Here is a 71,002-nt window from a genome sequence, read left to right on the forward strand (position 1 = left end):
ATTGGACTTAATGGAGCTCACTTCTAAGCAGCCATCTATAACATTGCTGTAATCCCTGTGTATACTTACCTGGGCAAAAGCCCCACTGAATACACTGAGACTTACTTCAGAGTAAACATACATAGGATTGCGCTATAAATTTTCTTTCATTGGATAATAGCCCTAGCTGTTCGGCATCACACACCCCAAACTCCAATACCACTGAAGTAGTGATGTTTTTAGTAGGTGGGCGAGCAGCTGTCATGCAAAGCATCGCATCGCAACAGAAGAAGAAACACCCTGTATTCTTCAGCCAATTTTTCACAAATCAGTAAGGAGCCCTGGAACAATCACAAAGTGATCTTAAGCTGTTCTGGCACTAGGCTCCTCTTTGTTTTCTGTGCTTATCTCATGTAAATATTTTCTAACCAACAGAAGTTGGAGAAGCAGAGTTCCCTGACAAGATCTCCCTAGCTTGTTTCTATTCTGGAGCTCAAAGTGCAACAAAGAGCAGAGAGTTGCCCATGCCTGCATTTTGACCATCCACACAGCCCTTCAAAACACTATCCTTCTGTAGGAGCCCTTTACAATGTGCACATCATTCAGCTCTCTTGGGAAATCTTGAGAAAAGCTGGAACAACCAAATGTCATTCACTTCACTGGGAGCATCATAATTGTTCTAGAAATCGAATATAGACCAATAGCAGAAAGAACAGAGGCTGCTGTTTCACTGTGAAGCATGACCTCAGCTGGATTTCTGTTTCAAAGGTTACAGGCGGTTGGCAAACATTAAAGCCATGCTCAGCAAGTTAATATGTGTGAAATCCTATGCACAAATAGATGGGCTATAAAACTTTGCAGTAATGGTGAGGACCAATAAATAGAACCAGGGATTAAAAAGAAAGTGTGTTCAACTTTTCTTTTTCACTGAGCTTCTCCCAACTGGTAATGTTTTTGATGACTAAAGCAGGGGTCCCCAACCGTTTTGGGCTAGTGGGCACATTTGGAATTTTGAGTGTTGAGGGTGATCTCACAAAATGGCTGCCATGGGGTGGGGAGCTTGGAATTTACTGTAAAGAGGTTAATATCACTATGCAACAGTCCTGACATATAAAGAGAGAGGTGTTTAGTGCTCCTTTCCCCTAAGTTTTATGTAAATAGTATATGCAGATTTTTTTCCCTTGTGGTCTGTTAATGTTTATTATTCCACTTCTCTCTCTCTCTATGATAACAATGGAGGGAGCAATCCTATGGCCACTAGTCAGTGGCTAGACAGCCATAGGATATCTGGTTTTCCGGGAAGTGACCTTGGAGCCCGCGCTCCGAGGTCGGTTCCCAGAGAACCAACTTTCCCCCCCTTCTGCGCTGCCTTGCAGGCAGCGTGGAACAGCCCTGTGCTCTGCGCTTGCAAGAGGAGCACAGAGCGGCCAAAATGGGGCATGGCTGGGGGCATTCTGGGGTGGGGAGGGCGGAAGTGCTAGTACGACACGTCCTATGTGTCATCCGGCAGCCTCCTCCCCTGCTCTGACCTCCCGTGGCTAGACAGCTGAAATCGGCTGTCTAGCCACTAATGCAGGGCAGGAGAAACACGGAGGGAACGATCCCCTCCCTGCTTCTCCTGCCCTGTATTGGATAGGTGGTCGCCTCTGAGTTTGGAGGCTGCCGCCTATCTGCATAGGATTGAGCCCTTAGTAATGTATTGTTCAGCAAGTCAGCACAACCTGCCATGTCCCCCCTTCTTCCCTCCAAAGTATAGTTGGAACAGTTAAAAATCAGTCAAACATGTTCATTTGGTGTACTTCTGGGATTGCTACGTTGCATGTTTTGTGTAAGGGGTCTGGGGTCTGTTCAGGTTCAGTTCCCCACTCAGCTATGAAATACACTAGATTACCTTCCTTGGGTGCTTCCAGACAAGGCTTTTATTAATTGTGTCATTACCCTGCCTCATTCACGGAATTCTACAGGGGGTTCAGACAACATCGTCTTCCACTTGTAACCCTCCCATATTTTCCCACTGCTTCTTCTATCTTTTTTCTTACCACAAAAAAATTGTTCAGGAGAAAAAGATGGAATAGCTGCACAGTGCTGTCTGATGGGTAGGGCTAGGTGCTCTTTGTCTGGAAGCACCCCATAGACCAGTAACTTATCTTTCAATTGATCCTACTTCACAGGTTTGTTGTGAGGATAAAATGGGGTGGGGTGGGGGTAGAACCATGGGGTTCCTTGGAGGAAAAGTGGAATAAAAATGTAGCAAATAACAAACAAACAAATAAATAAATAAATGTTAAAACACACACACACACACACTTCCACAGAGTAACAACTGTAATAAACATATCATGCAAATTCTATTTTGTCTGTGAGTACCTGCTCTAGAGTAACTGAATAATAGGAAGATGATTATAACCTTTCAAACAGGAAATGGTGTGCTGAAGATGAGAAAGGGATACTGGTGGTAGTTGACTTTTCAGATGCAAGCAGCAGGGGCGAGGAGGGTACTTGACCCTTTGCAGAGGCTCTCAGATATCAGGACAAGACTCAGGCAAAACAGACATTGCTTTACATCCATATTTAGCAGCTTTGTCTTTTTTTCACTTTTTACTATAGAGTAGGTGCAAGGCCCCCAATTTGGATTGTGACTCTAACATAGGGAGCAAGGGGCCTTTTAAGATCCAGATTGGGGGGGTCTGCTTCAGCCCCTACTCTAGAGTAAAGAAAAAAAGAGAAAAAAGATGTAGCTGCTAGATACTGATTCAAAGTTAAAACAGTAAAGAGTCTTGTGGCACCTTAAAGATGAACACATTTATTCTGACATAAGCTTTCAACTATTAACAGTAATTATCACTGTCTGTATTTTCTGCATTTCAATTCCCTCTGACTACACAGTTTACATCCCAGTCCACACGACCCAGCATGTGTATATAAATCTGCCAGTTTGAGGTTAACACTTCATGCATCTGACAGTTTTAAAGAAGGAGAAAAAACTTAGAGGTCAATTCACTTTCACTTAAGGAAGGGCTGTGGCTCAAGGGTACAGCACAAACTCCAGGTAGGGCAGAAAAGACTTCTGCCTGAACCCCTGGAGAGCCGCTACCAGTCAGTGTCAATAATACTGGGTGAGGGACTTGTCCTTCAACATTTTGTTGAAAAATATGTATTAGCAGCTGGGAGCGTCCTTTATGCAGCCTTCCTTGATTTCAAGTTGGCCTTTGACTTGATCTCGAGAGATACACTTTGGGGGAAAAAATCAAGGCTACCAATATTGATAGGCAACTGCTAACACTCATCTGCAGCCTTTATGAAAACCCTTGTCTGCCAGTAAGATGTAGTCTTGTCCAGACCTATACCACCTTCCAGTGGAATTAAACAGGGGTGTATTCTAGCTCCTATTCTGTTTAATGTTTATATTAATTCTTTGATTAAATGTGTAGCAGATATCCCCCGCTCCCAAACTGGCAAATAGACTAGCAAATAGACCTCTGTCAATTCTTCTTTATGCAGATGATGCGGCGCTCTTGTCAATGACGAGCACTGGTCTGAGAAAATGTAAATTTTTAAATGTAAATTTAGAAAAGCATTTACATTTGCTACGTTTAATGTTCTGCTATCTGCACTTTTGGAAGGAAGATTCAGAAGCGTTCCTTATCAAAAGCGTTTATGCCCTTGTGAGGTAGGGGAAGTGGTGACAGTTGGACATGTTTTATTCTATTGCTCCTATTATCGTGATCTTCGATTCACTTTTATCACCCCAACGTTACAGAAAATTCCTGGTAGATCTGATACATTTCATTTATCGTATCCTTTGTCCAATCAGAATCCCAGGTCACAGCTAAAGTGGCTCATTTCTGTACAGCTGCTATTGTTTGTCAGACAATGATGATAAAATATTATTTTAACATTTTATCAAGGTTTTTATATTGGGATTTGCATGTTCTTATTATTCCGTTTGTGGTTACTTCGTCTCAATTCCTTGTATACTGTATTTTTAGTATGTTATATTTTACTTGTGCTGGTCTACGACGAAATTAATCTGCATCTGACTAACAGAGCAACCTCTCTGATGTTTTAAAGTAATGTCTGTTTTGGCTTCAAGACAACTTTCAGCCCAATCTTAAAAGCAGCCAATCACATCTTGCGTATCTGCCCTTGCAGCCAGAGTTGCTGTGGAGGCAGTATTTGAGCTTAGACCATGATTGGAGGGGGTCAGAATGGAAAAGAATGAAATGGTGTACGCGTGGGCAGCTGGTGATACCTGCACACCATCACTTTGCGGCAGTGTTTAGGCAAACTGGTACCCTCTAGCTGTATGGCCTACAATTCCCATAATCCCTGATAATTTGCCATGCCATCTGAGGTTTATGGGATCACTGCCTTGTTGTGGCGAAGGGGCAGAAAGTTCTGTGTTCACTTTCTCAGTGAAGCCATAAGCTATGCCATGCAGGGCCACCCAAGACGGACAGATCATGGCAGAGAGGTCTGACAAAATGTGGTCCACTGGAGAAGGAAATGGCAACCCACGCCAGTATTCTTGCCAAGAAAAGCCCATGGAACGTATCACAAGGCTAAAAGATATGACACTGGAAGATGAGCCCCTCAGGACGGAAGGTGTCCAATATACTACTAGGGAAGAGCAGAGGGAATTTTCAAGTAGTGCCAGAAAGAGTGAAGCGGCTGGGCCAAAGCCGAAAGGACACTCAGCTGTGGATGTGAAAAGAAAGTGGTGAAAGGAAGTCCAATGCTGTAAAGAACAATATTGTTTAGGAACCTGGGATGTAAGATCAATGAATCAAGATAAGCTGGTCAAACATGAGATGGCAAGATAGAACATTGACATCCTGGGAATCAGTGAACTAAAATGGACAAGCACGGGCAAATTTAATTCAGGTGACCATTATATCTACTACTGCGGGCAAGAATCCCTTAGAAGAAATGGAGTAGCACTCATAGTCAACAAAAGGGTGGGAAAAGCACTTTGTTGTTATTGTTGTTGTTGTTCAGTTGTTCAGTCGTGTCCGACTCTTTGTGACCCCAACTCAAGCCATCCCAAAGAAAAAGAAATGCAAGAAAGCAAAGTGACTGTCTGATAAGGCTTTACAAATAGCTGAGGAAAGAAGGGAAGCGAAAAGCAAGGGAGAAAGGGGAAGATATACCCAACTGAATGCAGATTTCCAGAGAATAGCAAGGAGAGACAAGAAGGCCTTCTTAAATGAACAATGCAAAGAAATCGAGGAAAACAATAGAATGGGAAGACTAGAGATCTTTTCAAGAAAATTGGAGATCTCAAGGGAACGTTTTGTGCAAAGACGGGCATGATAAAGGACAAAGAAGGCAGGGACCTGACAGAAGCAGATAAGACTAAGAAGAGGTGGAAAGAATACACAGAAGAACTATACAGGAAAGATCTTAATGTCCCTGATAGCCATGATAATATGGTCACTGAACTTGAGCCGGACATCGTAGAGAGTGAAGTCAAGTGGGCCTTAGGAAGCATTACTAACAACAAAGCTAGCGGAGATGACAGTATTCCAGCTGAGCTATTTAAGATCCTAAAAGATGATGCTGTTAAAGTGCTGCACTCAATATGCCAACAAATTTGGAACACTCAGCAGTGGCCACAAGACTGGAAAAGGTCAGTTTACATTCCAATTCCAAAGAAGGGCAATGCCAAAGAGTGCTCAAACTACCGTACAATTGCGCTCATTTCACATGCCAGCAAGGTGATGCTCAAAATCCTACAAGCTAGGCTTCAGCAGCATGCGAACCGAGAACTACCGGAAGTACAAGCTGGGTTCCGAAGAGGCAGAGGAACTAGAGATCCTACATTCGCTGGATCATGGAGAAGGCAAGAGAATTCCAGAAAAACCTCTATTTCTGCTTCATTGACTACACTAAGGCCTTTGATTGTGTGGATCACAACAAACTGTGGCAAATTCTGAAAGAGATGGGAGTACTAGACCACCTTACCTGTCTCCTGAGAAACCTGTACAAGGGTCAAGAAGCAACAGTAAGAACCAGACATGGAACAACTGATTGGTTCAAAATGGGGAAAGGAGTATGACAAGGCTGTATTGATTGATTGATTGCATTTATACCCCGCCTTTTTTCCTCTTGCAAGGAACCCAAGGCGGCTTACATTATCCTCCTCCTCTCCATTTTATCCTCACAACAACAACCCTGTGAGGTGGGTTGGGCTGAGAGCCTGTGACTGGCCCAAAGTCACCCAGTGAGCTTCCATGGCTCATGGCTGTATACTGTCGCCCTGCTTATTTAACTTATATGCAGAGTACATCATGAGAAACGCCGGGTTGGATGAATCACAGGTCGGAATTAAGATTGCCGGGAGAATTATCAACAACCTCAGATACGCAGATCTGAGAATGGCAGAAAGTGAAGAGGATCTAAAGAGCCTCTTGTTGAGGGTGAAAGAGGAGAGTGCAAAAGCTGGTTTGAAACTCAACATTAAAAAAAGATCATGGCATCTGGCTCCATCACTTCCTGGCATATAGAAGGGGAAGAAATGGAAGCAGTGACAGATTTTATTTTCTTGGGCTCCAAGATCACCGCAGACGGTGACTGCACCCATGAAATTAAAAGATGCTTGCTCCTTGGGAGGAAACCTATGGCAAACCTAGACAGCAGAGTAAGAAGCAGAGACATCACCTTGCTGACAAAGGTTCGTATCATCAAAGCTATGGTTTTCCCAGTAGCAACGTATGGCTGTGAGAGCTGGACTATAAGGATGGCTGAGCTCCGAAGAACTGATGCTTTTGAACTGTGGTGCTGGAGATGACTCTTACGAGTCCCCTGGACTGCAAGGAGGTCAAATCAGTCCATCCTAAAGGAAATCAACCCTGACTGCTCATCGGAAGGACAGATACTGAAGCTGAAGCTCAAATATTTTGGCCGCCTAATGCGAAGAGAAAACTCCCTGGAAAAGACCCTGATGCTGGGAAAGATTGAAGGCAAAAGGAGAAGGGGACGGCAGAGGATGAGATGGCTAGATAGCATTACCGATGCAATGAATATGAATTTGAGCACACTCCGGGAGAGAGCGGAGGACAGGAAGGCCTGGCGTGCTGTGGTCCATGGGTTCCCGAAGAGTCAGACACGACTTAACAACAGAACAACAACAGTAAAAATCATTGGGGGGCACCAGGTTGCCTATCCCTTAAACCATTACTCCAGCAGCACATCTGAACTAGCCAGTGTACTCATGCACATATTGTAGGCTTGTAGGCAGGAGAGAAGTCTCTGACCGGCGTGAGGTAGGACAGAGGAAGAAAAAGCTTGTTTCAGCAACAAGAAGAGAAAGAGTGCATGAGTGGCCACACTGGAGGATCAGCACTGTTCAATTAAGAGCAGTCTGACCACCATTGCTTTTCCAGCCCCCTTCGTTTCTCTTACTACATTTTATTACCTTCCTTCTTATAAAGAAATAAAATTATTAATTGGCACCCACCCAGCCCCCACATCAGTCTATCGACTTCATCCTGCTCCAGAGTACTGTAAGGGTGCAATCCTATGCATGTTTAGACAGGAAAAAGTCCTACACCTCCCAGCATTCCCCAGTCAACCATTGTAGGACTTTTTTTTCTGTCTAAACATGGATAGGATTGCACTCTAAAGTTAGGATTGGGGCATATATCGGTTAAAAACCCCATTCCAGACTTAGTCACACACTTAGGACACAATCCTATCCATGCATAGACAAAAGACAGTCCTACAATTCCTAGCAGGCTGACTGGGGAATACTGGGAGTAGCAGGAGTGTGTGCGCGCGCGTTTTGTCACACACTCGTAACAGACCCATTCAAACGGAGTTAGTTTCAATGGGTCTTCTCTAGCAACAGATGACTAAGTCTGACTCCAACCCCGTGTTCTCTCCGTCAGCTCAGAGGCATTTCCCCCCAGTTTGGCAACACCGCCGAAGAGCGAGCTGGCAGCCCAAACATTGGCGGTTGCATGGCGACCAGGCAGTAGGAAGTAGTTTGCTGACGTTTCCCAGCAGTTTCCTTTTCAAGAAATCCCTGCGCAGTAAGTATGGCCTGGCGGCTTCGGCTAGTTAAGCTAAAATTTCGGAGGCCGGGGGGAGCGAGTGCGGGCGTGCCAAGCCTAATCGATTGCAGAACAAGAAGCCTGTCGTCACTATCCCCTCTCTATTTGGTCTAGGAGGAACAAGGATTGTTAAAAACAAACAAAAAGCAAGCTGCTGGTGGGAAGGTTACCCCTCTTTTCAAGCGACTGCTGCGTCGCAGCCTAGAAAGCTTTTTAGAACACAATCCTACGCATGTTTAGTCAGAAAAAAAGTCCTACACCTCCCAGAATGCTGGGAATTGTAGGGCTTTTTCCCGTCTAAACATGCGTAGGATTGCGTCTTTACTCCCCCCGCATTTCAAAGCCGCGGCGTCCCCTCGGCGTTCTCCGCTGTGCCGTCGTTTCGGGGGGGTTCCCGAGAAGTGTAAGTGCTGCGGGGCTTTATCCCGATCTCTCGAGGTAAACGAAAGAGGGTGCGGTTAGCAACAGGAGGAGATGAGACACAAATTCCAGTGCCGACGCATGAGGCTTGCAAAGCTGCATTAGGATGGAGGATGAGTCATTAGGAAATAGCCTGTCTGCTCCTGCTTGCGTTTCGGCGCTTTAGGATACAGTCTTGTAAAGGCAGCTCCTCTCCCCGAATAATGCCCGTAACGACACACACACGGTGCAAAATCTTTACCCACTGTATGTATTTCTTAAAGGTTTGTTTGTATGCTGCTGTTCAGCAAAGTTTCTAGGGCGGTTTATAAAAACAATCCTGAGAAAAGCTTCCAATTTGAAGCTTTCAAATTTCAGTGTCATTGAAATTTATTCCAATGACACTGTTTTCTGTAAGCTTCAGAAGAGCCCTCACTCCTGGATCAGACCAAAGGCGAATATAGTTGTTGTTGTTCAGTCGTTAAGTCGTGTCCAACTCTTGGTGACCCCATGGACCATAGCACGCCAGGCCTTCCTGTCCTCCGCTCTCTCCCGGAGTGTGCTGAAGTTCATATTCATTGCATTGGTGATGCTATCTGGCCATCTCATCCCCTGCTGTCCCCTTCTCCTTTTGCCTTCAGTCTTTCCCAGCATCAGGGTCTTTTCCAGGGAGTTTTCGCATTAGGTGGCCAAAATATTTGAGTTTCAGCATCTGCCCTTCCAATGAGCAGTCAGGGTTGATTTCCTTTAGGATGGACTGATTTGACCTCCTTGCAGTCCAGGGGACTCGTAAGAGTCTTCTCCAGCACCACAGTTCGAAAGCATCAATTCTTCGGCACTCAATCCTTTTCCTCATAGTGCCCAATCCCACAAGCAGAACATGAGTGCAACAGCACACTTCTATTCCAGTTCCCCAGCGAGGCATACCACCTCCAGTTCTGGAGGTAGCATACAGCCATCATGACTAATAGTGTGAAATAAGCATTTCAGTTTACCCAGGACCACTCAGTTGATCAGGCTGAGAGGTCTGGGATCGTATGAGGTGGAGAAGAACACGCACACAACCAGTGTAGATGAAAGAAAAGATTTATTTTTAAAAAGGAAATAAGCAAAAGTAGAACCTGCCCAGAGAGTTGCACGCTGTCTTAGGCTGAAGAGGTTACACACCTCTCAGGCACAAACTTGATTACAAACAAATCTCAGAGAGTTTCAGGCTCTCTGAAGCTCAAGACTGAAGAGGTTACATGCCTCTTAGGTACAAACTTAATTACAAAGAAATCTCAAAGAGTTTCAAGCCCTCCGAATCTCAAGAAGTTGCACGCCTCTTAGGTAAGAGCCCCAAACCAACAATCCTCAAGATGTTGCACCCTTCTCTGAGGCATAAGAGGTTGCACGCCTTTCAAGGTAGAAACTTGGTTACCCAAATGTGGTGCATTAAATGACTAAATATACAGTTAGCCTCTGTTTGTTGCTCAGCTCCAGATCAGTCCTACTGCCACAAATGGCCCACTGAGGCAACGATGATACAGTGTCAGCCAGGTCCAAGCCTAAGCCTGCTGTCTTATATCCTAAACCAAACGGTTAAGTATGACAGAATAAAGATAGCTGCGCCCATATCTAAGCCCTGGACAGTAAAATCCTTTCCCTGAATTTTACCCAACACATACTCACCACAATACTACCAAGTACTTGGCCAGAGCACTTAATACGTGTCCTGTGGATCGAGGGTACTGTTGGTATGTGCATATACAAATGATCCAGATGCAACCACACCCCTCCTGAACAATGGCAGATTCAGGGGTTTTATACTCTTTTTCCCTTGTTGGGGATCATGAGATCAAAGAGGGGTTCAGTATGATCTTTGCTGATAATACATCATGTTCCCAATTCCCAAGCTTGACATCTGTTGTAGACAGCCGGGCACCTCCTTCCGACTCCCCAACATCTCCATAATCATAAAGTGCTGTCCTTGTTATCAGAACATCTGCAGATATCCCTCTTTTATTGGCCCATATCCATCTTCTGTCACTGATACTTTGGCAATCTCCTGCACATACCAGAGCACCCTCATCTGGCCCTCCTGCAATAAAACTATTCACTCTCCATTCACACCTCCTCTTCCTGATCTGGGCTATTCACATGACATGGACTGGTTTAGAATGTTGACCTTTTAACATTTCATAGTGTTCTGAATTAACATTCAGATACAGATTACATCTCAGGATGTTTATAATTCAGGCTTGTATTCAGGGTCAAACTCTGAATTCTATTTCTTTTCATACCACATTTGTTACATTGCAGAAGAAAATAAGACTACATCAGGTGCCAGAAGTCCACAAGCTTATCTACTATGAGCAGGGAGAGAAGTTATAGATAGAAGCAATCTTTATTGACAAAAATTAAGTAAAGGTGGATTTAAGAAATAAGAGAAATTAATAAGAGCAATAATATAAGGGAAATATAAGTGGATATGAGGTGACAGTAGAAAGACAACGTGAAGAAAAATAGGAAAAATAAAATCACACTGTGTCAGTAGCCCTGAGTAGCTGTAAATTTGTCTAATCCCCTTATCAAGCAGGATAACTTTACTTTTCTACATCCTTAAAAATCAACCCCTGAACTTCGATCTCAGAGGGGGAAGAAAAAAGACGTTAGGCTGCAATCCTATGCCCACTTGCTTAAATGTATGCAACACTGAATTCAGTGAGACTTACTTCTTAGTAGACATGTATAGGATTGCACTGTTAATTTCACAGTGTAAGTACATACTTAGGCAATCCTATACTCACTTAACTGGGGGTATGCTCCATTGAACTCAGTGGGACTTCCTTCTCAGTAGACATGTATAAGACTGTGCTGCTATACCCCTATCCTGAACACATTTATTTGGGAGTATGTCCTCTTGATTTTAGTGGTGTATATTTTAAAGTGAATGGTTTAGGATTTTAATCACACAGCCCTATTCTGTGAATACTCTGAAGTAAGCCCTGCTGAATTCAGTGGGACTTGTTCGCATACAATAAGAGCCATAGGCGTCACCAGGCTAAAACTGACATACTGTTGATGCTGAACATTTTTCTTCAGCGTGTTTAGCCAGTCCCAATCATCCAGGTTAGATGGTTTGAACGATAGAAAAGAGGTAAAACAGGTTTGTGATAGCTTGAGAGTTAGCACAGCCTTGTGATACGGGGCTTGCCTGTGATGTAATGTCTCTTAGGGAAAAAAAGCTGGCCAAAGTTCATAGGTCCAAGGGCTGCATACACAAATAGGTTTGTGGCCTGGAGCTGAGATACACAGCCTGCTGCCCAACAGGTATCCCACAGACCTTTTCTCTGCATCTGCCTCCTGAGAGACTGTCTTTGTATCTGCAGGCAAATTTAGAATCAATGACTATTTCGCAGGAAGAAAATAATCTCAAATAAAATAAATTATTTAATTCACTTGCTCCCTGATCCAGATCATCCCAAACCAACAGAAAAAGGGGCTCCCCACCCCCAACCATTATTGTCATGCAGGGGAAGTTTCTTGGGCAGCGGGGGTGTTACAGCATGTGGGAAGGAGGGAGTGAACCCTTCCCTCCTCAGCCACAATGTCCCCTGAAATATGCTCCCTTCATGGCAATTAAGCTGAGAAAAATCTTTTCAGTTGGTACCACTGAATACTCAGGGCTTGGTGGCATAGATCTGGGGCCTTGAGAAATAGATTATGGTTGTATCCAATTTTGTTCTAACTTAGCCATATTCATTTCAGTGCGTCTACCCTACATAGGACTAACTTTGGATCCAACCCTCAATGTGTGAACTTCTTTAATTAAAAAGACATCATGTGGTTGAAATGTCTTGAGGTGATCTCAAAGTTCTACCTGTGCTGTTTGTTCTGTCACCGCTTGCTGTGTTGCAAGCATTAAATGTTGAACATGTGTGAACCAGCCCTTACTTCCATTAGTTTAAGATTGGGATTCAAACACTTCAAAGAGTTTGTACACTGTTTTTGTACAAGAGATTCTTGGAGGCTTGTGGGAAAGTGACATATCCCCTCACCTCCCATACGTGGATCAGCTAATAACTGGGAGACAAAGAGAACCAGGACAGTAGAATGTTCCAGATCACCTTTAGAAATGCATAGGAGGTTATAGCAGATTTTGCATGCAGAAACTTAGGCAGTGGAGCTGTCAAAGGGAAAATATTTGGGTCTTGGCTGCAGCAACTTTCCCCTGTAGGGCTGCAAAATTACTCAATGGGAGTAGGCCCCACTGAATTCGGTGAGATGTACTTCCCAAGTACATGCGTTTCTACACCTGTTGAGTTGCATGTCTGCATTCTAATCCTTGCAAAAGGTAGAGAAAGATCCATAGCTAATTGCCATCTTAGCCATCACCCCTAACTACTGCTTCATGAGATGGGCTGGGCCCTTGCCTCCTCCCTTCCAAGAGGCCATCAGAACTAACTGCTCTGTGAGGAAGAGCAAAGGAACATCTATCTGCTGTGGGGGTGTTATCTGGACCCCGCCCCAACCTTTCCTACCGCAGCTGGATTGACAAGATGCTGTTAGATTCCAACAAGGCCCCAGACGTCCGAGTCTTCATCCCACAAGGCCAAGAACTTCTGCCTGCATTACAGCCACTTCCAGGAAAGTCGGAATGGCAGAGAGCTTCAGCTATGGGGTGGAATAGACATATAATAAATGAAATGTTTCTTGGAGGCCTGCTGAGACCTGATTTTGAACTGCCAACTGCCCACAGCAGCAGGTTCATGTGCTCTGGGAGTAGTGGGATAATTTGGACCTCATCCCCCCACAGCCTTACTTTCCAGTGTTTCCATGTAGGGACTGACAAAACACTGTCAGATTTCTGCTAGGCCTGAGAAGGCCGAGACCTCATCCTGTGTAAGAAGGTGTTTGGCTTGTTGGAACTACCCATGCATATATGGTTCAACTATTACCTGAGTTTACTTATTCCCCCCCCCCTTTCCTAATCCCTTTTCTTTTTGTCTTGTGTGTGTTTTGAGATTGTAAACCCAAGGGCAGGGGCAGTCTTATTGCTGATCTTTGTAAGCAGCCTTTTTTTGGTGGAAGAGGGGTGTGTGTGTGTGTGTGTGTGAAAATGCTTTAGATAAATCAATAGTAGCTAGGAGATTAGAGGTGAGCCCTGAAGTTTTCTCCCTTAGCACTGCCTCTTTCCATTACAATATCTGAATTCCACCACAAGGCTAAAGAATAGCCCTCTGCTCTTCCCTAGAACAGGCTGTTGGGACAGGAACTAGATAGTGTGAAATTAATGCACAGCATCATCTTTGCTGGGAGCAGTTGCGAGAAGAGGAAGCTCTCAGGTTTCCTTCATGGATATTTTCAAAGAGTGGGTCAGGATTCACTGAGTACTGGTGAAAGTCACCAGCAGTGCCAGCACCAGGTTTTGGGAGGCCCTTGTGCAAGATGCTCTCAGTTGGCCTCCACCCTGAGTGGGTTCACCACTTTCTCACTTCTGTTCCCACTACCTCACTTACTCTCTCCCTCTGGGGCCATCTGGTACCACCACCCAGAGGGAGTGTGTAAGGCAAGTGAGGGAAGCAGCTCTATTTCCTCATCCTTGTCACTGCTTGCATGATCAGAGGGTAGGTGAACAGACAGTGACAGCATGGAGAAGCTGCAGCAGAGCCAGGAGGGTCTTGGCATTGGGAGTGGGCCCCTTATGGGTGGGGGAGCCTCAGTAGGTGCCTAATGATACCTACCCCTGGTGCTAGCCCTAGTCACCAGGCTATTTGGAATGGCTGTCGGAAGGAGGCTTTAAGAAGATACAAGAGAACAGGATGTGGGATTGATGGGTAGCAACAAACAAACTCACTTGAGGATCCCTCTTGGGTTTTTCTTTCTTTCTTAAAAAGGAGCTTCAGAAGCAGGACCTAATGTGGTGTAATTAATTAACTGCAGATTTTGAAAGTGGCTTGTACTAAAAGCTGGCTCTGGCAGCCTTTTGTTAAGTCTGAAATTGAAAATGTAGGTGAAGGGAAGAAAGACTAGAGAAGGAAGACAATACTGGTGTTCTATGGCCTGCATATCAGTTCTATTTTCTCATAGTGTTCTGGACAAATAAAGTGCTGGTTTTAGAATCACAGAATAGTAGGGTTGGAAGGGGCTTACAAGACCATCGAGTCCAACCCCCTGCTCAGTGCAGGAATCCAAGTCAGAGCAGCCCTGACAGATGGCTGTCCAGCCTTGTCTTGAATGCCTCCCTAGGTAGTTGGTTCCATTGTCCTTTTGCTGTAGCAGTCAGGACGTTTTTCCTGATGTTCATCCGGAATCTGGCTTCCTGTAACTTGAGCCCATTACAGGCTGTCCTCTAGTCTCATCCTCAAGTACCTGGAAATGGTTCCATAGTTCCACTGCTTCCACTGCTGCAGAGTGGCTTCTAGTTCTTTTGCTCCTGTCACCCTTTTCCAAGGAGTATCCTCTACTTCATTTTTCCTCGCCTCAGCATTTTCCTCTTCTGCCTCAGCTTGCTGTTGCTCTTCTGGCTTCTGTACGTTGCTTTGGTGTTGTAGTTCCACCGTTCTGTCCAAGAACTCTTTGTGTTCTCTTATTCCCTGGAGGGTTGACAGTCGCTGCTCCAGTCCTCTTACTTGTAACCTACCTGAAGTCAAGGGGACTTATTCTGTCCTGGGTAAATGTACATAGAACTGCTGAATTGTCATTTTAAATGGCTCTAACTCTTATATATTTAAGGCTGCAATCCACCCAATTACCTGGGACTGTCTGATTGAACTCAATGGGACTTACTGCAGAGTAGACATGGATAGGATTATGTTGCACAGCTGCAATCTATGTGGCACTGAATTTAAAGGTGAAACCATTTCCTAAAGTAAGTTGTGGAGAAAAAAATGTGAAAATGTCTGCCTTCCAGCACCAGGTTGTTAAGGTAAAACAAGACTTTGTCTGGACTTTTTCTTTTAATTTTTTTGCCCACTGTAGATGGCAATCTTGAGAGTTGAATTTTGGTAGTTTGGCAACCTACTATACCGTTTCCAGCTTTTGCCCTGGGAGGGCTCCTGTACTTTTAGCAGCTGTCAGTGCTAGGTAGACTTTCAACAGGCACAGCAGCAGCTTCTCCCAGTGTGGAGATGCAGTAATGAGAAAAGTTACGCCTGTTGAATGGCTGCCTGTCGCGCTTTTGGTTAAAAGCACGTGGCAATCCTACACCCCGGACGTAGGGCGAGAGAAAGGAACCCGAGCAAAGCGACGGCGAATGTCGTCAAAGTGCCTTCCTCCTGTGTCTTTAAAAGTGGGCCAGCCCGCAACGACGAATCCTTCCTCCGAAGGGAGCTCGTCGATGCGTCACCCGCTGTAGGTCTAAAATGGAGCAAGCGGCGCCGTTTCTGGGAAAATCTCACGCGGCCATTTGGGATGCGAGCAAGCCCGAACACAGCCTGCCCCACCTCGGCTGTGGGAGAAGGAATACAGGGCAGAATTGCTACAGCGGGCCACCCTTCGCGTCGCCGCCCACAAGAAGGGGCGCGGCTATGCCGATTGTGCAGGCGCCCCTCCGATGAGGCGGGGGCGGGTCAGCGGGGGAGAAAGTATTTATTGCGCGCAGGCCGGCGCGGCTGCGTTCGGCAAAGCGCGCTCGGTTTCGTCTCCTGGCCCGAGGACCCGGTAAGATCAGACCTTCATTTTCAGCCGCTCGTATTGCGTAGCATGCTGTGGTTCGCTTTTTATTTTATTTGAAAGGTGGTCTCGTGCATACTCGAGATCCAAGCAAATTCGGGGCCCAAACACCCATTACTTTAAATGCGTGGCTAGCAGGTATGTCTTTTGTTTTAATTATGTACTCTAGAGCAGGTATAGGGGGACGGTCTGAATGGTGAGAGCCCCCTGTTCCCCACCCTAGCGGCCCGATCCGGATCGGGGTTTGCGCCTAATCTACTGTAAAAATGAAAGAAAAAAAGGTGTGGCTGCTAGACACGCGTTTAAAGTAACGTCTGGTTCGGCCTTAGACCGGTGTTTTGGCAGGGGTTGGCAAGAACGCCAGTTTGGCCTTTGCAAACCAACTCCGGGGCTAGTCATCCTAACGCTGGAAAGGCGGAAACAGAATGGCGAAAAGTTCTCCATTTTCTTCCTTCGGAGTGTGGCGCTGCCCCAAAGTTACTCAGGGCTGATAGTTGCTCCTGCCTTGGGTGCTAACTTCTAATGAATGAATCTTTGCTCTCGGGTGTCGGGGAAAGAAACGCCATTCATTGCTATTTATAGTGATTGCTACGGTAAGAGCTCTTCACCCGCGACTTAAAATAGGATGACTTGACCGCATCCTACCCCAACCTGTTACTCTCCGGATATGTTGAAGTACAACTCCCAGCATCCCCCAGGCAGCCGGGAAAGGCTAATGAAACAATACCCTGAGCCAAGAGTATGCAGTGATGGTGACTCCGTTTTTCATATATATTTTTTATGTTCTGGAAGACTTCACAGGAGGCGTGAGTGGGGATGTTAGCTCATTAGGACAGGGGTGGCTTGTAACAGCAGCCTAGCCGGAAATCAATACGTTTCAGCACCACTGCACTTTTTCCTCCTGCTGTGGCAGGACAAACGCCACCAGTTGATCTCTCTGTGCTGCCAGTCATGCATTTGGTGATGCTGCTCTAGTTTCCAGAAGAGTGATGTTAAGTTCTGCCTAACTATAAACACCCTTGTTTTATGTTTTGTTTGCATTGTTCGACTGCTGGCAGCAGGCTTATTTTATGCTGTTTTGCGGGTGAAGGTGGTGTTCTAACTTTTTGTGGATTCTGCAATCCTTTTCAATTTGGAATGCTTGTGGAAGGTGATTCTCGCTGCCTATTGTCAGATGTTGCTCGTGTTCTAACATGGGAATTGAACTAAATGAGTTCTCTTTTAATTGTTTGTGGCATTCAAATGAAGTATTAAATAAAGATCCTGCTCCTAAAATCTTGACACATCCAAATCGTAGAGAAGAATGGACTGGGAGTTTAATTCAGTTTAGCCTGTTTTAGGGAATTGGAAGATTTGGGTCCCTTTGTTTTTTCCACTGAATACATAAGTCTTGTTGAAGTCAGCAGGGCTCCATACATGGCATTTTTTGACAGCTGAGAAAGCAAAGGACATAAATCACAATAAATGATGATCTGGAATGAGGATGGAAAGCTAAATTGCTGAAAGTGGGAGGGTGTGACATAACTTTAGAACAACTTTATCCAACCTGGTACCCAACAGATGTATTGGACTACAGCACCTGTCATCTCCAGTTAGCACAATGGGAGTTGTAGTCCAATACATCTGGAGGGCATCAGGTTGAGAAAGGTTGCTTTAGAGTATTCAGGATAATTTGCAAGCTTTTTGCAGGAAAATGGTTTAAGCTGGAAACATGGGCATGGGCACAGTTGGTGGCCCATACGGAACACCTCTTTTAGGGTGCAATCCTATGCATATTTAGACAGAGAAAAGTCCTACAACTCCCAGCATGCCTCAGCCAGCCATGTCTAAGCATGTATAGGTTTAGTATCCTTAGTATCCTTAACTACTTGCAGTAATTGTAGATGGTCAGTAGCTAGCTACTTTGGATTTTCTAGTATTTGGGAGTAACTATTCTAAGGCCAGATGCCTCCTCAAGACTTGAGAATCCCTTAGTCCTGGTGGCTTGCTACCAAAGAATATTTGAATTCAGGTTTGTAATAACATGAGTTCTCTTTACAAGTTGCTTTCCAGTTTGAAAAAGGTTAAATTTGAACACCTGGTGCACTTCATTCAAATTCTCCACTGTAAGCTGTGATGTATTATAACAGGCCAATGGCTTTTTACATCTGATGGCCAAACTATGCAATATGTAGGAGATGCATGAACAGTCACATGGATTTTTTAAACTGAAAAGCAGCATCAGAAGCTGTGCTCAAGATTTTAAAAAGTGGTAGGGGTTGGGGGTGCTTAACCCTGTCCCCTTCTGCTGTCTCAGATTCCTGATTCAAAATCATCCCTGACCCAGGGGGAAGGGGGGAAGATACAGGGTCCCCTATATCTTTCCCAGCTGTTCTTCTCTGCCACCCTTCTCTGAGGGTGGAGGTGATTTTAGCAGAGCAGGAAGGGAAAGGGCTAAGCACTACCTCCTCACTACCTCTTTCCATTCCTGATGGCTGCCTCCAGTGGCTGATTTGCATTTAAAAAGGGTGGGGGAGTTACACAGAACCTGTGTAGTTTGGCTCTAATCATAGGGACAGCATTTTGTAAGATCTGTTTAATGCTAGTAGGTATAGGGGCAACACAGTGTTAATGCCAATTGACTTTAATAACCCATGATATGCATCTGGAGAGAAAATAACTTCTCTCTGTTTCTGTGTTAGCTCAAATATTCAGAATTTTCTATGAAGCAAGATGGTGTGTAGAGCTAGTAAGTTTCTATGCTGGGCATTTGGGTTGGGCTTACTACAGCTGATGAAATGTGCTTTCTCTGCCAGCTCATCTGCTGTGAATCAGCTTTTGGGAAAGCCTCTTTGAGTTCACTTTGGCCCAAATAATAAGCTTGTCCCAAATTTAACTGGTACATTTCTTAGGGGGAAAAAACAGGAATTAGGTAGGTTTCTACCGAATTAAATGCTGAGCATTCCCAGGATTTGCTAGTAGCAGTGCCAGCCTGGTATGCCTGCAGAAATGGGGTATAACAATTCTTATCTGATCACAGTGTGTACACCTTGGAGAGACTGCAAGCAACATCAGAAGCCCTGGCATAGGACTAGCCTTGGGACCCAACCACACGTGGTGTGTGCGATCTGTGACAGGAGGATCTTGTGACTTCTGACACTTTAAAACAGGCATGGGGGAGGGGGGTTAACCCTTCTCCCTGTTCCCCAGTCTAAATCAGCTCCACCAAAGCTGTAATTAGCCCTGCAGGGTGGGGAATTAATGGTGTGCAGGGCTAATAGTAGCTTTGACAGGTGATTTGGATCAGGGAAATTGGGGTGAGGGTAGAGATGTAAAATCTCTCAAAATTTTGAAGCCATGAGGAAAAACACAATTTTTTCCCAGGCTTTTCTGGCAAAAAAATGGAAATTTGGGGGAAAATAGAATAATAAGCAATACTTATTTTTGTAGCACTCTTTACAGATCTAAAGTCACTTTGTTGCTTTAGGGCAGCCTTACCCAACCTGGTGCTCTCCAGATATTTTGTACTTCAGCTCCTGTCAGCCTCAGGCAGCATGGCCACTGGTTAGGAATGCTGGGCATTGGAGTCCAAAACATCTCTAGGGCACCAGGTTGAGGAAGGTCACTTTATTCCATATTACATTTTATTACATAGTTTTTAGAAAGCAATTTAGGGGAGTAAAGGCTTGATAACAATTTATAAATACTTTGTCTTCGATTCTAAACAAATATTTCATAATCCAAAGCTGTTCAATTTTTCCAGTTTTGGGGGGTGGGGGGAAACAGTCCTTGGAAAAACCAGTTTTTTTCCAGGCCTTCACATGTCTAGGTGAGGGGTTAAAAACCCTTCGCTCAGTATTGCTGTTCTGTTACGGATTTAGCCTTTGAGTGTTTTCAAACTATAGTTCCAGTATTTAGGAAGCCTTTGGCTGCCAGTTAATTTTCTGTGCATGTTTGGACAGAGAAAAGGCCTGGGAGTTGTAGGCCTTTTCTCTGTCTAAACATGCATAGGATTGCATCCTAATATACTTAAAACAAAGCACACCCCAAAAATTGTTCTAGGTAGGCTCAAGTTTTGGTTTTGTACTAACAAGAATGAGTTTGATCCATTTTTCATTTCTGTTAATTAAAATATAACTTGAAAATATCTGAAAATATTCACTACTATGTCATTAAGAATTCAGAGTTATAAATAAGTAAAAAGTAGTAATTGTATTAAAGGAAAGACACACACAGACACAAGCAGGTTTACAATGAATTCTGGGTAACATTTTACTTCAAATTCTGGGACTATTACTTTAAAATCCTAAAACGGTGCACTTCAGAGGGTCTCCTCTAACAAATGTGGTAAGACCGGCTGCCTGCAGATAACCAAACTATTGCCCAATTCATGTGTGCGCTGTAGAATTGTTCCAGAAACTCCTGTTAGGCAAAGTCTTCTTTGGGTTAAGTTGCAAGTGACCACAAAAGGGTCTTTCGGTGCAGGGGCTCTTTAGCAAGGCCTGGTGTCTGTTGAGAAATTCTGCCTTGCAGCTAAGAAGGCTGTAAGTGCTGTAGACAACAAAGAACCACAAAGGCAGTAGTTCAGATGGGCTTTTTTGTTTTTTATGGAGAAATAATGCCTCTCCCCTCATTTCCTCTCCAGCCGTTGCTTCAAAAATGGACCTTGACATCCAGTGTGAAGAAATGAGTGAGACCAAATGGAAAGAACTTATGCCATCCCTGAACCAGTCCAAGACCATTAGGTAAGTAAAATTTCTGTGTGTGAGGTAGTTGTTAGTCTGACAACTACATGACCTGCAGATGTTTCTCACAGGATGTCATAGTTGCTGGGGGCAGGGGGGCGCCCTCTTTTTCTCTAGCAAGCTTTTAAAGAACAATAAAACTATTGTGGTTCTCCTTCCCGTATATATGTTGTGATGCATCTCAAGCACTGTCTTGTAAATCTGCTTTAGCTGCTGAGGCACAAGTAGTAGTTTTTGCTTAAATAACTGCTACAGGTTCTGTCAGTGTAGATTGGCCACCCTTGGAACTGGAATTTCCTTCCCTATCATGCAAGTTCTCCTTGTTTAAGGGAAGTGACCAAGTTGGCATTTCAGTCTGGGATGGGCAGAGGTCAATCCTGGTTTTTGGATGCTGCCCACAACTAGCAATCTATCAGCTGCTGGTGCCAGTCTGAACGAATTCTGTATGTGTAAACTAGTCTTCGGTTTCAGGACTGTCCTAATTACCCATTGCACTGCTTGAAAGAGGCAAGAGAACTGCCGCTAATTTAAAACACCCACCCATATGCATTCTTAACTTTGGCACATCTTGTGTGCTAAATTTGCAACGTTACAAATAACAGGGTTTTTTTAGCCAATATATTAGATTTTATTCAAATGATTCAAATATTCTGGAAGTCTTCTAATGCAACTTAGGAGGAAAGAGTGTCATGGATGATAAACACTTCACTCAACTAGTTTGTTAGAGTTCATTCTTCTCTCTCCTTCTCAGGCTGGATGACTGCAGTCTGTCAGCCAGTAATTGTAAAGATATCTCCTCTATTCTGGGGACCAACCAAACGTTGACCGAGCTGAAGCTGGACAACAATGAACTGGGAGACGCTGGTGTGGACTTGCTGTGCAAGGGATTGCTGAATTCAAGTTGTAAGCTTCAGAAACTATGGTAAATCCCCTATAATCCATAGTGGCTTAAGTTGCATTAGATCAGGGGTGGGCTACTTGTGGGCCTCCTGATGTTGTTGGCCTACAGCTCCTGTCAGCCCTAGTCAGGATAGCCAATGGTGAGGGATGATGGGAGTTGTTGGCCAAAACATCTGGAGGGACACAAGTTGTCCACCCCTGCATTAGATGACGTTCTCCACATCTACAGTGCCATTGCTTTCAATGTTGTCCCCTTCTAAAATTGGCTAAGCAAGTGGCTCAGGATTTCTCCCTGGCTTAGAGTAAATTCTCAGTCTGATTCATCTTCCATTATTGTTGAATAACTCTGGCCTCTCTACTTACATTCTTGACATCGAGTTGCCACTGAATGAGATTTTCTGGACTAGGTGACCTCTACTAGCCTACAGTCAAATGATTTGCTGAGGCCAACAGGCACAGTGATGCGGAAATCTTTGTGGTTTGCCCCATTCCCAGCATTGCACTGAAAGGGTGGCCCTGTTTTGCACATTCTTAAGACCACCATACTGACACTTCATTCACCTTTGCAACAGTCCCCTAGGATAGTCACAGGACTCGGGTTCAGAGAGCTAAAATAGAGATGAGAAAAGAGTTCCAGTTCTCCCACCTCCAAAAGATCACACTTGCTTCTGGGTTTTTCCCATGTGGCAATGACAGGACTTGTGCAACCACTGCTCAATTGGGAGGGATGGGAATTCTGCACTTAGTGCAAGGGTGGGGAACATGTGGTTCTCCTAATGTTTTGGACTGCGACACCCATCAGCCCTAGCCAGCATAGTCAACAGTTACGGATGATGGGTGTTGCAAACCAACAACATCTAGAGGGCGAGACATTCCCCATCCCGCTTCTCTGACAACTGAAACAGCCTGTTCTAGTTTTAGCACCTGCACATTAAAGATCTCTTTGGAAAGCTGCTTCTGATCAAATGAGCCTGGGATTTCCAGTCTTAAAATGGCAATTGCTGCCTTCCTGTGGCCTGCTGGCTTCATGACTAAAGTGCTGCCACTTGATCTGGGCTGCCCTGGTGGAATCTTAATGTGATGGCAGTTCTTTTCCGTCACAGAACAAAGCTGTAACAGATCGTTGCTTGATTGCCTGATGAATAGCGTGCTGGAGGAGATGATGTCTCCAGCTATGGGGCGGAGGAGTGCCGAGGGCTGCCCTCCTCTGTCCTTCCTAGGAACGTAGGAAGCTGGCTTCTGCCGAGTCAGACCAAGGCTCCTTCTAGCTCAGTATTGCCTACGGCAGCCTTCCCCAGCCTGGTGCCCTCCAGATGTTTTGGACTACGACTTCCAGTATTCCTGAACATTGGCCATGCTGGCTGAGGCTGATGGCAGCTGAAGTCCAAAACATCTGGAAGGGACCAGGGTGGGGAAGGCTGATAAACATGGACTGGCAGCACCGCCTGTCCAGATGTTCAGCCAGGAGTCTTTCCCAGCTGTCCTGGAGGTGCCAGGAATGGATCCTGGGACCTTCTGCATGCGAAGCTGGGGCTTCTTGTGTTACATCTCATGAAAGGCAACAACACTTCTAGACGAATGTTGCCAGTCCATGAATCCATCAGGCATAAACCCACGGGAAAAGTCTTAGCAGCAGTGACGGGCCCGAAATCGCCCAGTGAGCTTCATGGCCGAGCAAGGCTTCGAACCTGGGTCTCCTCAGTCCAACATTCTAACCACTACACCACACTGGCTCTCAACTCTCAGAAGCCCCTGCCAGCATGGCTAATGGTCAGGTATGCTGGGAGTTGAAGTCCAAAACATCTGGAGATCTGTTTCCTGCCTACCCCTGCCCTAGAGCAGGGATGGGCAACTTGTGGCCCTCCGGGTGTTTCTGGACTCCAAAATCCTGGCCAGCAGGGATGGTGGAAGTTGTGGTCCAATGACCTCTGGAGGGCCGCAGGTTTCCTGCCCATGGCCTGGAGCGTCAGTATCATCTGCAGAGAGTTTCTAGGTACTGGTATGTCCCTGCAAGTGGAAGATATAGTCAATACCCGAAAATGGCAACTTCTAGGAAGGCTCACTTTGTTCTGAATTGTTGTTCCAGCTTGCGGAACTGCAGCCTCACTAAAGCCTGCTGCGAGAGTCTCCGTGCTGTGCTCAGTAGCAAACCCTGTCTGACTGAGCTACACCTGGGCGACAACAACTTGGGCACAGCAGGAGCTAAAGTCTTGTGCCAGGGACTTCTGGATCCACGCTGCCAACTGGAGAACCTTCAGTAAGTGACTACGAGATTTGTTAGCATATATGGGTTGAAAAGATTTCCCAAGAGAGAAAGCATCCCTTTTTCTAAAAGTCTGGTGTGGGTCATTGTGGTAAATGGGCCTTTTTTGTGGAGTTGGGCAAAACAGCGGAGATTAATAATGAACAAAAAAAAAACCTTTCCCATGCAAGAAATTTTAACTGAAGTGGCTTGTAATGCTACATGCCATATATTATTTCTGTAGTGCTTCTCTCCCCCCCCCCCCCAATGTATACATAGCATTTCTAAGGACATTAAAAACCCAGATACATACATAAAAACCCAGATACATATATAGCAGAGCTGGTACAGGTGAAAAACTAAATGTGTAGTTCTAGACCAGCCTTCCCCAACGTGGGTGCCTTTCAGATGTATTGACCCATAGATCGCATAATCCCCAGCCATGCTGGTTGGGGATGATGGGCATTGTAGGCCACCACACATGGAGGATACCACATCAGGGAAGGGTACCCTGGATGTATGTTCAGAGAGAGGAAAATTGAAGCATGGGTTTGAATCCTTAAGGCAAGAAGAACCTGACTCCTAATTGTGGGACACCTCCTCCCTCTTCTGTTCTCCCACAGGCTGGAGTACTGTGAACTCTCAGCAGCGAACGTGGAGGCGCTCTGCTCCCTGCTGCGCACCAAGCCGTCTCTGAAAGAGCTCAACCTGAGCAACAACAAGTTTGGGGATGCAGGAGTGACACTTCTCTGCCAAAGCATGCTGGACCCCAACTGTAACCTGCGGTCACTGCAGTAAGTTACGGCTTAGCCCTGCTTGGGGACCCTGTGGCTTGGCTTGGGGTTGCGTCAAAGGTCATGTATGCCTTGCCGATGACGGAAGTGGCTTTTCATAGGCAAGGCTTGGGGTCGTCCTGAGCTCTTACTGTCTTGGGCAAGGCCAGACATTGCTGTTCTCTCTGCAGTCTACAGTTGCAACATGATCTTGTGTCTGAAGTGAGTGACCGCTGCTCTGTGATTCAGCAGGAGCTGCGTTAATTGATATCTGTCATTGGAACATAAGCTCTTAAACCCAATGGGGTTGAGGCGAACATCTCCAAGCTGTCCCTGCAACTCCCCAGGCACCTGATGGATGAATGTAAAAGCTTGCTTGCCCAACCTCTGTGCTTATGACTGGTGTAGAAGGAGGGTTGCCATAACCTAATTTGTGTAGGTTCCAGTTAGGATATTAAAGAGCACAGAGGGCCTATGAAAGCCAGTTTCGGGTGCCACCTCTGCATGGCACTGTTCTGGAACCTCGGTCTTTATCTGTTAGTGGAGCCATTTCCTCATGTCATGAATGCCTTGTCCATTAACTTACTGGTCCCAGTAAAGCGTATCTTCTTTATGTTGTTCCATCTCTCTGAGAAGATGGATTCTGCTTTATTAGGTGACTCCTTTGCATCAAATGGACCCAGTTCCTAAGAGCAGATTGACAATGGAGTAAAACAGCTCCTTGCTTCCACCTCTGTAAATGTGACCCTTAAAGTGGAAGTCCAGGCAGCTCATGTGACTTTATCAAATGCAAGTGCGGCTGTATGATATCTCACCATGAGATATCCTGTAAGGCTGATTTGATGCTTCTTCTGAGAATAATCCATTGGGGCAGGGAGTGCCATGTTTCTTGATGCAGTGTTACTGGAGAAGGCTTTGAGGCAAACTCTTGCAGCGCTCGTTAGACCTCCAAGGAAATCCCCAGCAGCCAAAGAAACGGCAGCTTGGGGGAAGTCAAAATGGCATGCGTCTCTGCTAGTGGGTGGCAGCTACGGCGGCAGAGCTGAATAAAACTCTATTGGTGGTAAGCTGTCTGATGAAATTATGCTCAACATTATTCTCGGCTTCTTGTTTTCTGCAGCTTAGAGAACTGTGACTTCACAGCTGCTAGCTGCGAGGACCTGAGTGCTGTCCTCAGTGCAAAGCCCTCTTTGACAGAGCTCTGCATAGGCGAGAACAAGATTGGGGACGCAGGCGTAGCAGTCCTATGCCAGGGTGTGCTGAAGCCAAACTGCAAAATAGAAAAGCTGTGGTAAGTGCCTTATCCAGAGCAAGAGCTTGTCGAATGCAGGTGGTCGCAGAGCAGAGTCTTGGCTCATGCCAGAGTTCCTCTGTTGGCATGAGCCAAGAACTCCTAGGAAGTGGGTTATGGTACCCGGGTGGATAGACAGGCTGCCAGAACCAGGTGTTGCAGGCAATGGAACAATTAGTCCAGGAGCCAGGCCTGTCTGTCTGTTATTAACATTTATATACCACCTTATCTGCTAAAAAGCCATCAAGACAGGAGTTTAAAAACACTTAAAACATTAAAACTACACCTTTTGAAAGGCTAAATTGAAAAGATGCCTCTTTATACCCTTTCTAAAGGCCAAGAGAGTGGGGCCAATCATTGTTCTAGAGGGAGCACATTCCCAAGTTTGGGAGCAACACAGGAGAAAGTTCTGTCAGGCCTGCCTGACAAAGGGTCCTCTGTGGGTAAGGGCCCACTCAAAAGGGCCTCTCCTGCAGATCTTAATTTAACCCAGTGGAGGCTGGTCACTCCAATATCAGTGGGGTGATGAACCTGCTCCGGGTTTCAGTCAGAACTCTAAAGGAGCTATCCAAGGTGTTGAAGCACCCTGGATAGCTCCTTCAGAGTTCTGACTGAAACCCAGAGCAGATTCAGCACCACACTGACATCGGAGCCACCAGCCTCCACTGCATATGTCTGACCCTAAAAGCTTCGATCACTGTTTGTTAGCATGCATAGATACAGAACTTGGATTTGCAACACTTATTCCCACAAACCTGTTTTTTCCCCTTGGAAAATGGGCAAGTGAGAATTATTGATAAAGACTGCAAAGATTTCATTCCATGTGTAAATCATATTTTTCCAGACAAGTATTACTAGTATTCCATTCCATCAGCATTCCCCAACGTAGTGCCTCCCCAGTGGATTGGACTACAACTCCCAACATCCCCAGCCAGTATTTCATTCACTAGGCTTATTTGTTGTAAAAATGCATTTCCTAGGGATAGCCACAGGCTTATGTGAATATGGGTCGTAAATCCAAATTCCAACGCACTTGTTTAGGTAAACAGTCATCACACCTTTCAGGCTGAGGCACATTGGCAAATGGACTATGTTCCTGGTCTGGGTTCATTTGGCTAACACCAGGCTTCGGTTCTAGGTCATACACATGTTTTCTTGGACATCTCTGCTATGTCTGCTTAATGCAAATGAAAGATGTGATTCTTAGGAGGGTAACCTCATCTGTGATGACCTGTCTTAATACAACCTCTACCAACTTTGTGTGGACTATAGGAGTCTCAAATGGTTCACACGACTGGTATCTGATCTCTAACACTTCTCAGCATTTACCCTTGTGCCTGGGCTGTTGCCAATGCCTCGATTACTGTTTCAGGTTATGGGAATGCAACATATTGGCTCCTGGCTGCAAGGAGCTCTCCAATATCATTGGTAACAAAGAGACTCTCCGGGAGATGAGCCTGATCGGAAATGATATGAAAGATGAAGGAATGGACTTCTTATGTCAAGGGCTGAAGAATCCAAACACTAAACTCCAGTCGCTATGGTAAGTACTTGGTGGCTTCCTTTGCTGCTGCTTTCTTGGCCAGTAAGTGCGACAAGTAACACTGCTTAACAGGATGGCCCTATAGCTCAGGGTAGGTGATTAGTGGCACAGTCCAGCTTCAAGGGGCATCTTTGATGACCGTCCTGCCTGGCTTCTGATTCGAAGACTCTCCCTAGGCAACTTCTCTCCAGCAAATCAAGTTGCAGGCAAAAAGGGCTCCTTAACCCGCTCCTCCCTAGCGTCAGTTATACCAGCCTTCCACAACCTGGCGCCCTCCAGATGCATCTGACTGGCTGGAGATGATGAGCATTGTATTCCAACTCATCTGGGGGGTGCCAGGTTAGGCAAGGCCTATACCAAAGCTCTGTCAAGGTTTCCTATTTTCATGCTCCTCTGTTACTTGTTCCAGCTGAGGCATAGGCCAAGTGGCATGAGTGGCTGAGGTACATAGAAAGGGGGGCTCTGTCAGCTTCAGAAGAGGAGAAAAAAGAGCCACTTATGTTCTTGGCCTGTGTGAGAAGTGGGGAGGGAGGGGATGGAAGAAATGTTTCTGGCCCTTCAGCCTTTTGTTTAGTATAGTCCTCATTGAGAATTAGCTGCTGATCATCCCAAAGAAATGATTGACTTCTGGGAAAGCAAAAATAATCCTAGATGCTGGTGAAGACCAACTGAATTGCAAAGTGTCAGGATGGTAAGCGATGCTCTTATTTGTTTACCTTAGGTTAAGAGAATGTGGTTTGACTACAGCCTGTTGCAAGAATGTTAGCTCTGCTCTCGCTGTGAACGGTATCTTGAAAGAGCTGCATGTAGGTTTCAATAAACTTGGCGATGAAGGGGTGATTCAGCTCTGTGAAGGAGTGATGAACCCTGGCTGCAACCTACAGTCCCTCTGGTAAGTGACCCTCCAGAATTCTGTTGCCTTATGAACACTAAGCAAAAGGGCGTTACTTGCAAGTATCTCAAGCCAAGAACTCCTGTTCAGGTTGCAGCGGGCAATCCAATGTAAGCTGCTTCGCCTGGGATGCAGATGCCATCCTTAGCACATCTCTTCCATGGACGCACCCTGTATAGTTACTGACTACCATAAAAAGGGGCTTCTGATTGAAGGTTTAATGTTAGGGTAAACTAAAGGGCTGAAGGTTCCTTCCTGGGAACAGACGTTTCATCTTCCTTCTGAAGGAGAAGAATTAGCATTAAAGTAGCTCTTGTTAAATGTTCTGAAGTGATTCCTTCAAATAAAGCTGCTTCTACTGAACTATTAGATTAGACAAATTTGCATTTTGGATGACTTAATGGGTATTGACCTGGGCCAGCTTTCCCCAGCCTGGTGCCTTCCCAGTGTTGGACTACAAGTCCCATAATCCCCAACTGGCATGGCCAATGAAGAGACTACGGTTCATAGTCTCTACTCTGGTTAGCTTCCAAGACAAAACATACGTTAAGGGCACAGTTCTGTCGATTGTGCCCTTGGTGATCGGAAGCCCCTGAACCCGGAGGCATCTGTTCATCCAATACCAGGTGGGAGGAGTTGCAGGGGTGATCTTCACCTTCCCATCCTCCCGCCCTGCATTTGTCGCTAGACGGGCTTTTTGCCCATCTAAGGAAGGTGTTTCAGAGGGGGGGAGGGAAGGAGGCTGCAAGAGGCTTGGGATAACTTGCATCTCAGCCTCACATTCTTCTCCCTGCCCACTGTAATGCCCACTTTCCCCCACCTCTGAGGTCAGGTTTCCAACCTCAGAAAGGCAGTGGGTCTGAAGACCAGATGAAGAAGTTTACAAATCATAAAATGGCGGAGGCTTGGTTGAATGTTAAAATGCATGAGAACTGTCACAATTCCATGAAATGGAATTTCTAAACAAGTACTGTTAACTGCTTGTGTGTAGCTTTCATGATCTAGGCTAACCCAGAAGAAATGATTTTATACATATTTCTTTACCTTTATGTATTCTTTTATTTTTTTCTTTTCTCTTTATGTTTCTTCTATTTTATATTTTAAAATAGACAAAGTATCTAGTATAAAAATATTATTGACTGTTGAAGATTCATCTTAAGTTTTATTACTATACAATACTATATTCTCCCTTTTGGATTATTATTATTACTAATCAGGCTTTTGGGAATGAGGTGTAGAACTGTTGCGTCGATATAAAAGATTGTTTTACTAGATTGTATAATAGATATAGTTTTTTAAAATAGAATACCATTGGAGTTTGGGAGATGTTGGAGTTTAAATTCAATTCTTAAGGGGTGGAGAGGGGGAGAGGGGGAGGGAAGGGGAAAGACTTGTTTCTTTTTTCTTGACTCCCTTTCTTCCTCTCCTTTCTTTTTCTTTTTTCCTTCTTCTCTTTCTGTTATTATGGTGTCCTAACTAAAATATTGTATGGATGAGAATTGAAGTATTGAGAAGGTTGTTGGTAATTTTGGTAGTGTTTATAGAGATAAAATAAATAAAAATATATTCCAAAAAAAAAGAAGAAAGGCAGTGGGCACAGCTCTCTCCACGCTGGCTGCAAGGGGGAGGGGGTCAGAACTCCAGCTCCCCCTTCTGAGGTCAGAGTGCTGTCTCTGACCTTGGAAGGATTTTGCAAACAATTTTAGCTAGCCCCATTCATGACATTCTGCTGTGATTTCCAACTGGGTAGAGGTGTGTCCAATAGCAGGCATACCCCTCGCAGCTGTCTCAACGGAAACTCAACACAGATGTGCACCACACTCCTGCAAAAGTGTTGCGCAAGTAAAGTTGTGTCATTGGTGGTACAACACTGATTTTATACTTAAATATATTGGCTGTTTTCCCACCCTCAAACAACAGCCCACCAGTGGCTTATGGAAAAGAGTAAATACGTTGTAAGAGGAGCTGCATGGAGAGTTTGGCTCTTAAAAGCCCAATCCTGTACATGCCTACTCAAAAGTAAGTCTGATTAAGTTGAATGGGGCTTGCTTCCAGGTAAGTAGGTACCGGATTGCAGCCTAACTGGACTTATTTAGCAACAGTATTACTGTAGTTGGGAAGGGCGTGGCACCTTCTCAGCAGTTGTCTGAACAAATAGGGGGAAAGTTTATGTTTTTCCACATAAATGCAACACTTGCCTGAATGCCTCTGTGCAGAAATGCACACTAAAATCCTAAAGGACTACTGCCAATGCATGTAAAATGTGTTTTCCAAAAGCCATTCCGCATCTGAGGCTCTTGTTTTTATTGCCTTATGAGCCGCTGTTGTGCATGCCTAAAACGTGTCAATTGCCTAAGGTGCTGGAGATGTCTATAGGAACAAAGCACCCACAAGGCTAAGGGGTAGAGATGTGAAATAATTCCCTTGTGTTTGTGGATTCAGTGTGTCCCATGTTCTGAGGAGATTACTGCAGGCACATGGCTCAGTTGTGGATATTGCTCATTCTTATTCTGACCCCTTCTTAGGTTGGGACAATCAGATCTCACCGCTGCTTGCTGTGATAAGCTTGCCACAGTCATCACTGGAAAACCATCTCTCAAAGAACTTGATGTCAGCTACAGCCAGATAGGAGATGAAGGTGCACGTAAGCTCTGCGAAGCAGTGAAAAATCCGAACTCTCACCTGAATTATTTAATGTAAGTGACTCCCCTTCATGAGGGTCTAAGAATCAGAGAAACAGGGAGAGGTGGGTGGGATCAAGGAGCAATTTCAGAGATGCAGAACAGGATATAGTAAAGGATATAACTACATTCTGATTTTAAATGGTGTATGACATTCTAGGGCTGGCTCTGGAAATGCCTCCATTGCATTTGAAGCCAGTCTGTAGTTTACTCCTGAATGATCAGCCATCAGGGCTGGTCCTGCCATTAGGTGGAGTGAAGCGGTGTCCTCAGGCGGTAGATGTTCAGGGACAGGGATTGGCGGCAATGTGTTGTAGGACCCACCTGTGTGTGCAACACAGTCTTCCCTGTACTCCCTCAGCTAGCCTCCTGCCCTCTGGTGCAGTGGAGGATGTTGTCCCATTGGCAGTGTCAAAATAAGTTTCAGCTACCAGCCCAACCAGTTTCTGTGCATGGAATGGGAGTGGGGGCGCCATCCTGTCTTCTGCCTCAGGCAAGAAAGTATCTTGGCCTGGCCTGTCTGCCGTTGTTGCAAGCATTCCAGGAAGAAGCAGCAGTTCAGAGAAGCCCTGACCGACTTACATAGGCACATAGGAAGCTGATTTATACTGAGTCAAGCCATTGGTCCATCTAGCCCAGTATTGTCGAGATCTTGATACTGTCTCTTGAAAGCTACGGTATTTCCTTGGTATAAATTGGAAGCAAAATTGCCCTAAGATATGGATCCTTCGGAAATATGGGTCTGATTATCTGGAACAGCCATGTCTTAACATCGGAGAGAGGTTGACTTGAATTACTGGCATTGTGGTGGCCAGGCTGCTTGCCTCCGTACAATGGGATGCCCCTGCAGGAGTAGTGCTGCCACTGACCTTTATTATATAGTTTATGCTGGTGAAATGTCATCTACGTTAGCCATAGTGCAGCGCTGGATGCTGTCTGGTACCAGTAATGCCTGAATGCTATTCTGTACGCTGTAGTGATGCTAACCTGAACTGAATTCTCTTGCAGTTTGTATGATACTTACTGGAGCTCTGAAGTGGATGGTGAACTGAAGGCCCTGGAAGGGTTGAAGCCTGGATTTAAAGTGGTTACATGAGTGGTGTGGCCTCGCTGTGGCCATGTCTGCTGCCTCTTCTTCTGTCGGGATTCTTTTTGTAAACCAAGCTAGCAGCCCATATGATGGACTGCATTACGATTCTAAACGCATGGACTTGCCAAATGTGGCATGCCTAGAAACCACATTCGAAACTAGGAATGTACGGGCACCTCAGTGGTGAGGCAGCTGCTGAGGAAAATTCTGGAATATCTGCTCGGTCCAGGCTTATATATAAATTGATAAAAAGATGTTGGTGGGTTTTCTGCCATTCAGGAAATGGGAAGAGCAGCCCAAAGTGGAATACATCCCTTGCTGCCTGTTGTAGAGCAATAATGTTTATGATAATTCAGATTATTCCTAAAGGAGGGTATATATTGGAAGCATTTAGATAGGATGAATATGGGATAATGCTCATTTTTATTGGCAAAGTAAGGATGCGACATGTGCCTTCCCCCCTAAACATCGATGATTTCTGCTGAAAGTGCAACAAGTGAACTTCCTGTACCTTGATCAGCATCTGTAGCTCTGTAGAAACCTAAATAAAATTTGCTTGCAAAGAGCTTATACTTGTGGTCTTGTTTTTTGTTAACAAGAGGCACTAAGAGTTTACATGGATTTCCCTTTGGATACTAAAAGCTCAGACCTCAGGCCTCATTTCATGGATGCCTTAGACCCCACATGTGCTGCCAAGTTTTTAGAAAATCACCTGTACAATATGACAGTGGGCGAGTTCGCACAATCAGGGACAAAAAATAAGCCATGGTGGCCGGTTGCAAGCTGCCTAATTAGCATAATTACCCTCGCACTGGTTGTCGGGATGTCTGAACCTGGTGAGGGTGGCTGGCGGGGTGGTTTGCAAACCACCCTGAAACCCATGGTTTGTTCTAGGGTTGCTGGGTAGTTTGTTAACCATCCCAGGCATCCACCCTTGCCGGCTTCAGATGTCACAACAAGCTGAGCTCCAGAGGGTAATTGTGCTAATCCCCTTAGCACGTGACTGGACATTCAGTGTAGTTAACGAGCCCTGCTGATTGTGCAACCTGGCCTGTGTAACACAATAATATGCCATAGTTTCTTTGCCTGACTGTAATTAGCTCTGCTACTCTGCTAGTGTGGCTTGACTCCTTCTACTAGCCTGAGACATGGAGAAGTCACCTCTGAGGTTACACTGACCTGGTTTGCACGATCAGCAGGCAGTTAAGCCACAGGGGCTTATTAATGATGTATGTGCCAGTTGCAAGCTGTGCTGCTGAGGGTAATTATGCTAATCCCCCCTGCATGTGCAGAGGGAGAAATAAGTCCCTGTGGCTTATTTCCCCAGCTGTGATCGTGAAAACTGGGCCACTGAATTTAAGTGATGTGTGATGCACTGGCTGCAGTTCAATTCTCATTTTTCCAAAGCGTGGTATTCTGGTTCACTAGGCCTTGTAGCTTACCAATTAACCACTAGGTGTCAGTATGGCTCCTTTATGCCGTATCACTATGCTCTGTTAACTACAGGTGCCATTCATCATTATCTGCCTTTGTTTCAAGATTTCTTTATAACCTTGGTTCCTGAAATACTGCCTCATGCTAAGAAGCATTTGTTTCCAACTGTTTCATTTATGCTAGATAAGCACTGAATGCTGCATTTCGTCATTGCTGTTTTAACATAAGTTTTTAGAGTTTTTCTGTTGAAATCCACCCTGGGAAATTTTTTAACTGAAGGGGTGGTATAGAGTACTTTTAAATAGGGGTGTGTATGTGCATGTGTGCATACAGATGTGTACACACACACACACACACACAGCTTTGCAGCTAAGAGGTAATGCCGCCTGGAATACTTGATGTCCACAAAAAGCACACAACCAGCTCAAATATTCTTGCAAACTTCCAAACAGGACCTTTACCTCAGGGACTTGCCAATACTCAAGGAGTTCCATAGCTTCATGAGAGCAATGGAGAACATGTATTTTGCAACTGATAGAAGAGTTAGGGTGGTGGCTTTAATTTAGGATTGTGTCCTCTTAGTCCTACTTAGAGTAGACCCATTGAAATGAATGGGATGTAAGTTAGACTAGCAACCCATGGATGGGAACTTAGATTCCCATATCTACAAAAAAGGGCTTGGATGTGCATCAAATCTATTCCTACAATGGGGCCTAGAAGATACTAGAGATTGAAAGTAAGGCTAGTTAGGAAGGTGTGCACAATTCTCACAGAAGGCTTAAGTGTCTTCCTGATTCCTTCTTGATCGCAGGCATTAGAACCTGGGAGTACTACCAGCATCGGCTGGACAAACTTCTGCATGGAGATTGTCAAGTTGGAGAACTCCTGCCAGTGGAGTGAGGACATTGGCAGGACTGAGAATGGTTTATGTCTCACTGGACACTGAACAGCCACAGTGAAGTGGCAGCAGTCACAAAAGCTGCTGCATCGTGTTCCTCTCTTATATTTGTCTCTCAGTCTTTGCACATGGGGAGAAATCACTGGAAGGAGGGGAGAATCCACTTCTAATGCTTTTGCCATCTAGGTTGGCCCCAGATGGGAAAAGGAATGTGCAGGTAGCAATGACAGGTTTGGTAATTTTGCACTGAGGTAAATGGCTTCTCACAGAAACAACAAAGGTGCTTGCGACTTCTCTCCAATGGTCAGGATCTGACCATGGTTGTCCATGCTCTGATCAGGCTTGATTTATTGCAGGAATCCTCAAATAGGGCCATCTTCAAAGGTGGTAGAATCTCTTTTGGTGGGGCAAACTTTTACCTGCTCTTTACCTACCCTTCTGGTGGGGCAAACCTTTATCGGATGAAAGGGACCAGAAATAGAGCATGCTGTTTTCGTGTGAGGCAGCCAATGCAGTTGTCCTACTCTCAGGCCCGCATCAAGGTTGCTGGTATTACCCGTTAAAGCCCTAAACTGCCTGAACTGTTGTACTATTTTAGGGAATGCCCTCTGTGCAAACTACCAGATGTTTTGAGTGCTGTGGGGGGACACTGCTCTGCCTCAAAACTGGTGCATGGAGAGCCCCACTCCACACCTATTAAATGGAACAACCTTCCTAGAGATGCTTGCCAAGTCCAGCAGGATATCCCTGTTTATTTGCTGTGGTGATGCTGTTTTTGTCGCCTTATAGTCCTGTGTTTAATCTTTATTTACTTTTACTTTTTTACAAAATGTAAAAAGTAGCTATAAAAATAACTGCTTTTTTCATCTCACTAAGACCCCTGTGGTTGAGACGCGTCTGGGACAGGTTGATGTGTACTAGTATAACCTACTATATGATTATTACAAATCAGGAATGTTAATATGCTTTTGGACTGTTGATTTTTGTTTTGGTACATTTTTATATGGTTTGTTATATAATTAAATTTTTATAACTACTTTTTTACTTTTTGTAGTATAGATTTGTTATTTTATCTAATTTTATTAACATTTATTTAATGGTAGCTCCATCCTAATCTTCCACTTCACGAGTTTTCTTAAATCCATTTTGCTTTGTGTGTTGATTTTGGTTTAAGATAAGACCTTTATTAATATTTGTCTAAGATTACAGGACATGCAGTAACTGGGAGAAAGGATAAACAGTGGTCCAAGCCACATGCCCCGTTCTTTCTCAAATGCCATCTTACTTTTACATTGCCATAGACCAAGCAAGGGGGTGACATAGGCTCCACAATTTCCACACAGGCTGAGCATCCATGACCAGAGAAGGTTACGGCCAAACATGCTCTGTTTTTCCTGTCCTTTGAAAATGAACCTCCCCTCCTTTTGGCATTCCTGGCAAGTATCCTCATAGGCTCAGTGTATGTTCTAGGAGATGGCCAGCTGGCAGGCATCTCAGCTTTGTGTTCAGAGGTGCAGAATGACCTGATGGAAGGGTTGCGCTTTACTCACTCTTGCTCCGGTAGCTGAAATTGATAATGAGAGCATGATCTCACTAGAGCCACTCCAGAACAGTACTGGTGTTGTTAGCTTGGCTGGCTATGTGGAATGGCACAAGATTTACTCTTTAACACATTGTATTCACTACTAGAACGAGGAGTGCTGGGTGTTTTTTCCTTTGGCGTGTGCCTTAGGTCAGTGATGGGGAACACGTGGTCCTTCAGATGTTGTTGGACTGCAACTCCCATAATTCCTCAACATTGGCTATGCTGGGAGTTAGAGTCTACCAACATCTGGAGGGCTACATGTTCACTATGTGGATGAGAGGTAGTATGGTGAAGTGGTTAGAGCAGCCTTCCCCAACCTGGTGTCCTCCAGTGTTTTGAACCACAACTCCCAGAGTTTCTGTTCATTGGCCATGCTGGCTGGGGCTGATGGGAGTTGAAATCCAAAATATCTGTAGGGCACTGTATTGGAGAAGGCTGGGTCAGTGTGTCATACTAGGACTAGAAGGCTCAGATTCAAGTCCCCAGTCAAGCATAAGGCTCACTGGGTGACCTTGGACTGGTCACTGTATCTCAGCCTGGCCTACCTCACAGGGCTGTTGTGATAAAATGGATGGGTGGGAACCATGCATGCATCCTTGAGCTCCTTGGAGGAAAGGAGAGAGATAAATGCAATATGAAGTGGACAATCTAATCTGGATGAATATCTGGCCATGGGTAACATTTTAAATTTACTTTCAGGATTCTTGCATGTACCAAAATCAACAGCATTGGCTATCATGGGGTTAAATAGAAAGTATCTTCCAAATGTAAAAGATCTTTCAGCCTTTGTTTATGCAGAGAAACAGGAATCGGCCATATACTGATTCAGACCAATGGTCCATCCAGCTCAGTATTTGTCTACAGCGGTTGTTTTGGACTACTATTCCCATGCTGGCTAGGGCTGATGGGAACTCAAGTCCAAAACATGGTGGGCACCAGGGTGGGGAAGGCTGATAAACACTGACTGACAGCAACGGCTCTCCAGATTTTCAGCCAGGGGTCTTTCCCAGCCGTACCTGGAGGTGCCGGGAATGGAACCTGGGACCTTCCGCATTCAAAGCTGGGGCTCTACCTCTGCGCTGTGGGCCCACTATGACCCTAAGCTCCCAAACCAAATATTTTCAAGCACCAGGAAAGGATTTTACTTTTCAGCATACAGCTGTTCTGTAACAGTTTTGTATGCCAGAAAACTGTACGTTTTGTCTGTGGATTTATTAATAAAATATAGCATCTGTTTTTGTTTGCATATATGGATACATCATTACCTCTCCAAACTCCAAATCTAAATCTGGGACAATTTTATGCTTTTAAAGTACAGTTCATTTGGTGAGTTTATTACTTTTCTCCTAGCTAAATATGTCCTGATATTGCACCCCAGTATCCCCTGATCCAGGAGAAAACTGTGATGTACTCTTGGTTCATGTGGCAACACAAGTTGTTGGCAATCCTGTTTACACTTTATATCTATTGTTCCATTCTGTTTGAAAAGGCCTCCTTTACTTCTATGCCAAACTCTCTGTGTAATACTGCTTTACTTTTTAACAGACAAGTAATTGGAACTTGCAGTATACTTTAAACAAGATCAGCTACATTAAGTAGAATTAAATGCAGTTAGCCCATAGTGAATGAATACACACACGTGTGTGTGTGTGTGTGTGTATCTATATGTACACACAGAGACATACTAGAATGTACTAAGCAAAATAGCATACATTTAGGCTTTTCAGGAGTTCTCCTTGGAATCTGGATATTTGTTAAGATTAAAGTAGCCTACTGGGCTAAAAAGGGGTTGGAGCCAGCCCACCATGCCAGCTTCTTCAGCTTCCAAGTCCTGGCTTTGTGCTAATTTGATTCATCCTGCAAATCTTTCTGACTTCAGAAGGCCCTAAATACATGCACATCCATCAGTGTGGTAGGAGAGTTCCAAATCAATTTAAAGCCAGAGAGAGAGAGAGGCATTGAAATGTAGTTGGGCCACCTGAGCAAAGCTAGTGGACATGGCACCACAGCAACATAGGATGCAGCCTTAAACCAAGCCAGACCATGGGTCCATCTAGCTTCCATCTGCCCCAGACAGCATGGGCAATGGTAAAGGATTATGGGAGTTGTGGTCCAAATGTCTGGAGATCACCGGGTTGCCTGCTCCTGACTGGAAGGAGCTCTCCAGGGTTTCAGCCAGGAGACTTTCCTAGCCCTAGCTGGAGATGCCAGGGGTTGAATCTGGGACCTTCTGCATGGAAAGCATGTGCTTTACCACTGAGCTGCAGCCCAGGGACTGTCTGAGTTCATTGGCTAACTTGTGAAACGATCAGAAAAAAATAATGGAGCAAGCTTTGAAGAATCAGGGAAACGGGGTCAGACACTAAAGAACAATCCATGTATTTAACCACCCCCATCTGCATTATAGGTGTGATGCCCAGGCAGAAATGCAGGCCCCATTGTGAAGAACCAAAATGTTCAGGCATAAAGGATTCTTGGTGAACAATAATTCAATTCCCTTAGAAGAGAGAGGCAAAGGAGCTCAGCACAGTTTCTGTTTGGTTCCTGCCTGGACAACTTTGCACTTTACATTAATTTTTGTATCTATACATTGCTTTTGTATGAGGTCTCCAAAGTAATACAAAATCCACAAGAAAACAAGCCATAAAGCATGGTTGATGCAAAGTGTGAGCTATTTTCTATATAAGTGGTGTTTCCTAGGAATATATGACAACCTCCTCTTTTAAAAGCCTCCACAAGCCCAGCTGCCTGCTCCTTGTGTATACCAGCCTACCCCAACCTGGTGCTCTCCAGATGGTTTGGACTACAACTCCCAACATTGCCCTGCTGGCTGGGGCTGATAGGAGTTGAAGTCTATAACATCTGAAGGGCACAATTGATGTTCTGCACAATTATGGCATCCTTGGCAAGGTACACACCCTGCTCCCGGGCCTTGAGCAGAAGTCCAGCATCAGCGTCTCCCCTTCAACATGTGACGGGGAAGGCAATCTGGAGAAAATGAAGCTGGGAGGAATGAAAGCTGCTAGAGTTTATTTGCTGTTCTGAATACTCCCCCCACATTTCATGGCTCATCTTTCCACCCAGAAATATTCACGCAGACAAATTAGGCCTGACATATATAACAGCACTTCTGCAAATTCCAGTCTTGCTGTGGCCAATTTGTAAATCATCCCTTCTTATAGATTCCTCTCTTTATGTAATTCAGTTCAGTGGACAGAGCGTTGACTTAGAACGAGGAGAATTGAGTTAAACTCCTTGTTCAGTCATGATGGAGAGTGGGCTGTGTCTACTCCATCTGTGCATGAAATGTGATCCAGAAATCTCTTAACTTATAGCAATTATTCTATTTTCAAGGTACTGTGTGCCTCTCTGAGAGCTCAATATCCCTTTGCCCAGATTGGGACAATCCTAGCTAAATTTCCAAAGACTTCTCTCTCTCTAATCACAGTTCTGGATAAATCTGTTCCCTCCAGGAAACACATAAGCAGCCCAGGTTAGCTACTCCTTCCCCCAACTCGGTGATTAACTGCGCTTGTTTCATGGTGTCTGAACACACCTGTTACAATGTACAATAGCTGCCCTAGGAAATTGTTTCCATGTCACTCAAGCAGCAAATGCTTTGGGACTGCATAAAAACATGGCAAAAATGCTCCATGTTTAGCAAGAGCGTGGCTAATAGAAGTGGTGTCATCAGAAAGCAGGATTCTGGATTCTGAGGCTTCAGAGCAGCTGGTCCCTTTGAAGTTTGCTCTAGGAAGAGTAGATAAAGATCACTTTTATTCAGCTCTGCAAAAATGGATCCCGATCAGCTATATCCCCACTTTCTTGCTACATGAGGCAGAACTAGATTTCCTGGTGCATCGTGCCAGTCCTCGCTGCTCTGCAGGTCCTGCACTGCTTTTTTGCCGAGGGAGCTCCAAAGTCTCCTTTTTCAAGCAGTCTTCTGAAAAGGTATGGTTTAAAGCCAGGGGGGGATTGTATAGTGGTGGTGGTGGGAGGTGAACAGTATTCTGGGAGTTCAAGACACGCTTTGTAATGCACCAGACACTTTTCAAGATCTGGAGATGACCAGTGCCCTCTCCATCTAGTAGGCTGGCTCTCCTCTTGCTCCTATGACTAGCAGCTAATGCGTATATGTTGCATTACAGAGGATGCTTAGGAATGGGGGAAGGACAAGTGCAAAAAGAAGGCACAACATGCCTTGTGCACATCGGTGCACAGGTCCTTTGCTCTATCTGGACTGAGCATCCTGTGCACCGCTTGAGACTGCCTGCATCTGGAATGTTTACAGGTGGGCATTCATCCCCAAGGGCTAAGCCATGTTGTTCCTGAGAATCAGGTGCACTGAATAAGTATACCAGGGATCATACCCCTAAATGAAACAATAGCAACAACAAAACAACAACAACCATCCATGCTCTTAGAGTGCAATTGAGCTCTTGAGCCTTAATTTTCCTTTCCATGGAGCTGGTTTTGTGAGTCTACTTTGCTTGCTAGTGCTATCACAGCCTACAGTGGGCATGAATAATAGGGTATGGCCACCTGGATCTTTTTAAAATTTGAGCCAAGGGATTTCTTGTGTGTGTGTCACACATGAATATTCTACACCGAGCCATTGCTAAGCTACCTCCCCTCTCAGTTTCCCTGACTTGTATATTGTATGCTTCAGCTGAGCACATAACATAATTTAGGGTTTCCATAGCTTGGAGCGAGTCACCCTCAGCCTTGAGCTTGACTCCTTTTTCAAAAGAAGCCTCCTCCTTTTCCTAATTTTCTCCACTTTGTAGGTTCATTTAAAGCTTTTATTTGAGTTTGTTCTGCGTCTCATCTAAACTCTTTTTCTGCACATTACATATCCTGCTGCTGCCTTGAAGAACTGTACTCCTTGTTATCTGCTGCTGCTGTTGTTGAGAAGGGAGCTACTCAAAACAGTACTAAAGAGACACCTCCGAAGTTAGAGGCACTTTAGCCCTTCTTTCTTTAGGCCTCTTTGAAAGGATGGGAATGATATATCAAACAAATAATTGGGAAGAGAATTCAGGAGGATTTAAGAGCCAGCAGTATCTTTACAAACTGCTGGATCTATGTAAAACAAGGAAATGAACCACACGTGTAGAAATCCATGTAGTGTCATGGCCAGGGCTGGCCCAAGGCATTTTGTTGCCTGAGATGAAAGACAAGACGCTCCCCCCGCCCCCGCCACCATCGCCCATCACAGCTGACTGAGCTGGCAATGGAATCTTACTTCAACACTAGCAAAGGGACAGTGCCTCTGAGAACAGCAGGGTCACTTAGGGGACGTGGAGCAGAGAACACCACTCTGTCATCCGTCACCTCACTCCTGCTCCTCACCCCTCAACATCTCCTGCTTGAGTGGCTGCCTCACTCTGCCTAATGGTAGGGCTGGCTCTAGTCATGGCCTAGGATCCAGACCTCCCCCAGGGTCAGAGGTGCGTTCCAAAGACTCAGTGGCAGAGAGGATTGGGTTTCTGAACCACCCTGCGACAGCCTTCCACAGAGGAGGAAGAGGCCTCCACCCTCTACTCCTGAGGAGGTCTTCCTCCATCTTCTGACATGGATGATGCTTCTTCAGATCAACCCTCAACCAGAGGACCTTCCACAACCCATACCGAGCCCTGTGGCTGTAGGAGGCATTCCTGTCTTGCTGGAGCACACGCCTGTGTAATAGTGTGGCCCCTGTAACTCTCGAGCGTGCTCTCCCTGGGGCTGTGGGGCTCCACATACCTCTTGCTGCAGGGGAGCAGAACCTCTTTCAGCTCGAGGGCCAGGTTCCATTTTGGAGAAACTTTTGGAGGCTGCATTTCAGTGATGAGTGGGCTGAAGGCAAAAGGGGCGGGGCCAGAAATACCAGCATATTTTAACATAAAGCTCTTACGAAGCCTTGGGAGAGGCATTTCAACTTTTAGGATGAGAAAAACTGCACAGAAGCTGGAAAACCACCCAACGATTGGTGGATGGGGGGAAAAGGGTGGTAGAGCCCCCAATACCATGCTCTGAGGGGTCCTTCCTCAAAAGAAGGCCTTATGAGGTGGCCCAGGAGACTGCCTGGATCATGCAACCCACGCTGGTCCCACAATGATCTTGTCTGCCATTTGGGTAGGTTGGGAACCAGTAAAGGCTGGGCCAGAGGTATAGAATCATAGAATAGTAGGGTGGGAAGGGGCCTACAAGGCCATCGAGCCCAACCCCCTGCTCAATGCAGGAATCCAAGTCAGAGCATCCCTGACAAATGGCTGTCCAGCCTTGTCTTGAAGGCCTCCAGTGTGGGAGAGCCCACCACCTCCCCAGGTAATCGGTTCCTATGTTGTATTGCTCTTACAGTCAGGAAGTTTTTCCTGATGTTCAGCCAGAATCTGGCTTCCTGTAACTTGAGCCCATTATTCCGTGTCCTGCACTCTGGGATGATCAAGAAGAGATCCTGGCCTTCTTCTCTGTGACAACCTTTCAAGTACTTGAAGAGTGCTATCATATCTCCCCTCAGTCTTCTCTTCTCAAGGCTAAACATGTCCAGTTCTTTCAGTCTCTCTTCATAGGGCTTTGTTTCCAGTTCCCTGATCATCTTTGTTGCCCTCCTCTGAACCCTCTCCAGCTTTTCTGCATCCTTCTTAAAGTGTGGTGCCCAGAACTGGACACAGTACTCCAGATGAGGCCTAACCAGTGCTGAGTAGAGGGGAACTAGTACTTCCCGGGATTTGGAAGCGATGCTTCTATGAATGCAGCCCAAAATAGCATTTGCCTTTTTTGCAGCCACATCACATTGTTGGCTCATATTCAGCTTGTGATCGACAACAATTCCAAGATCCTTCTCGCTTGTCGTGTGGTTGAGCCACGTATCCCCCATCTTGTAACTGTGCATTTGGTTTCTTTTTCCTAGGTGCAGAACTTGGCATTTATCCCTATTAAATGTCATTCTGTTGTTTTCTGCCCAGTGCTCCAGTCTATCCAGATCACTTTGAATTTTGTTTCTGTCTTCCAAAGTATTAGCTATCCCGCCCAATTTGGTGTCATCTGCAAATTTGATCAGCATTCCCTGTACCTCCTCCTCCAAGTCATTAATAAAAATGTTGAAGAGCACTGGGCCCAGGACTGAGCCCTGCGGTACCCCACTCGTTACCTCTCCCCAGTTTGAGAAGGTCCCACTGAAAAGCACTCTTTGAGTCCAATTCTGTAGCCAACTGTGGATCCACCGGATCGTTGTTTCATCTAGCCCACTTGGAGCTAGTTTGCTCATCAGGATATCATGGGGCACTTTGTCGAAAGCTTTGCTGAAGTCGAGGTATATGATGTCTACAGCATTCCCACGGTCTACAAGGGAGGTGACTTGATCAAAAAATGAGATCAGATTTGTCTGGCAGGACTTGTTTTTGACAAATCCATGTTGGCTTCGAGTAATCACGGCATTGTTGTCAAGGTGCTTCCAGATGGATTGCTTTATGATCTGCTCCAGAATTTTCCCAGGGATTGATGTCAGACTGACTGGTCTGTAGTTCCCAGGTTCCTCCTTTTTACCCTTTTTGAAGATAGGGACAACGTTAGCCCTCCTCCAGTCATCTGGCACTTCCCCCATCCTCCATGATTTCTCAAAGAGAATAGACAGCGGTTCTGAGAGTTCTTCTGCCAGTTCCTTGATTACTCTAGGATGCAGTTCATCTGGCCCTGAAGATTTGAACTCATTCAAAGTAATTAGGTGTTCCTTGACCATATGCCTATCGATCTCAAGCTGCAATCCTGCCCCTTCAGCCTGTACTTCGCCTTTGCCAGGGGGGTCATAGACCCTCTTTTGGGAGAAGACTGAGCCAAAGTAGGAATTGAGCACCTCTGCCTTTTCTTTGTCATCTGTTATCGTTTTGCCATCCTTATTTAATAGCTGAAACACCATTTCTTTCCTCTGCCTTTTACTATGCACGTAGCTGAAGAAAGCCTTTTTGTTGTTTTTAGCATCCCTTGCTAACCTCAGCTCATTCTCAGCTTTAGCCTTCCTGACGCCATCCCTGCAATTCTGTGCTATCTGCCTGTACTCTTCCTTTGTTACTTGGCCTTCTTTCCACTTCCTATATGTGTCCTTTTTTGTTTTCAGGTCATCCCTAAGCTTTTTGTGAAGCCACATAGGCTTCTTCTGTTGTCTTCTACCTTTTCTTCTTGTTGGAATTGTTTGTAATTGTGCCTTGAGAAGTTCCTTTTTTAAAAGCTCCCACCCATCTTGGACTCCTTTTCTCATTAGTGTCGCTTGCCATGGGACCTTACTGATCATTGTTCTGAGTTTATTAAAATCAGCTTTCCTAAAATCCAGGGTACGCGTTTGACTACACTCGACTTTTGCTTCCCTTAGAACCAAGAACTCAAGTACAACATGGTCGCTTTCCCCCAGAGTTCCTGTAACTGCTACTTTATCCACTAAGTCATCTCTGTTGGTTAGGATCAAGTCAAGGATAGCCGATCCTCTAGTTCCTTCCTCTACTTTCTGTAGGAGGAAGTTATCCGCCACACAAGTCAGGAATTTCCTGGAGGGGCCATGTTTTGCAGAATTTGTCTCCCAACAAATATCGGGGAAATGGAAGTCCCCCATTACTACTACATCATGCTTCCTTAAAACATTGGCTATTTGCTTTTCAAAAGTTTCATCCTCGTCTTCTCCTTGATAGGGTGGCCGGTAGTAGACTCCGACCACCAGGTTCCTTTTATTCTTTGCTCCATTTATTTCAACCCAGATGCTCTCGATGGGGCTACCAAGCTCCTCCTCCTGTATTTCTGTGCAGAGATATGTATTTTTCACATACAGTGCAACCCCACCTCCCTTTCTGTTCCTCCTATTTTTTTTTCAACAAGTTATATCCTTCAATTGCTGTATTCCAGTCATGAGAGTCATCCCACCAAGTCTCAGTTATACCTATCAGGTCATAATTTCCCTCTTGTATTAAGAGTTCAAGTTCGTTCTGTTTGTTTTGCATACTCTGGGCATTAGTATATAGACATTGAAGACCATGTGCTTCATAGTCTGGCTTTCTTCCTACATGTGTCTGAAGACTATTATTGGGCGCTATCAGAGCTGTTCTCTCCGTTGAAGTGCATGCGCCTATGTCCATTGTTACCCCCAACATTACATCTCCCTTCCCCGTAGGATTCAGTTTAAAGCTCTCCTGATGAAGTTCTTCATGCTGTGGCCAAACACATTCTTCCCAGCCTTTGTGAGGTGCAACCCGTCCCTAGCCAACAGCCCATCTTCCAGGAAGTATAGCCTGTGGTCCCAGAATCCAAATCTCTCTCGTCGGCACCACCTTCGTAGCCAGTCATTCACCCAGAGTATTTTTCGTTCCCTTTCTATCCCTCTTTTAACTACTGGAAGGATGGATGAGAAAACTATCTGGGCCCAAAGTTCTTGAGTTTCCTTCCCAAAGCTTCAAAGTCTGACGTGATCTCTTCGTAGCTCCGCTTGGCAGTATCATTTGTTCCCACATGGATGAGAAGAAAGGGCTACCTGTCAGTGGGCTTTATGAGTGCAGGCAACCTTTCAGTCACGTCTCTAATCTGTCCTCCTGAGAGACAACATACCTGGCAAGTCCACGGGTCTTCGCGACATACTTGGGTCTCGATCTCACGCAGCAAGGAGTCTCCCACTACTACCACTCTTCTCTTCTTCTTCTTGTAGGCCTGGGTTTCATCGCCTCTGTTTGACTGACCTTCAGCCTCTTGCTCACTCTCATGCAGGTTCCCCTGTGATTCTTCCTCTGCAGGCTGTCCTCCAGTCTCATTCACAAGTACCTGGAATTGGTTCCACAGCTCCACTGCTTCCACTGGTGCAGAGTGGCGTCTAGTTCTTCTTCTCCTAACTGTCACCCTTTTCCAAAGAGTATCCTCTACTCCATTTTTCTTCACCTCAGCATTTCCCACTGCCTCATCTTGCTGTTGCTCTTCAAGCTTCTGGTCTTCCCTTTGCTGCTGTAGTTCCTCCATTCTGTCCAAGAACTCTTTGTGTTCTCTTATTCCCCGGAGGGTTGACAGTAACCAGTCCACTTACTTTTTCTTCCAGCAGCGTGATCAACTTGCACTTGTTGCAGGTGTAGGCCATGTTGTTCTCAGGCAAGAAAACAAACATTGCACACACCTTGCAGGTCACCACCACTGGAGAGTCTTGTCCTTCCATTGCCTCTTTTCCCTTTTTGTGTCTAGCTTTGCGATTGTTCTAGACTAGCCTGTGCCTGCTCCTCTACTCAGTAGAGGTTAAAAGCAGAGTCCCACTGGTGTGAAAGTGTGCGTTACAAGACAAATAAATGGAAAAAAGTTAGTTAAAAAAATAAAAAATAAAAATAAATGTTAGGGGCCTCCCCTCTGACCTCCCCTGCTGAATTCCCCTGGCCAACTCCTGTTTGCTCCCCCTGTGCGCTTACTCTGTTCGCTCGCTCTCTGGGAGCTTGCCTGCTTCTGTAGTCCCTGGACCAGCTGGAGCAGCTTGCTCTGCTCTGGTGGGCAGCTTGGTACCCTCCACATGCATTGGACTTCAACTACCATAATCCCCAGCCAGCATGGCCAATGATCAGGAATTATGGGGATTGTGGTCCAAAACATCTGGAGGACAGGTTGCCCACCTGTGGCCTGGACTACCGTTAAGAGAGGACTAGGTCAGGTGCACACTGGATGCACATCTGATGCTCTCCTGAGATGCAGAAGGTCATAAAGGAGGAATCAAGCCCTTCTAAGCAAGGCACTTCATGGATCACTACCTTGTTGTGGCGAAGGGGCTTGTGTAACTCAGTGAAGACATAAGCTATGCCGTGCAGGGCCACCCAAGATGGACAGGTCATGGCAGAGAGTTCTGACAAAATGTGGTCCACTGGAGAAGGAAATGGCAACCCACGCCAGTATTCTTGCCAAGAAAACCCCATGGAACGTATCACAAGGCTAAAAGAGATGACACTGGAAGATGAGCCCCTCAGGTCGGAAGGTGTCCAATATACTACTGGGGAAGAGCAGAGGGTATTTCCAAGTAGCGCCAGAAAGAGTGAAGCGGCTGGGCCAAAGCCGAAAGGACACTCAGCTGTGGATGTGTCTGGTGGTGAAAAGAAAATCTGATGCTGCAAAGAACAATATTGTTTAGGAACCTGGAATGTCAGATCAATGAGGCAAGGTAAGCTGGAGGTGGTCAAACATGAGATGGCAAGACTGAACATCGACATCTTGGGAATCAGCAAACTAAAATGGACAAGCATGGGCGAATTTAATTCAGGTGACCATCATATCTACTACTGTGGGCAAGAATCCCTTAGAAGAAATGGAGTAGCACTCATAGTCAACAGAAGGGTGGGAAAAGCAGTACTGGGGTACAATCTTAAAAATGATAGAATGATCTATCGCTGGATCATGGAGAAAGTCTATTTCTGCTTCATTGACTATGCTAAAGCCTTTGATTGTGGGGATCACAACAAACTCTGGCAAATTCTGAAAGAGATGGGGGTACCAGACCACCTTACCTGTCTCCTGAGAAACCTGTACGAGGGTCAAGAAGCAACAGTAAGAACCAGACATGGAACAACCGAGTGGTTCAAAATTGGGAAAGGAGTACGACAAGGCTGCATATTGTCGCCCGGTTTATTTAACTTATATGCAGAGTACATCATGAGAAACGCCGGGTTGGATGAATCACAGGTCGGAATTAAGATTGCCGGGAGAATTATCAACAACCTCAGATACGCAGATGATACCACCCTAATGGCAGAAAGTGAAGAGGATCTAAAGAGCCTCTTGTTGAGGGTGAAAGAGGAGAGTGCAAAAGCTGGTTTGAAACTCAACATTAAAAAAACTAAGATCATGGCATCTGGCCCCATCACTTCCTGGCATATGGAAGGGGAAAAAATGGAAGCAGTGACAGATTTTATTTTCTTGGGCTCCAAGATCACCACAGACGGTGACTGTAGTCATGAAATTAAAAGACGCTTGCTCCTTGGGAGGAAAGCTATGGCAAACCTAGACAGCATAGTAAGAAGCAGAGACATCACCTTGCCGACAAAGATTCGTATAATCAAAGCTATGGTTTTCCCAGTAGTAACGTATGGCTGTGAGAGCTGGACTATAAGGAAAGCTGAGCGCCGAAGAATTGATGCTTTCGAACTGTGGTGCTGGAGAAGACTCTTACGAGTCCCCTGGACTGCAAGGAGGTCAAATCAGTCAATCCTAAAGGAAATCAACCCTGAGTGCTCATTGGAAGGATTGATACTGAAGCTGAAGCTCAAATATTTTGGTCACCTAATGCGAAGAGAAAACTCTCTGGAAAAGACCCTGATGCTGGGAAAGACTGAGGGCAAAAGGAGAAGGGGACGGCAGAGGATGAGATGGCTAGATAGCATCACTGATGCAATGAATATGGACTTGAGCACGCTCCGGGAGAGACAGTGCAGGACAGGAAGGCCTGGCGTGCTATGCTCCATGGGGTCACGAAGAGTCAGACACGACTGAATGACTGAACAACAAAAGCAAGGCACAGCAGATGGACCATGTAAGGCTTACAGAGCTGCCTAGTCCAGTCCGGACTGCTATTCCCCAAGTCTGGGTACTTGGGAATGCAGCTCAAAGCAGGCAGCAAGCCCCATACAAGACTCAATATTGGTCATGGGTTGTACTGCATTTATTTCTTAAATGTCTGTGCCACACCATAGCTGAAGCTCTCTGGGTGATCCACAAATAAAACATACAACTATCAAATACAATAACATTGTGAAACATCAAGGGTTAAGTATAGCACAGATATAGACTGGCTGTTTCATTTGTTCAGATATTTTAATAAATTAGCATGAGCTTTCATGGGTTGCAGCCCACTTCATCAGGTGCTGTAAGTGGTGCTGGAGGCTACAAGTCTGAAAAGGAAATTAAACGGTAGATCTGCAACAAGCACTCCACGCTCTTAACACAATGGCTACAAACTGCAAGCTGCACTAAGAGGCTTTATAATGTGCATAGAAACCATAGTCCCTGTTGAGTCCCTGATCAACACAATCACATTTCTTTATCTTCTCTTGATCTGCAGTCTCACATTCCAAGCGGGCCCTTGATTTCAGTTTCTTTAGAACTGCCTCCTTGAGGTCCTTGATGGTATGTCCAGGGAGTGTTCACTGACAGGTGATTGTAAAACATGGGAGTTATCCCCATGGGGATTTTGCTGTGAGTTTGCTGCATTTGGAGGTCGTTCGGGACAAGCCACACTGAAAAACCGTTTTTTTCTGAGACTACTTTTAGTCCGATTGTTTTCCTTAATTTGGCTTGTCTGCACTTCTGTTACAATGTACACCAACCCTCCACATTTATTTTGGCAAGATAGCCCTGCCCAGGGGTGTGTCTTTCACTTGGCCATGACCTCACTGGCCCCAGTCAATGGGTGTTTCCCCAGTGTTTCCCCGCCTGTGTTTCCTCACTGTTTCTGCCATTTTGCAGCTGGGAGTTCAGGAGTTCTGAGCATGATATTTACTTCAGCTTGCCTACCACTAAACTCCATCCCCAGAAAGTATAGGTATGCTCTGCTGAGCAGTCTCGAACTTTAAAAAAAAGTAAGGTGTAAAAGCACAACATCGAAATAGCACGTTAGCATGAGATCATGAACCTGAAGTAAGTGCTCCAGGTTCATCAGCCACTTCACTACCTGTGAAGTGTATCAATTTTGGACATTTAAAGTCTTTACTGCAGGAGCACGCTAAAGCTTATCTATTGGGCAGCTAGTACAGAGGGTTTCAGGGGCGAAGGCTTACGCTGCTAAAAGCGCCTTGAGGAATACATATACTCGGCCAGATCACAGTTCCTGAAGTAGTTACTGTGGGACTCTGCAATTGTGCATTTAAAAGGTATTCGTGCTGTGATACATATACCCACTATAGCGAAATAGCGCATTTGTACAGCAGTACATACACTTGCTATAGCATTACGGTGAAATTACACCACACCACCAGCGGGACTGATCACAGTTGTGGCTAAGCAAAATCATGTTCTAGGCACACTTCCTAAAGTAGTTTGAAAGGCACAAACACAACTATGGAGGCAAGGCAAAGCCCTCCAAGAAGGAACTACTCCGCCTGATGGTTCCAACATCCCAACTCAAACGAAAACAAGGTTCTGTGCATTTACTCCTGTCGCTATAGTGCTATTGCAGTCTTAGAGGGAAAATAATAAAAAAAAATTGTGGGGAGTTGGGCATAGGTTGGGGAGAGAGGCGATAACACACACACACTGGCCAGAGAAAGCAGAAAGAGCAGAACAAGGAGGGAGTGGGAGGGAGGGAACAGGTTCTCTAAGTGGATGAGACTCTGCCCAGTAGCCACCCAAACAATTTGCGGTAAACTGCTGCATGACCTGCCCAGAGCCCCAGGCTAGCTTTGGAATAATGTGGATTTTCAGGCCCCGTGTTTGCCCAGACGGAGGAGATAACGACTTCAGTAAAAAGTGCAACAAAGCGGAGAGCGAACTAAACCCATTGCTGTGAGGATTCCCCCATGTAGATGCGCTGTCGTTACACCTGCACTTACACATTCACTTCTAGAAGGATTCTAGCTTGTGGTACTCCTTCTTCAATATATTCCTCTAACGTTGCAAAGCTTGCCCAAGTAATGTTAGCAGAAGTTAAATTGCTTGGGTGAATTTATCCTTGCTTTCAACCAGGAGTAGGAAAGGAGTAGCTCTCCAGATGTTGGTGGACTGCAACTCCCATCAACCCTAGCCAGCATAGCCAATGATGAGGTATGATGCGAGTTGCAGTACAACATCTGGAGAGCCACACAATCCCCACACCTGGTTTAGAGCAATCCTTTTCATTCTATGGCACAGATCTAACCTGCAGTGGCTGATGAGAGTCTGCTTGTGGCTGCTGGTAACGCTGAGGCCCCCGGTCTGCTTCCAGCAGGGAGTGAGCCATGATGCAAGCAAGTCCCAGCTTCCTAGGCTTCCAAAGTCTTCGTTTGTCATTCCCTGATGTTTGGAAATATGGCGTGTTGGCACTGTCTGTTCTCCTGCTCCTGGTGGCATTAATCATGCTGACCTGTCAACTGTGCAGGTGCTGGAAACCCAACAAATTTGAGAAAGGTACGTTTCAGGGAATGAGGTGGGTGAGTAGCGTGTGTTCCTTTGGTTTATCAATTACATCAAGGGATAATCCCTGTTAGGCAGGAAAACAGCTGCACGGAGGCAAACTGTGACTGGAATCATTCTCGTTCTCCTGAGTTGCTTCCTTCCCTGGTTCTCGTGGCAGTCGGGGACTCCTCAACCTAACTAGGAAGAGCTTTAAAATAGCATTTGCACATTTTGGAAAGAAATTAAAATCTGCTGCCTGGGATGGACCACGTCACTCAGCCTAAGGGCAGGGCTGGCCCTGATAATAAAAGTACTATCATACTGACCCTGTGGTCAATGTGTGGTGTTCCACTTTATAGGATGGCCAGGTGTCCTAGTTTACAGAGTGCAGACCTCTGTTTAAAGAGCTGTCAGAGGACAGGCCTCTATTTGAAGGCACCCCATCTATCTGAAGGGTTTTCCAGTCGAAGTCCAGGTTAAAGTTAAAGAACCACCAGGAGGGAGAGCCAGCACGCGGGAAGTTGCCATCCACAGTCAGCAGCTGGACAGCAGACGGAGCAGGGCACACAGGCCACTTGGTCAGTCTTTCCCACTGTAGCATCTAGTGGAACGTCCAACCCATGTAGAATGATTTCCTAAGGGCGCAGTCCTATGCATGTTTAGACAGAAAAAAAGGCCCACAACTCCCAGCATGCCCCAGCCAGCATGGCTGGCTGGGGATTACTGGGAGTTGTAAGACTTTTTTCTGTGTAAACGTGCAGACAATTGCGCGCTATTAGCACCTACCTTTATGTTTATGCGGGCGTGGTGTCCCTGTCTATGAAGAAATGCCATTTTTGCTCTCGCAGAAAGAAAATTTGCCAATGACTCTTGGAAAGGGATGGCACCAGAGAACGGCTTCCAGGGGGAAAGATTACAGACATCTCTTCTTGGCTTTGTGAGACAGCCTTATTATGAGCTCAAGGCAAGTATACCAATCCCAAGATGACTGTCCTGCTTCCCCTCCCCCTCCCCTCCCTTACGTTAAGGAGGCTCTGGAGAAATCACCGGGATGCAAGGGTGTTGCTAGGCACCCAAAAGATTTGGGGCTCAGCCCTATAGGACAGAAATCTGCATAAAATGTTCATATGCTAATTCATAGCCCCATTTGCAAATTTAGAAATCATTCCTAGGATTTAAATTTCACAGAAGGCAAAACCAGGCAATTAATTCTCCATCCAAATTACCCGAAATAAAAGCTTATTTTGGCACGAATGGCTTCCCCACTCCGTTTAATTGCCATGTGGCAGTTCACAGTGCGCACAGGCAGGGCCTGCCTTAGGGCTGGGCAAGCTGGGTGGTTGCCTGGGGCACTGAGCTGAGGGTGTCTCCAGGCTGAGCGCAGTGGCTATGTTATTTTAATGCACTGCCTGCAGTGAGCTATGGTGGCAAAAAGCAAGTGCCTGTGACCTTTTTTCCCAAGGATCTACAGGTTGGGTACTAAGTACAAAAATGATCTTCCTTCAATTTTCTTTAAAGTATCTTTCTTTTTCAGTTTCCACTTTGATGTCATTTGCCATTCACAAGCTATAAAATTTAGTAATACTGCAGAGCCATGGGGTTGCCAAGAGGTGTGTGTGTGTGTGTGTGTGTGTGTGTGTGTGTGTGTGTTGGGGGGCAAGTGGGTCAATTTGCCCCAGGCCCCCACAAAACAAGCCCCGCCCCTCAGTTCTTGTGCATACCATGAGTCCCTGCCCTGACCCTGCCACATTGCTCACCAGAATGTTTGCTATTTAGTTGAAAGTTTTCATAAAAAGAGGAAATGGTATATTAGAGTGTAAGATGCCACTGATTCTCAAGATGTAATTGTGACATAAGGGGACTTTTCCCCAGTCATGACAAAGTAAATATTTTACATAGTTGTATATGAAACAGAAAAGACACTAATTTGAGGCTTACGCTGGCTGTAATATGTACTCTTGGGAGGCTGGAAGGGAGGGAGGGGCCTGCTTATTATAAGGGAGTCTAAACCCCTGGCGCTAAGGTAAAATCTTGCTTTATGCCTGGGCAGCAATAGAGTTAAGATTGGTCAGGCAGGCCAAGTAGCCCCGGTTGCAAAATTTGTTGCAAGGAGAGAAGGAACAGGGAAGGCTTGTTTCCTTGGAGGGATTCTGTGGCAGACCAGGTGGCCTGTTCTGGTAAGAGGAAGAAGTCCAGACCCGCTGAGGAAAGAGTTCAAGGAGGGAGGGAGTGAACAAACGCCACCTACGATGTCCAGGCAAGGTGCCCCTGGAGAGTAATTTTCTGTGGCTGCTACCCCAGGGAAAGGTGTAGGAATAGTGTGAAGCCAGGCCGCAAGGGAGGAATCTTCCTGATTGAGGAGTGGAGAAGGCCAGCAGCAGGCCACAACCAGAAGACCTGTGAGGCTGAGCCCAGGAAGCAGGAAGAAGTTCTGCCAGAATTTGGAGGAGGTACTCAGGAGAAGCACAGCCCGACCCCTATTCCCTTATCCCCAAGTAAGAAAAAAGGAAGCACATCTATCATTCTGCTCGATCCCAGGGCAAGGAGGAGCTGCAGGCGAGAATTCTCAGATGCAGTCCCTTGTGTGCAATAATTCTCACATGTGGCCTCCAGCTTTGTACATGTATGCATGGGTCCTTGTAGGAGGAAACAGCAGGGCCCCCAGCATCACACTTGCACCAGGCTCCATAAACCCTCAGGGTGGCCCTGTAAAGCTGACCACAAAGGGGGGGGGGCACCAAAGGCACTCCTCTCCCAGGGCACTATTATCCTCAGGCCAGCCTTGCACACTGGGAAGAGAGGGTTAACGCTTTCCTTCCAAACTGCCCCTGCCCCCACCAGCATGGCAATTAAGCTTAGAAAAAAACATCCCGGGAAGTGTTTTTCTTAAGCTTCATTGCCACACCGAAGTGTTTTTCTTAAGCTTCATTGCCACACCGGGGCTGTGTGGATGTGGATGTATGTGTGATCTTCTGGGAGGTGTTGCAGAATGTGAGGAAGGGAGGATTAACCCCTCAGCTGTGAGCCCCCTGAAAATCCCCCCTTTTCATGGCAATTATGCTTACATAAAAATTTTCCTTTGGCACCAAAGGACACTCAGACCTGGTTCGCACGTAATGGGAAGCCATCATGGGTGGATTTCCCCGCAGAGCTTTTTGTTGCAGTGGTGGCTGCCATTTTGAATATTCAAGCTGCAGTGGGGATGTGCTGTAGCTTGTTGTTACGTGCGAACCTGGTGAGGGTGGGTTGTTCAGGTGGTTAACAAGGCACCCACAACCCTGTAACAGCCCATGGCTTCTGGGTGGCTTGTCAACAACCCCAACAACTCACCTTTGCACATAACAACAAGGTATGGCATACCCCTATTGTGACTCGAATATTCAAAATGATGGCGGCTGCCGCAATGACAAACCCTATGGGGAAATTCACCCATAGTGGTTTCTTGTTACATGCAAATTGGGCCCTTGTGTTCTGGGAAAGACACCCAGGGCCCTGGAAAATAGATTTGGGGGCAGGGCCTCACAATTCTGAAACTGCACTGGGCATTTGATTTATATTTCTTACATTTAGGGAAGAGCAGCAAACTCATGTTCTACTTGTGGATTTCCCACAGACAGCTGGTTGGCCACTGTGTGAACAGAATGCTAGACTAGAAAGGCCTTTGGTCTGATCCAGCAGGGCTCTTCTTATGTTCTTAAACCATTTTGGGGTGGCAAAACTGTTCAAGAGCACCCTTCTCTCATTTTCTACAGATGCAAAAAATTCGAAAGGAGCTCAAGAAACTTGAGATCTGCTTTTCACCACCCTTGGACAATAGCTGTGATAGGGGCATCTTGGCAAGTGAGAGGGATGTCCCTGACCAATCCCAGGGCAAACTGAGGTTCTCACTTCTCTACAGCAAAAAGCATCTAGAGCTGCTCTTGATGGTCACTGGGGCACTGGGCCTCCCTATCCAAGAGTGCACCAACACCTTTGTTTGGGTAAGACTGCTGAGCTGGGCCTCCTCCCAGGCCCCTGATCTCCAGCACGTGATCCAGGAATGGCAGACACAGGTGGTGAAGAACTCCAGTAGCCCTACCTTTGGGGATCAGTTTGTGTGCCCTCTGGAGGAGGCTGAATTGACAAAGAGCAGCATAAAGTTAGAGGTGAGAGATATGTCTGTCTGTCTGTCTGTCTCTTCTTCATCTTCATGGCAAAATTCATAGAGGGTGATAGTTGATGAAGTGTTTTATCCTTCTACAGAATGATAGCAAGGGCATGTTAACGCCAGAGGATCTCACGCTCCTGCCTCAATACTTTAGACCTGGAAAAGGGGCAGAAAAAGGCTCCAAATGACTGAGAGGCTGGAGCAACTCCCCTAATTTTGATGAGAAATTATTTGGCTGGCTTTGCCTCCTGTGAAATGTAAATAAATCCTGACAATTATTTCTAAATTTGCTTTTATAGATATACATTAGCATGTGCAGATTTTATACAGATATATGTCCTATGGGCTGGTCCCCAAACCTTTTAAGTGCCAAGCCATGTGGAAGGGGAAAGGAGAAGAGGCAGAAGTCTGTGGAACTAGTTAGGTGGCTTGGAACCATCTTCTGAGGAATGGAATTCTAGACTGACTTTCTCTGTAGTCTCTGTGACCTTTCTCTCTCTCTCTCTCTCTCTCTCTCACACACACACACACACACACACATGTGTGCACGCAATGACTATCCACCTTCTTTCACTTACATACAAGATCTAGACTCAAGCTGGAGTTTCTTGGCGTTTCATGTCTGAGGCACTTCTAAGGCCATGGTTCTCAAAGTGAGGCAAACCATCTTAAGGAGGCACAGATTGGTAAGGTAGGCCTGACGTGAGGAAGAAAAGGGAAACAGCAGAGTCCTTTCAAAGTGCATAAAATATCAAACTGGAATTTAAAGGCAGCATTTTAATTCTGCTCCTGGCAGAGTTGCCACGGGCATTATACGGATAGCATCGGGGGTTTGGAACGAACTTGCCTCAGAGGTGTGGCTGATTTTTCAGCTGACTATGGAGCAATGCCTCCATCTTGTGGAGAACTGAGGTAACTACATGCCTCTTTCGTTGTGAATCCGCAACTTAGGGGTTCTGAACGGAATACTCTGTAGCACTTATTTCCTTTTGTTTGGCTTGACACTGGGTGTCCCTTTGCTGCTACTTATGCATTTCCTGCCAGCACAGGCTTCCTCTTTTCTCTGGATATTGAGCCCCCACCCCTTTTTTGAGTTCGTCAGTCCTTTTAAAATATACACACCAATAACTCAACTTGTCACAGGCAATTGTGGACATTGATATCTACACTTCAGGTTGCATGTGGGGGAATCTCTGATTCTGTGAGCTTCGGCTACACAAAAAAGCATTTCTTCTTTTTTAAAGGAACTGTTTATTGGACAGATGAGTGAATTAAGGACTCAACTTGTGCTAGATCGGGTTACACTCCCCTTCCAGACTCAGGTTGGCAATTTGGGTATACGCCTGCATTCAGCCCTGAACTTGAATGCCTCGGTCTTGGTGGCGTCCCAGAGTGTGTTTGCACAGCTGAGGCTAGTGCACCAACTGTGCCCATTCCTAGCGATGTCTGATCTGGCTACGGTCACGCATGCCTTCGTGACATCCCGTTTGGACTACCGTAACCAGGGCCGGCCCCACTGTTACATGGGGTCAAGCACCCACAGCAGGCGGCAGAGCAGGAAAGAGTGGCGAATTGTGCCGCTCTCCCCGCTCTGGCCCTGCCACAAGGGCCGCAGCTGCTTCCTGCTGAGGGCGGCCAGGGCTTCAGCCACCCCCCAGTCCACCCACTGGGCCAGCCACTCCTTTGCTTGCTCCGGCAGTTGGCTGGCCACTTGCTCCTGCCTGCCCAGTCCCCCCTGCCTTGTGCCCCAGGCACCTGCGGCGCTCCTGAGCTACCGTGATAGTTGGGGCAGAAGGCAGGGGCAGCAGCCATGTGGGCAGGAGCGAGTGACCAGCTGAGCTGGCTGGCCGAGTAAATGAGGGAGAGGCCAGCCGACTGGCCAGCCACGGAGGGAGGGGGAGGACATGCAGGAGTGCGGGCGGCAGCCACAGTGGCAAGAACAGCGGGGGGGGGGCAGCACTGCTACCTTGTGGCTAGATACCTTGGGCCAGGCCTGACTGCAGCACATTCTATGTGGGGCCGCCTTTGCAAAGTGTCTGGAAACATCAGCTGGTCCAGAATGCTGCGGCCAGGCTGTTGACTGCAGCCAGTTACAGGGAGTACATGACTCCCTTGCTACAACAGCTTCACTGGCTACCAGTCTGTTTCTGGGCACAATTCAAAGTGCTGGTTATGACCTATAAAGCCCTATCTGACTTGGGGTCAGACTATCTGAAAGACTTCATTCTCCCATATGAGCCTGCCTGGTTTAAAGATCTTCTGAGAAGGCCTGTCAGGATTGATTCTGAGCGCAGGGAGATGGCAGCTCAGATTCGGAAGAGGAGCAGCCAGAACTGGGGGGGGGGGGCATTTTCACAAGCCAGGTCAGATATGGGTAGGCGTGCGTCTCAGGTTACCAACTCCCAGATGACCAGGCATGAAGCTTCCTCCTTGCCCCCCTCTGTGAGAAGCAGCAAGCAGGAGGAGGAGGGGCTTGAGGACTGTGACCTAAGAGACGCGAGGCGGCGGCGCAGAGCTAAGAGGGAAACCTCAGGGGCGGAGCACAGATGGTCGACCCTGTTAGCGATGCATGAGGTGCTACGCAGGGAAGCATCATACGAGGGGCGGGACCCCCCTCCCTAACTTAGCCTAGCCAGAAAGCCTCCCTTTCAAACTGCGGGCAACTTTCGGTGATCCCATTTGAATCCCCGGGAGGCATTCCTTTGTCGCCAGAGAGTCTTCGAGGATTTGCATCTGTAATGAACCTGTGAATGATGAATTAAAGGCATGAGACTGAAGCCTCTCTATCTGTGTGAGTGCTTAAGGATAGAGGGGGCCAAGGGATTTGTGACAAGGCCCTTCTCTCAGTCCTACCATCCTTGGAGGCATGTTTGGTGGGGAAGCAAGAGAGAGCCTTCTTGGTGGCCCAGAGTCTGAAACTCCCTGCAGAGGGAGGCCAGGTTTGTTCTCTCTTTATTGTCCTTCTGCTGGCAGGCAAAGATGTTTCTATTCAGGCAGGCCTTTGGCATGTTAGCTGGTCTGCTGCTGAAGTGTGAGGTATTGTTTTTTTAATGAGTGCTATTTATTTCTTTGATTGTTGTGTTTTTTAATGTATTTGTTTTATGTTATATTTTAATTAAGCTTTGTTTTAATCTCAATTTTACTATTGCTAGCTGCCTTGAGCACCATTTTTATGGAAAGGTGGGATATCCATTTAGTAAATAAATAAAGAGTGATAATCTGCATAGAAAGCATTAAACAACCACCATTACCACCACCAACCTAAAAAAGAGGGGAGGGGGCACCTCTGATAATGGGAAATAGCACGATAAGCAAATGAGCATAAGATAATATACTGCCTATTGGGCAGTATACAAATCTAACAAATCAATCAATACATCAGTCAAATAAATCCTCACCTTTACGCTCAGAGGGTGGTATTGAGCAAAGCACGACCTCTCGGTTTCAGTCCACCAACTATAGGGACAATAATGCTGGCCTGCCTTACAAAGTTATTGTAACGATTGACTTGATTCCTGCATTGAGCAGAGGGTTGGACTTGGTCTTATAGGCCCCTTCCAACCCTACTATTCTATGATTATTGAGATAAATGTATGCAAAGCACATTGAGCACTTTGGATAAGCATCATTACTATTATTATTAATTTTATGATGACAATGATGTTTCCATAGGTTAAATACTTCGACAAATATTCCCGGCACATACCTCTGGGAGAAGTGAGGGTAGCCTTGAATGCACTAAACACTTCTGACTGCATGGAATTCTGTGAAGAACTACAGGAGGTGACAAAGGTAATAATGGATCCTCTGTTCACTTTGGAGGAGCTCTCAAAATCCTATCTTAAAAATGTCACTGATTCCAGACTATTAACATGAAGAGTTGTCACAATCGCTTAAGACCCAATTCATGCATTTGTAACCCTTTGGCCAAGTTTAGCATCTAGGGGTTATTCTCCTATTATATTAAGTTCTGGGTTGAGTTCCCAATCAGGAAAACCTGCAGACTCAGTTTGGATATGTCAGTAGCAGTCTTTTTTATCCCACACACAAACTCCAGATATGAGCAAAACCAGTACTGAATGAAATTAACAAACAATGCTTCCACAAATGATTCGCAGCATAGACAAAACCACAAAGATATCCCTAAGACCCAAACTTCTCATCTCCTCCCAAGGTCTAGATGTGCCAATGAAAGTCTATCTCTTTTGGCCTTACTCAATGTTGATTCAAGGATTCAGTCAATGGTAGGGACTCCTTCCATGTTACACAAAGATGCAAAATTTGAGAGAGTCGCAATATATCCTGACCCAGCAGGGATTAGCAGCAAATTGGGTGCATTGCAATATAGAGTCTAACTAACAGGTGGCAGCAAAAAGGCACTGTAGCTCTTTTTGGTCTCTACAGCAGGGGTGGGGAAACTCAGGTCTGGGGCCTCAATCTGGCCCTCCATGGTTCCCCAGATGGCCACACCCCTTCCCCTGGGTCCACCTCTTTCTCCTAACCACTGATCATTTGGTAGTTTCCTGGCTTTTGTGCAGTCCCCGTCCTCTCCGGTTGAAAGGTTGAAATGCCTCTCTGGAGGCTCAGTTACTGGCAGTTAGAGCTTTAAGCTACAATAGTCTGGTCTTTTTTGTATTTTTGGCCCCACCCACCACTGGAAAGCAGCCCCTAAGAGCTCCTGCAACACTGAATGTGGTCCTTGGGCTGAAAGAGATTCCCACCCTTGCTCTACAGTGTCAAGCCAACAGGAATCGCAAATCTAGAGCTATGCTTCTAGTGTAGTTCAAAACCTCCCACCCTCATGGTAGTTTCATCAAGGAGAGACAAACATACCTGTGTATGATTTCAGCCAATAGAAATTGCAGCATAGCACAGTGTCCTTCACTGCAAGGCCGGAGGGCCACTGGCAGCTGCGGATCACCTCAAGTGCAGCTTTCTCCCTTTCTCTATCTTTCTGCAGCAGCTGCTCCCTCTCAGCAGGGCTCTCTAGCTTTGCCTTTTTGTTTGCGTCAGCAGTGGGCTGGCTGCTGTGATCTGGGCTACTGGAGGAGGCCTGGGGGGGGCGGTGTAGGGAGTCAGGAGGCCTGCCACTCCTCAACTGTGAGGTGGCTGGGGGCGGGGGAGCGGTGAGAAGCGGAGACTGCAGGAGCGGTCAGCTAATTAGCAGTGGAGGTGAAATTGAATGCATGGGCGAGACAGAGAGAGAGCAACAGGGACCTGCACTATGAGATCTTGTAGCACTCGGTAGAACAGAGCACTCTCACTGACAAGTGCATGGCCTGGGAATGGCCCCCAGGGGCCACAGAGGCTCCTGCCTGAAAAATAGTGACGATCACTGGCATAGGGTCTCTGCAGCAAAGCTGAGAAAATATCGATTTCAAGCATTCAGCATGAGGACCATTCAAGTCTTATAGACCCTGTGGCAACAAGATCTAACAGCAACCGCTCCACTCTTTAATCTTCACTCTATAAAGGGAAAGAGTGGCCCACAGTTACAGCCTGATCAGGTCTGCACCCCCCGTGTTTCCAGTGCCGCATGTGCTCAGGGACACCCAGCACTCTTATTCACTGAGGGTGGCTGGTGAGAAGGCACAATTTTCCCAAGCACCCATGTGTTCCTTAGCCCATTCCAACAGTTACAGTAAAGCACATGTCGCAGCTTCACCCAGCCGGCAAATGTCTCCTTTCACAGTGCTGAATCTTGGGGTTTCTTACTTGAACGGTGTACTACCAGCCTCCACCACTTGGTGGCTTATGCTGTTGCTACTTGTCTGTGTCTGGATGCCTGTGCTGCTCAACTGAGGTTTAAAGGACAGAATCATATGGGGTTGGCAGGATCACGTGTGCTAATACTTACACTGGTATTCCCTCTGCTCTGTGGGATGCTGACATTGTCATGTGTTTTGAGCCACATGACCCTGGCAAACCCACACAATTTCATCGTTCAGATGTTACCAGAGAAGTAACACCTCCAGCAACAGGGAAGTGACGCCCCCATGGCACCAGTAATGTATGAACAGGAGATGTTCCTGGGAAGAACAGCTGGGAAGAAGTTGTACCAGGTTGGGGGAGGCTGCCATAAGTACTCTCTTCCATCACCTCGACTGGTAACTAATTTGTGCCAAGAGTCCTTGAACATTCTCTTTAATTCAGGCAGCACCATAATTCTGTGCCAATAAGCAGAAAGGCCTGATATCTGCAGGGATTTCCCCCCTTGCTTCAGCATTCAAGCTCCCAGATAGCACACATCCAGAGCTATGAGCCATGCTCTTGTTTATTCTCTGGCTGGGAGTATTGTGCGACTCTACTGAATTCAAATTTCACACCCATACTGGAAACATAACTGTTGTATTAATATATGTCTGCATCAGGGCTTCTCTACGCCAAGGGAAGAGAGGCAGGGGGGCAGAGGAGTCTGGATTGCACTTGAGGGGACAGTGCACTGATAATTCACTGTGTCTGAATGCAACACAGACATAAATGCAACTGTGTACAATGACCACAGGGAATTAACAGAAAGATGTGCTATGGTGGCCACACTGGATCCCTAGCGGGTGAAGGCCACATAGTGAGGCCTTCACAGAACAGTTGGAGCCCACAGACACTATCAGGTCTACTACTCTGTTCAGGAGGTTTTGTGATATCCTGTAAGGGAGTGGGAGATCATTTCACAACAAATGAATGCTGAATGTAGGGAATGGTGAACGCAGAGGCTCATGCTGGCTCCAGGTTTTGGAGGGCCCTTGGGCAAAACGCCCTCCATGGGCCACTTCCCTCAGTGAGTCTACCTTACCAGTTGCCATGGTCACTCTTGCTCCTCCTCCTCTTTCTCATCCTTGCTACCATTTGCTTGCTTGACCGGCAGAGAGCCAGGGAGCAAGCAGGCCGTGGCATCTGCTGCTCCTCCTCCTCTCCACCACTGTTGTCTGGGCCAGAGCAAGAAGCAGGTGACCAAGCAGGTCACAACGGGGAAGCGGAGCAGCAAGGCCAGAGGGGTCTTGTCAGTGGACCTCTACTGGGGTGTTGGCCCTCAGCAGGTGCCCAACCATGCCTGCCCTTGAGGCTGGCCCTGGCAGAGGCTCCTGAAAAATGGTTTACCCTGAAACAAAAATGATTTTAAAAACCCACAAAGTTTATTTTTTTTAATTGCTATTGTGGTGAAGGCAGATTAAAAAAATCTGCCCAGAATTCTTACAGTGTTACACCACAGCCTTCCCCAACCCAATGTCTCCAGATGTTTTGGACTACAACTTCCAGCACTCTCACCGTCAGCCATGTTGGCTGGAGCTAACGGGAGTTACAGTCTAAAACATCTGGATAGCACCCGGTTGGGGAAGGATGTTATAGCATAAGTCCATGTTCCTCTCCCCCAGTGCCATAATATTTTTCCAATAAACCATCCTTGTCCATCGCTCAACAACTTTCTTTACCAATAGTGAAATACGGTTAGGCTCAGTTGAGAAACAGTTTGTCAAAGACTTTCTACTGCCTGTCTCCGCAACATACAGCCACAGAGACCTGTTTGAAGATACACTTTCAGTCCACATGAGATGACAGCACAGTCCTCCAAGCCTGGCAAAAACCTTATGAGGACTGCCTGTGAGCCCAGAAAATAACTGTTCCCAATCCAGTACAACCTTCCAATGCATCTCCTCAGTAATGCCTTAATGACCCAGTTTACACCATCATGGTAGCCCACCATGGCTTGTTTAAGCCACACGGTGAGCTGCAGTGCATGAGGGGCAGTTTTTGAATATTCAAGCCACAGCTGAAGCTTGTTATGTCATCTAAACCCAGGTGGTGGGGGTTGCGTGAGGGTTAAACAAACTTTGCATAACCCTAGAATTATGGCTGCCCACCTGCACCACAGCACACCTTGGTTTAAATAAGTCATGGCGGCTTATTTGATTGTGTGAATCAGCCCCATGTGTGAAAAGCATATTCAGAAGGAAGACAGTTCGGAAGCTACCAGTCTAGAGGCACAAGCCAGCCTTGAAAGAAGAACAAACAGGGCACAATATCCTGTCCTGATCTTGATAAGGAGGGAGCCCACAGGGTGCTATGAGGCAAAGCAAACGCCAAGTGAACAACTTGCTTCCACTACATCCAAAAATTCACTGAAGGCTTTTATGCCTTCGGGGCCAGGTCATCCCTTCCAGGCTCCACCCCTTTCTAGAACAGTGGAAGTCCTTAAAGGGGCAGGCCTCTTGCTTGGAGCCTAGCATACCTCCTTTCTGACAATTCCCCCCTGGCATGTTGCCTGCATTGATGGGTCAACATGGAAATGCAGGGCCTTGGCATGGAAGGGGTCGGTTCCTCAGGGGTGCAGACTCTGGAGGCCCTGATCCAGGGGTTCCTGGCTTTAGAGCCCCTGATCCTATCAGGCTTAGTCTGGGTTGGCTTCTAGTACCTGTGTCTCCAGCACCACTGGTCTGACAGATCCAGCTGGCCCCTTCTCATCTGGGTCAGAACTCAGGCTGCCGGTCAGGGTGGGGGGTCCTGATACGCATACTGACGTTTCACCTGCCATCATAACACACACATCTTTTCACAGGACACAGTTGGAGAAGTGCTTGTCTCACTGAAGTGTCTTCCTATCTCTCAGAGGATAGAAGTTGGACCACTGAAAGTTAAAACTGCTTCCTTGTATAATAGTCCGGAGAAACGTAAATACATCTGTTTTCTTGGTCTCTGCCTGATGTACTCCCTTCTAACCTGCTACCCCACCTGCACACAGCTGACTTCAGACAGTCAGGATATATACTGCAGGTATTGTTGAATATGTGCCATGATATGAATTGACTCAGATGTGCAGTCCAGTATTGGGGGAGAGCTGGTAGCTCAGTTGCAATTTGCAAATGGCCCCAGGTTCAATCTCTGACATCTCCAGGTAGTGCTAGGAACCTGTCTGAAACCTTAGAGAACAGCTGCCAATCAGCGTACTGTAGATAATCCTGTGCTGGATGGACCAATGGTCTCACTTAGGGCTTCTGTACACGAGGCTGTTAATCCGCTGTATCTACTTTTGGTTTTGTCACAGAATTGAGACCCAGGGCTACTTCACATGGAGCTTTTTAGCCTGCTATTGAGATGGCTCTGTCACAGAAGTTTGCGGGCCCTTAAGATGACACCGTTACCCTCCAGGGTGTCTCCTGCCATTTCCCGCAGCCTATCCTGTGTTTTCCCCAAATGCAAAAAATGTGGTATTTTTTCCAGCTCATGGAAAAGGAGTGCTATGACCTCCCCATGAAATTCTCCAATAGCAGAAGAAACCAGCTGTGGGCGGTCATGATGACGAAGGCATTGAGAATGGGCTGTGGGCAGATTTGACAGGCATGAGGGCTTGTGCTCTCTCCCATCCTTGCAAGGAGGGGAGGGCGCACGGTTTGAGGGTGACTCCTGCTTCCACTCAGGTCTTGCTGAGGAAGGAAAGATCTGCACCCAACCCTCCCTCCCCCCACTGGCGATTTCCCCCTTTGCTTCAAGGTGACCCCCCTGCTAAACTGCCCAGTTCCTGGCTGCAGCACAGAACGCTGCCTGCTTGGCAACAGCAGCACCAGACGGCGCCAAAGAAATGCATTGCTCTCAAACCATGTAAATGCTTGAGCACATTTCTTGATTAGAGAGAGAAGAGGGTACAACGCCTCCCTGCAAGGAAGGAAGACAGATCGGATCCTCCACCCTACCAAGCTCAGAATCAACGTCCTCTGTTGATTCAGAGCACCCCACTAAGTTCCATGCGTCTTACTCCCAAGTAAGTGTGCTGAGGGTTGCAGACTTACAGCATGTCAGTCCCCATCCACCAATAATGTGCAAGGGGAGGGAACCAGGGAGGAATTATTGCTACACCCTGAGCAGCATCTCCATCTGGGGGAGAAGAAATGAAAAAGCGACAGGGGACAGCCATCTAAAGAGAATGACCCAGTCCTGCAATGATACCAGATGGGGAAAGAATCGGCATTGATGTGGAATTCTCCGCCCGTGTGATGGAGCCCCCAAGCACTACACAAAGCGTGTTTCTTTTCCTGCTTTTCCACTACATAACTTCTCGGTGGCACTGTGGTATAGTGGAATGGTGCAAATACACAAGTGGAAAAAGCTTTTCCTTTGCTTTTATAAATAATACTGCATTTTTCCTGTTCTAAAAAAACTTGCAGAAAGTGCTCTTTGAAAACAGAAGTGAAACTGGGGTCATGGCATCATCTAAAGAACCCATAAGCAACCATGAGTAGGGAACTGTACAATAAATGCCTTGTGTAGAAAAGCTCTTAGTATAAGGTAGCTTCCTATCTTACCCATTTAATCATTGGCACAAGACTAAAGTTCTACAGACTTTGCAGCACTAATAACTGGGAGGGGGGGCTTGGGAAATGTTAATTCTGTCCCACTTCTGCCCATGCATTAGAGACATACTGTCTGTATCCCAGCTATGTTAAGTGCTCTGACCTCTTAAAGCAGCTTGTGGCTGTAGCAGAGAAAGTGGCTGGAAGATGTAATTGAAGAGTATGAATCTCCTGGTAGTGCCAAAAGGTTAGTAGGCACCCAGATATTGAGATTGGTGGACAGGGGGAGAAATGACAATAAATAATAGCAGGGAAAATAATGGGGAAAAATATACAGGGATGTCAAGTCTTATGATAATTGGAAACCCAGCTTTGGTCTCTGAGACTTCAGAAGACACAAATCCCCACACATTTCCAGGCTTTTCCCCACAATCACAAGGACTAGAAACTTCTTTTTCTTGAAAAGCTGAGATTCACCTTTATGTTACTCTCTCTCTTTCTCTCTCTCTCGTCAAGATCTTCCAAAGATCTCTGGAACCCCCCTATATGCTCTGTATTTTGATATTGCTTTCTTGCAGCTCAGTTTGGAGCATGTGACTCCTCTTTCCCTCAGTGCTTACCTGTGAAGCCTTCACACATTAATACCATCACACACACTCCCCACTTTTGTCTCTCCTACAACATTGCGTCCCTGGGATTTATAGTTATCCTTATCACAGGTATAGAAAAGGTGTGTTTTGTGTTGCTTTGAATAACGGTCAAATTCTTCCTTCCCATTCTTCAGTAAACATTCACAAATCATATACAAGGACAGAGGTTTAATTGATTATTAAGCCTCTTCCAATTCTGAGGAATGGTTGCAATCTTGGAATAATAATTCCAGATGTTTCAGAGACTTGTATTCATGTCACCTCTTCCGATACTGTTCCTGTTCCAGGTATATATGCGAGGATTGAGATCTTCTGCAACCTCCATAAGCAGAAGCACCAGAAATCCAAACCCAAGACCCTTGCATCAATGACGGTTTTCAACGAAACGTTCCTCTTCCACCTACCTGATCCTAACGTTTGGGACTGTGCTGTCCTCATCTCCATTTATGAGATGCTCACCAGTAGCAGGCCGCTGGTTGGGCAGGCTGTGCTGGGCAGACGAGGACCCAGCAATACGAACGACCACTGGGATCGTATGATGCAGTCCATCCCGCATCCTGTAGCCGAGTGGCACCCTTTGCTCATTTAAAGGGAGGCTTTTGCAGTGATGTTGATCTGGCTTCCTCCCTAATACCCTGGGATGCTGCAACATTCAGAGCCAGTCCCCTCAGAGCTGCTGTCCTTGAAGCCACAAAGCTGATTTCATGCAGCGCTTCAGACTGCTTCACTCTCTTCATTCCTACAGGTGTTTCTATTGAGGAAAAGGATCCTTCTTTAAATCAAGTACCATCTTACTTTGCATTATGGTAGCACAGCATCTAGGGCAAGGGTGGGCAACTTGTGGCCTCCTGGGTGCTTTGGCCTACAACTCCCATCATCTCTCACCATTGGCTATGCTGGTTAGGGCTGATGGGAGTTATAGGCCAAAACAACTGGAGGGCCACAAGATGCCCATCCCATATCTAGAAGCTGTGGCTGAAATTGGGGCCTAAACACACTAAGTGTACATAAATATCTTCTTGCCTCAAAGAAATTATTATTTAGATCATGGGTGGGGAGCCTGGCGCCCTTCAGATGTTGCTGGACTACAACTCCCACCACCCATGATCCTTGGCCATGCTGGCTGGGGCTGATGGAAGTTAGGAGTCCATCAACATGATTTAGGCAAGACGCATGCCTTGAAAACAATAAAAAACAATTGGGTACTGAGTGCCTGGGGCTGGGTGGGAAGTCTCCATTAATTCTCTGATTTGAACCCCAATCGCAGTCAAGGAGTTTTGTCGCAACTTGGCCTGGCCTATGGCAAGGACGAGGCCATAGAATGCCTCAATGGCCGAGGAAAGTCACTGCAAACAGAAGGTCAGGTATGATCCCTGTCATTTCCGGTTCAACAGGAGCTTGGCTAGCAAGGCTGGGGAAGACCTCTGCATTCTGGCTGGGAATGATGGGAACTGCAGTCTAACTTTTCGGGAGGGCTCCAGGTCAGGGAATGCTGGGCTAGATGGACACTATAAGGCAGCTTCTTAGGCAGATACCGCTGTTCCTAACAGAATGAGCAAAGGCGAAGGCACCGCTGCATCTTGAGGGACAGCGTCCTCCTGGCTTCGCCCTACCCCACTGTCGGGGGACTCTGACAGCCAGCTCCGTTCCCATCCATGCTCAGCCATGTGGTCACTCACTGGCCTGCCGTGGGCACTGTCTGAAAACAACGGGATAGTAATGACCAGGCTTGTTTTGAAAGCGAATCTGAAAATAAAATAGCAGGACTATTGATAAAACAGCACACTTTGTAATCATTCAGCATTGTTTTTTGAGAGTGCAGAAATCTCCTAGTAGAGCTAGGAGTGTTATAAATCCAACCTCCAGTTAAGAGGCCTCTGTATGTGTGTGTGTCTATATTCACACACATACACACACACACACACTCTCTCTCTCTCGCACTTTTCCAATCCCTTGGGCACTAAAGGATCATCTCCTCTCATAGGGACCTGCCTGCCCCCTGAGATCAGCTAAGGAGACTCTTTTGTGTCTCTTTTGTCCAAGGCACATTTGGCAGGAATGGGGGGTGGGGGACCTTTTCTGCAGCTGTACTCTGGCTGTGGGAGCTTTTGTCCTGGGAGATCTGTCTGGTCCTTTCTTTGTGGTTTTTTGTCACCTCCTTAAAACTAATTCTTTCTGGCAGACATTCAGTTTTGGTATTTTATGTGCCATCCTGTCTGCATTTAACTTGTCTGTTTTTTGTCTTATTTGGTTTTTAATTTGTTTTCAGCTGTACGTAAAACTGATTTTTTATTTATATTTTTAGTGACCTTGGAAAAGTGGGAGAGGCATTTGACTAAATAAATAAAATAATTGGTGGTCAAGGCAGCCAAGGACCCTTATGAGGGTGCTTCCAGATGGAGGGCTCCAAGTGCTACCAATCAGAAAGCATTGTGCAGCAATCCCGCCTTTTTCTTCTTAACCAATTGTTTGCGGTAAGAAGAAAGTCAGAATAAGTGGTGGAAAAACACAGGAGGGTTATGAGTGGAAATGGTCGCTCAGACTTCCCCAGCCTGGTGCCACTCTAGATGCGTCGGACTAAACTGTCACCATCCCCATGGTCAATGGTCATGCTGGTTGGAGATGATAGGAGCTATAGTCCAAGGGTGTCAGTTTGCTGTTGCTAGTTTAGAATGCAGCTAACAGGAGCCAGATATTAAACTCTTATCTCGCCTGAGATTAAAACAACTTAATTGTCTCCTGATCCATTTCCAAGTAACTTCAAAGTGCTTCAGTTTCCAGAGGGGTTGCTATGCTTATCTGTTGCAGCAAAAACAGCTGGTTTGTGACACCCTAAGGGCTAACAAATTTATTATGGCATAAACTTTCATGGTCTAGAGCCCATTTCATCAGATGCGTTAAAACATGACTTGAACTGCAAGCAACCATTAAATGCAGAGGATCGAATACTTGAAATAAAAGAAATGGTATGGATGAAGTGAATGGATGAGGAGAAAAGAAGATGCTAGGCCAGGCCTTCCAGGCTGCAACTCAAAACAGCAGCAGAAAACAAGGCCAGAGGGAGGCTTATTCCTACTGAAGAATAAACTGCTTTTACCTGGACTAAAATACTCTTATTTCAAGTATTTGATCCTCTGCATTTATTGGTTGCTTGCAGTTCAAGTCACGTTTTCATGCGTCTGATGAAGTGGGCTCTAGTCCTGGACTAAAAGTTATCTCTAGATACACCAATCAGTACATGATCACAGATAATAAGGCCTGATCATTTGCTGATGGATCTATATATAGAAAATTAAAGCACTTCTAAATGCAAGGATTAGGGGCTAATATGACATATAACACAATGTCCAGTTGGTTGGGCCAGGTGGTGGTGGAAAACCATAAACATGGAAGTCAGAGGGAACTGCAGAAAGTACAGGCAGTGATAATTACCTTGTGAACTGTGGCCATTCACAAAACAGAAGTTGGGTGATAACAGAGATTATCCTCCAATTGGTGAGCTGGTTAACACATGTAGTACAATTTTTGTTTAAGCCATTGATGTGAATGAGAACTTCAGTGAACCTCTATCAGATCCAGATGAGTAATGTAGTAGTAATGCTACAGAAAATGTTGCAGCCCTTCACTTCCATTCCCAACACCTTTCCTACATATATTGTTGCCAAACTTTTCAACTGGCCCCTGAAGCTGTGTCTGTAATGCGCAGGCATTCGCAGGTGGTACTAATGTTTATTTTTATACTGTTTAGAGTTTCGCTTCCTGATTCGTGGAAACCAAGCTGCAGTTAAAGACAAGACTGACCTTGTTCATTTCTAATATGTTGCCCCTTTGGAACAGAGGGCTAAATCCTACCAAGAGGATGATGCTGTTGGGAAAAGATGATTGTCATCCTATGGATGACCACAGGGGACTCCATGTCAGCTTTTTTCTCTGTTATCAACAGCAACTGTTCACTCCGTTATTTTAGAAAATCCAACTGATATGGCTACCAAACAGTTGCATTCCTGTGTTTCTTCTGCTGCTCTCCCATCATTTTCAAGACCTGGTTTATGCCAGTTTTCCAGACTATGAATGCAATTGCAGTGCTGGCCTTATCATGCGTGGACTGGCAAAGCACAATTGATTTTGTTGGCATGGAGGAATGGTCTGTGATACAGTTGGGTGGCATGATTGGTGAAGCCCCGCTTTTTTGCATGGCTTGCCCGGCATGTCCTGGTTGCACTGTCACCATTACCTCTCCTGCACCAGCATCAATATGGTTAAAAATTTGCAGGTGAGCTGCCTGAGAGAGGGAACTGCCGACCAGATTCAACCCCCTCCCCTGGCACCTCTGCCATTACACATCCTAGAATGCAGTTCCTTCCCACGGTGCTTTTCAAAACCTAGGTCAGCCTTCCCCCAACCTGGTGCTCTCCCAGCAGGCCTGTGCTGGCTGAGGATGATGGGAATTGTAATCTGACACATCTGGAGGGTGCCAGGTGGGGGAAGGGTGACATAGTTTGCCTTTATCTTTTTAATTAAAATTATCACCTTGTTTTTGTCTTAAGGCACAAAGAATGGGCAAACGTTCAAACTTTTTTGCTTGGGATTGCTGTGGCTGGTGCCTTTTTTCCTTTGCCATGAATATGGATGTTCTTGCAGGGTAATGGGACATATTGTGCTATATTAAGTGATGTGTGGTACTACACTGATAGATTCACATCCTGCCTCTGCCTCAG

General features: G+C 46.0%; 2 protein-coding genes across 3 annotated transcripts; both read left to right on the forward strand.

Moving 5' to 3' along the window:
- Nucleotides 1-7,984: 7,984 nt before the first annotated feature.
- LOC146357862 (ribonuclease inhibitor-like) lies at nucleotides 7,985-32,795 on the forward strand. Of its 2 annotated transcripts, none has more exons than XM_084856987.1 (10): nucleotides 7,985-8,012; nucleotides 20,713-20,812; nucleotides 21,564-21,734; nucleotides 23,799-23,969; nucleotides 24,578-24,748; nucleotides 25,848-26,018; nucleotides 27,391-27,561; nucleotides 28,283-28,453; nucleotides 30,979-31,149; nucleotides 32,143-32,795. In XM_084856987.1, the coding sequence occupies exons 2-10, from the start codon at nucleotides 20,727-20,729 to the stop codon at nucleotides 32,228-32,230; spliced, it is 1,371 nt and encodes a 456-aa protein (XP_084713113.1). In that variant the 5' UTR covers nucleotides 7,985-8,012; nucleotides 20,713-20,726; the 3' UTR covers nucleotides 32,231-32,795. The 2 variants fall into 2 exon arrangements, with proteins under 2 accessions (XP_084713113.1, XP_084713123.1); XM_084856997.1 differs by lacking the exon at nucleotides 7,985-8,012 and adding an exon at nucleotides 15,972-16,076.
- Nucleotides 32,796-51,047: 18,252 nt separating this feature from the next.
- Nucleotides 51,048-66,873, forward strand: LOC146357863 (synaptotagmin-6-like). Its single transcript, XM_084852135.1, has 6 exons — nucleotides 51,048-51,216; nucleotides 52,053-52,168; nucleotides 54,957-55,349; nucleotides 59,024-59,143; nucleotides 63,906-64,017; nucleotides 66,572-66,873. Exons 1-6 carry the CDS (start codon nucleotides 51,048-51,050, stop codon nucleotides 66,871-66,873), a joined length of 1,212 nt encoding a protein of 403 aa, XP_084708261.1.
- The last annotated feature ends 4,129 nt before the right edge of the window (nucleotides 66,874-71,002 follow it).

The sequence above is a fragment of the Heloderma suspectum genome, chromosome 1 (assembly GCF_057233095.1).
Source record: "Heloderma suspectum isolate Gila_16-S chromosome 1, 16-S_ref, whole genome shotgun sequence".
Lineage (NCBI taxonomy): Eukaryota > Metazoa > Chordata > Lepidosauria > Squamata > Helodermatidae > Heloderma > Heloderma suspectum.

What these genes read in the sequence shown, in the direction of transcription:
- LOC146357862 (XM_084856987.1), top strand. Translation starts at nt 20,727, where the DNA reads ATGGACCTTGACATCCAGTGTGAAGAAATGAGTGAGACCAAATGGAAA. An exon ending in TGCCAACTGGAGAACCTTCA is followed by an intron (nt 23,970 to 24,577) that starts GTAAGTGACTAC and finishes GTTCTCCCACAG; the next exon opens with GCTGGAGTACTGTGAACTCT. An exon ending in TCTCACCTGAATTATTTAAT is followed by an intron (nt 31,150 to 32,142) that starts GTAAGTGACTCC and finishes ATTCTCTTGCAG; the next exon opens with TTTGTATGATACTTACTGGA.
- LOC146357863 (XM_084852135.1), top strand. Translation starts at nt 51,048, where the DNA reads ATGATGCAAGCAAGTCCCAGCTTCCTAGGCTTCCAAAGTCTTCGTTTG. An exon ending in ACCCAACAAATTTGAGAAAG is followed by an intron (nt 51,217 to 52,052) that starts GTACGTTTCAGG and finishes TTGCTCTCGCAG; the next exon opens with AAAGAAAATTTGCCAATGAC. An exon ending in AGAGCAGCATAAAGTTAGAG is followed by an intron (nt 55,350 to 59,023) that starts GTGAGAGATATG and finishes ATGTTTCCATAG; the next exon opens with GTTAAATACTTCGACAAATA.